Source organism: Oncorhynchus tshawytscha, linkage group LG32 (assembly GCF_018296145.1).
Source record: "Oncorhynchus tshawytscha isolate Ot180627B linkage group LG32, Otsh_v2.0, whole genome shotgun sequence".
In the NCBI taxonomy this organism is placed as follows: domain Eukaryota; kingdom Metazoa; phylum Chordata; class Actinopteri; order Salmoniformes; family Salmonidae; genus Oncorhynchus; species Oncorhynchus tshawytscha.
The window spans coordinates 3190440-3262528 of NC_056460.1; the positions used below are offsets into that span (position 1 = coordinate 3190440).

The 72089-nt window shown below is 46.2% G+C and overlaps 1 protein-coding gene and 1 long non-coding RNA gene across 5 annotated transcripts; both read left to right on the forward strand.

The window, feature by feature from the left end:
• The first annotated feature begins 34284 nt into the window (after positions 1 to 34284).
• Positions 34285 to 37332, forward strand: LOC121841610. 4 transcript variants are annotated; one of them, XR_006080629.1, is made up of 4 exons: positions 34285 to 34419; positions 36167 to 36302; positions 36535 to 36606; positions 36906 to 37332. It is a non-coding gene; the product is annotated as an uncharacterized LOC121841610 (long non-coding RNA). The 4 variants fall into 4 exon arrangements; XR_006080630.1 differs by having other exon boundaries at positions 36167 to 36276; XR_006080627.1 differs by lacking the exon at positions 34285 to 34419 and having other exon boundaries at positions 35246 to 36302.
• Positions 37333 to 38551: 1219 nt separating this feature from the next.
• LOC112230428 (zinc finger protein OZF-like) lies at positions 38552 to 49544 on the forward strand. The gene is made up of 2 exons (XM_024396734.2): positions 38552 to 39175; positions 46925 to 49544. The coding sequence occupies exons 1-2, from the start codon at positions 38821 to 38823 to the stop codon at positions 48169 to 48171; spliced, it is 1602 nt and encodes a 533-aa protein (XP_024252502.2). The 5' UTR covers positions 38552 to 38820; the 3' UTR covers positions 48172 to 49544.
• Positions 49545 to 72089: the final 22545 nt, after the last annotated feature.

Sequence of the window (72089 nt, forward strand, 5' to 3'; positions counted from 1 at the left end):
GACAAGTGACTGAAATGCAGCCATAGGGAAAGTGCAGCAGCCCTAGGACAAGTGAACTGGAATGCAACCGTAGGACAAGTCTACTGGAATGCAGCCCTAGGACAAGTGAAATGGAATGCAGCCCTAGGACAAGTGAACTGGAATGCAGCCCTAGAACAACTGAACTGGAATGCAGCCCTAGGAGAAGTGAACTGGAATGGAGCCCTAGGACAAGTGTGCTGGAATGCAGCCCTAGGACAAGTAATATGGAATGCAGCCCTAGGACAAGTGAACTGGAATGCAGCCGTAGGACAAATGTACTTGAATGCAGCCGTAGGACAAGTGACCTGGAATGTATCCATAGGACAAGTATACTGGAATGCAGGCATAGGACAAGTGAACTGGATAGAAGCCTTATGACAAGTGATCTGGAATGCAGCCCTAGGACAAGTGAACTGGAATGCAGACCTAGGACAAGTAAAATGGAATGCAGCCCTAGGACAAGTGAGCTGGAATGCAGCCCTAGGACAAGTGTACTGGAATGCAGCCCTTGGACAAGTATACTGGAATCCATCCCTAGGACAAGTACACTGGAATGCAGCCCTAGGCCAGGTGAACTGGAATGCAGCCCTAGGACAAGTGACCTGGAATGCAGCCCTAGGACAAGAGAATTGGAATGCAGCCCTAGGACAAGTGAACTGGAATGCAGCCCTAGGACAAGTGAACTGGAATGCAGAACTAGGACAAGTGAACTGGAATACAGCCGTAGGACAAGTGACCTGGAATGCAGCCCTGGGACATGTACACTGGAATGCAGCCCTAGGACAAGTGAACTGGAATGCAGCCCTATTAGAAATGTAGTGGAATGCAGTCCTAAGACAAGTAACCTGAAATGCAGCCCAAGGACAAGTAACCTGGAATGCAGCCCAAGGACAAGTGTACTGGAATGCAGCCCTAGGACAAGTGAACTGGAATGCAGCCCTAGGACAAGTTTACTGGAATGCAGCCCTAGGACATGTGAACTGGAATGCAGCCCTAGGACAAGATGATTTGGAATGCAGCCCTAGGACAAGTGAACTGCAGCCCTAGGACAAGTGTGGTGGAATGCAGCCGTAGGACAAGAAAAATAGAATGCAGCCATAGGACAAGTGAACTGGAATGCAACCGTAGGACAAGTCTACTGGAATGCAGCCCTAGGACAAGTGAAATGGAATGCAGCCCTAGAACAACTGAACTGGAATGCAGCCCTAGGACAAGTGAACTGGAATGGAGCCCTAGGACAAGTGAACTGGAATGCAGCCCTAGGACAAGTGATATGGAATGCAGCCCTAGGACAAGTGAACTGGAATGCAGCCCTAGGACAAGTGACTGGAATGCAGCCCTAGGACAAGTGACCTGGAATGCAGCCCTAGGACAAGTAACTGGAATGCAGCCATAGGACAAGTGAACTGGACCTGAATGGAATGCAGCCCTAGGACAAGTGAACTGGAATGCAGACCTAGGACAAGTGAACTGGAATGCAGCCCTAGGACAAGTGAACTGGAATGCAGCCCTAGGACAAGTGACCTGGAATGCAGCCCTAGGACAAGTAAACTGGAATGCAGCCCTAGGACAAGTGAACTGGAATGCAGCCTAGGACAAGTGAACTGGAATACAGCCCTAGGACAAGTGACAATGCAGCCTAGGACAAGTCTACTGGAATGCAGCCCTAGGACAAGTAAACTGGAATGCAGCCCTAGGACAAGTGAACTGGAATGCAGCCCTAGGACAAGTGACTGGAATGCAGCCCTAGGACAAGTGAACTGGAATGCAGCCCTAGGACAAGTGACACTGGAATGCAGCCCTAGGACAAGTGAACTGGAATGCAGAACTAGGACAAGTGAACTGGAATGCAGCCGTAGGACAAGTGACCTGGAATGCAGCCCTGGGAAAGTACACTGGAATGCAGCCCTAGGACAAGTGAACTGGAATGCAGCCCTATTAGAAATGTAGTGGAATGCAGCCCTAAGACAAGTAACCTGGAATGCAGCCCAAGGACAAGTAACCTGGAATGCAGCCCAAGGACAAGTGTACTGGAATGCAGACGTAGGACAAGTGAACTGGAATGCAGCCCTAGGACAAGTTTACTGGAATGCAGCCCTAGGACATGTGAACTGGAATGCAGCCCTAGGACAAGATATTTGGAATGCAGCCCTAGGACAAGTGAACTGGAATGCAGCCCTAGGACAAGTGTAGTGGAATGCAGCCGTAGGACAAGTGAAATAGAATGCAGCCATAGGACAAGTATACTGAAATGCAGCCATAGGGACAAGTTGACTGGATAGCAGCCCTAGGACAAGTGAACTGGAATGCAGCCCTAGGACAAGTGAACTGGAATGCAGAACTAGGACAAGTGGACTGGAATGCAGCCCTAGGACAAGTGTACTGGCAGCCATAGGGACAAGCTAACTGGAATGCAGCCCTAGGACAAGTGACTGGAATGCAGCCCTAGGACAAGTGAACTGGAATGCAGCCCTAGGACAAGTCTACTGGAATGCAGCCCTAGGACAAGTGAAATGGAATGCAGCCCTAGGACAAGTGAACTGGAATGCAGCCCTAGAACAACTGAACTGGAATGCAGCCCTAGGACTGGAATGTAGGACAAGTGTGCTGGAATGCAGCCCTAGGACAAGTATACTGGAATGCAGCCCTAGGACAAGTGAACTGGAATGCAGCCCTAGGACAAGAAAAATGAATGCAGCCATAGGACAAGTATACTGAAATGCAGCCATAGGGACAAGTGACTGGATAGCAGCCCTAGGACAAGTGAACTGGAATGCAACCCTAGGACAAGTCTACTGGAATGCAGCCCTAGGACAAGTGAACTGGAATGGAGCCCTAGGACAAGTGAACTGGAATGCAGCCCTAGGACAAGTAATGACTGGAATGCAGCCCTAGGACAAGTGAACTGGAATGCAGCCCTAGGACAAGTACTGAATGCAGCCCTAGGACAAGTGACCTGGAATGCAGCCCATAGGACAAGTGAACTGGATAGCAGCCCTAGGACAAGTGATCTGGAATGCAGCCCTAGGACAAGTGAACTGGAATGCAGCCCTAGGACAAGTGAACTGGAATGCAGCCCTAGGACAAGTGACCTGGAATGCAGCCCTAGGACAAGTCTACTGGAATGCAGCCCTAGGACAAGTGAACTGGAATGCAGCCCTAGGACAAGTGCACTGGAATGCAGCCCTAGGACAAGTGAACTGGAATGCAGCCCTATTAGAAATGTAGTGGAATGCAGCCCTAAGACAAGTGTGGAATGCAGCCCTAGGACAAGTGTGGTGGAATGCAGCCGTAGGACAAGAAAAATGGAATGCAGCCATAGGACAAGTATACTGAAATGCAGCCATAGGGACAAGTTGACTGGAATGCAGCCCTAGGACAAGTGAACTGGAATGCAGCCCTAGGACAAGTCTACTGGAATGCAGCCCTAGGACAAGTGAAATGGAATGCAGCCCTAGGACAAGTGAACTGGAATGCAGCCCTAGAACAACTGAACTGGAATGCAGCCCTAGGACAAGTGAACTGGAATGCAGCCCTAGGACAAGTGACCTGGAATGCAGCCCTAGGACAAGTGGAATGCAGCCCTAGGACAAGTGAACTGGAATGCAGCCGTAGGACAAGTGTACTTGAATGCAGCCGTAGGACAAGTGACCTGGAATGCAGCCATAGGACAAGTATACTGGAATGCAGCCATAGGACAAGTGAACTGGATAGAAGCCTTAGGACAAGTGATCTGGAATGCAGCCCTAGGACAAGTGAACTGGAATGCAGCCCTAGGACAAGTGAACTGGAATGCAGCCCTAGGACAAGTGACCTGGAATGCAGCCCTAGGACAAGTCTACTGGAATGCAGCCCTAGGACAAGTAAAATGGAATGCAGCCCTAGGACAAGTGAGCTGGAATGCAGCCCTAGGACAAGTGTACTGGAATGCAGCCCTTGGACAAGTAAACTGGAATGCATCCCTAGGACAAGTACACTGGAATGCAGCCCTAGGCCAGGTGAACTGGAATGCAGCCCTAGGACAAGTGAACTGGAATGCAGCCCTAGGACAAGAGAATTGGAATGCAGCCCTAGGACAAGTGAACTGGAATGCAGCCCTAGGACAAGTGAACTGGAATGCAGAACTAGGACAAGTGAACTGGAATACAGCCGTAGGACAAGTGACCTGGAATGCAGCCCTGGGACATGTACACTGGAATGCAGCCCTAGGACAAGTGAACTGGAATGCAGCCCTATTAGAAATGTAGTGGAATGCAGTCCTAAGACAAGTAACCTGAAATGCAGCCCAAGGACAAGTAACCTGGAATGCAGCCCAAGGACAAGTGTACTGGAATGCAGACGTAGGACAAGTGAACTGGAATGCAGCCCTAGGACAAGTTTACTGGAATGCAGCCCTAGGACATGTGAACTGGAATGCAGCCCTAGGACAAGATATTTGGAATGCAGCCCTAGGACAAGTGAACTGGAATGCAGCCCTAGGACAAGTGTAGGTGGAATGCAGCCGTAGGACAAGAAAATAGAATGCAGCCATAGGACAAGTATACTGAAATGCAGCCATAGGGACAAGTTGACTGGATAGCAGCCCTAGGACAAGTGAACTGGAATGCAGCCCTAGGACAAGTGAACTGGAATGCAGAACTAGGACAAGTAAACTGGAATGCAGCCCTAGGACAAGTATACTGAAATGCAGCCATAGGGACAAGCGAACTGGATAGCAGCCCTAGGACAAGTGACTGGAATGCAGCCATAGGACAAGTGAACTGGAATGCAGAACTAGGACAAGTAAACTGGAATGCAGCCCTAGGACAAGTGTACTGGAATGCAGCCATAGGACAAGTACCTGCAATGCAGCCCTAGGAAAGGAATACTGGAATGCAGCCCTAGGACAATTAAACTGTAATGCAGCCCTAGGACAAGTAAACTGGAATGCAGCCCTAGGACAAGTCTACTGGAACGCAGCCCTAGAACATAGTTAACTGGAATGCAGCCCTAGGACAAGTGACCTGGAATGCAGCCCTAGAACAACTGAACTGGAATGCAGCCCTAGGAGAAGTCTACTGGAACGCAGCCCTAGAACATAGTTAACTGGAATGGAGCCCTCTGAAAAGTGAACTGGAATTCAGCCATAGGACAAGTATACTTGAATGCAGCCATAGGGACAAGTGAACTGGAATGCAGCCCTAGGACAAGTAAACTGGAATGCAGCCCTAGGACAAGTGAACTGGAATGCAGCCCTAGGACAAGTGAACTGGAATGCAGCCCTAGGACAAGTCACTGGATTGCAGCCCTAGGACAAGTGAACTGGAATGCAGCCCTAGGACATTTGAACTGGAATGCAACCGTGGACATTTACTGGAATGCAGCCCTAGGACAAGTAAATGGAATGCAGCCCTAGGACAAGTGACTGGAATGCAGCCCTAGGACAAGTGAACTGGAATGCAGCCCTAGGACAAGTCTACTGGAATGCAGCCCTAGGACAAGTGAACTGGAATGCAGCCCTAGGACAAGTAACTGGAATGCAGCCCTAGGACAAGTGAACTGGAATGCAGCCCTAGGACAAGTGAACTGGAATGCAGCCGTAGGACAAGTGACCTGGAATGCAGCCCTGGGACATGTAACTGGAATGCAGCCCTAGGACAAGTGAACTGGAATGCAGCCCTATTAGAAATGTAGGGAATGCAGCCCTAAGACAAGTAACCTGGAATGCAGCCCAAGGACAAGTAACCTGGAATGCAGCCCAACAAGTGCTGGAATGCAGACCTAGGACAAGTGAACTGGAATGCAGCCCTAGGACAAGTTTACTGGAATGCAGCCCTAGGACAAGTGAACTGGAATGCAGCCCTAGGACAAGTAAACTGGAATGCAGCCCTAGGACAAGTGAACTGGAATGCAGCCCTAGGACAAGTGTAGTGGAATGCAGCCCTAGGACAAGTGTAAGCCTGGACAAGAATGCAGCCCTAGGACAACTGAACTGGAATGCAGCCCTAGGACAAGTGAACTGGAATGCAGCCCTAGGACAAGTGTACTGGAATGCAGCCCTAGGACAAGTAAATGGAATGCAGCCCTAGGACAAGTGAACTGGAATGCAGCCCTAGGACAAATGTACTGGAATGCAGCCGTAGGACAAGTGACCTGGAATGCAGCCCTAGGACAAGTGACTGGAATGCAGCCATAGGACAAGTGAACTGGAATGCAGCCCTAGGACAAGTGAACTGGAATGCAGCCCTAGGACAAGTGAACTGGAATGCAGCCCTAGGACAAGTGAACTGGAATGCAGCCCTAGGACAAGTGACTGGAATGCAGCCCTAGGACAAGTCTACTGGAATGCAGCCCTAGGACAAGTAAAATGGAATGCAGCCCTAGGACAAGTGAACTGGAATGCAGCCCTAGGACAAGTGAACTGGAATGCAGCCCTAGGACAAGTGAACTGGAATGCAGCCCTAGGACAAGTGAACTGGAATGCAGCCCTAGGACAAGTATTTGGAATGCTGGAATGCAATGCAGCCCTAGGACAAGTGAACTGGAATGCAGCCATAGGGACAAGTTGACTGGATATGCAGCCCTAGGACAAGTGAACTGGAATGCAGCCCAAGTAGGACAAGTCTACTGGAATGCAGCCCTAGGACAAGTGAACTGGAATGCAGCCCTAGGACAAGTGAACTGGAATGCAGCCCTAGGACAAGTGAACTGGAATGCAGCCCTAGGACAAGTGAACTGGAATGCAGCCCTAGGACAAGTGAACTGGAATGCAGCCCTGACCCTGGAATGCAGCCCTAGGACAAGTGAACTGGAATGCAGCCCTAGGACAAGTGACCTGGAATGCAGCCCTGGGAAAAGTGAACTGGAATGCAGCCCTAGGACAAGTGAACTGGAATGCAGCCCTATTAGAAATGTAGTGGAATGCAGCCCTAAGACAAGTAACCTGGAATGCAGCCCAAGGACAAGTAACCTGGAATGCAGCCCAAGGACAAGTGTACTGGAATGCAGCCAAGTGGACTGGAATGCAGCCCTAGGACAAGATATTTGGAATGCAGCCCTAGGACAAGTGAACTGGAATGCAGCCCTAGGACAAGTGAAGTGGAATGCAGCCGAGGACAAGTGAAATGCAGCCATAGGACAAGTGAACTGGAATGCAGCCATAGGGACAAGTGGACTGGAAGCAGCCCTAGGACAAGTGAACAGGAATGCAGCCCTAGGACAAGTGAACTGGAATGCAGAACTAGGACAAGTGAACTGGAATGCAGCCCTAGGACAAGTGACCTGGAATGCAGCCGTAGGACAAGTCTACTGGAATGCAGCCCTAGGACAAGTAAAATGGAATGCAGCCCTAGGACAAGTGAACTGGAATGCAGCCCTAGGACAAGTGAACTGGAATGCAGCCCTAGGACAAGTGAACTGGAATGCAGCCCTAGGACAAGTGAACTGGAATGCAGCCCTAGGACAAGTGTGGTGGAATGCAGCCATAGGGACAAGTTGACTGGATAGCAGCCCTAGGACAAGTGAACTGGAATGCAACCGTAGGACAAGTCTACTGGAATGCAGCCCTAGGACAAGTGAACTGGAATGCAGCCCTAGAACAACTGAACTGGAATGCAGCCCTAGGAGAAGTGAACTGGAATGGAGCCCTAGGACAAGTGTGCTGGAATGTAAACCTAGGACAAGTGAACTGGGATGCAGCCCGAGGACAAGTGACCCGGAATGCAGCCCTAGGACAAGTAAAATGGAATGCAGCCGTAGGACAAGTGACCTGGAATGCAGCCCTGGGAAAAGTGAACTGGAATGCAGCCCTAGGACAAGTGAACTAGAATGCAGCCCTATTAGAAATGTAGTGGAATGCAGCCCTAAGACAAGTAACCTGGAATGCAGCCCAAGGACAAGTAACCTGGAATGCAGCCCAAGGACAAGTGTACTGGAATGCAGCCCTAGGACAAGTGGACTGGAATGCAGCCCTAGGACAAGATATTTGGAATGCAGCCCTAGGACAAGTGAACTGGAATGCAGCCCTAGGACAAGTGAGTGGTATGCAGCCGTAGGACAAGTGAAATAGAATGCAGCCATAGGACAAGTATACTGAAATGCAGCCATAGGGACAAGTGGACTGGATAGCAGCCCTAGGACAAGTGAACAGGAATGCAGCCCTAGGACAAGTGAACTGGAATGCAGAACTAGGACAAAAGTGAACTGGAATGCAGCCCTAGGTCAAGTGACCTGGAATGCAACCGTAGGACAAGTCACCTGGAATGCAGCCCTAGGACAAGAGAATTGGAATGCAGCCCTAGGACAAGTGAACTGGAATGCAGCCCTAGGACAAGTAAACTGGAATGCAGAACTAGGACAAGTGAACTGGAATACAGCCGTAGGACAAGTGACCTGGAATGCAGCCCTGGGACATGTACACTGGAATGCAGCCGTAGGACATATGTCCTGGAATGCTGCCGTAGGACAAGTGGCCTGGAATGCAGACCTAGGACAAGTGACCTGGAATGCAGCCCAGGACAATTGAACTTGAATGGAGCCTTTGGACAAGTGAGCCTGAATGCAGCCCTAGGACAAGCTTACTGGAATGCAGCCCTTGGACAAGAGAATTGGAATGCAGTCCTAGGACAAGTGCACTGGAATGCAGCCCTAGGACAAGTGAACTGGAATCCAGCCCTAGGACAAGTGCCCTGGAATGCAGCCCAGGACAATTGAACTTGAATGGAGACCTAGGACAAGTGAGCCTGAATGCAGCCCTAGGACAAGTGTACTGGAATGCAGCCCTTGGACAAGAGATTTGGAATGCAGTCCTAGGACAAGTGAACTGGAATGCAGCCCTAGGACAAGTGTAGTAGAATGCAGCCCTAGGACAAGTGACCTGGAATGCAGCCATAGGACAAGTGCACTATAATGCAGCCCTATGACAAATGAACTGGAATGCAGCCGTAGGACAAGTGACCTGGAATGCAGCCCTGGGACAAGTGAACTGGAATGCAGCCCTAGGACAAGTGAGTGGAATGCAGCCCTAGGACAAGTAACGTGGAATGCAGCCCTAGGACAAGTGTGGTGGAATGCAGCCCTAGTAGGACAAGAAAAAAATGAATGCAGCCATAGGACAAGTATACTGAAATGCAGCCATAGGGACAAGTGAATGCAGCCCTAGGACAAGTGAACTGGAATGCAGCCCTAGGACAAGTGAACTGGAATGCAGCCCTAGGACAAGTGAACTGGAATGCAGCCCTAGGACAAGTGAACTGGAATGCAGCCCTAGGACAAGTGAACTGGAATGCAGCCCTGGAAAGTGAACTGGAATGCAGCCCTAGGACAAGTGAACTGGAATGCAGCCCTAGGACAAGTAATATGGAATGCAGCCCTAGGACAAGTGAACTGGAATGCAGCCCTAGGACAAATGACTGGAATGCAGCCCTAGGACAAGTGAACTGGAATGTAGCCATAGGACAAGTATACTGGAATGCAGGCATAGGACAAGTGAACTGGATAGAAGCCTTATGACAAGTGATCTGGAATGCAGACCTAGGACAAGTGAACTGGAATACAGCCCTAGGACAAGTGACCTGGAATGCAGCCATAGGACAAGTCTACTGGAATGCAGCCCTAGGACAAGTAAAATGGAATGCAGCCCTAGGACAAGTGAGCTGGAATGCAGCCCTAGGACAAGTGAACTGGAATGCAGCCCTAGGACAAGTGAACTGGAATGCAGCCCTAGGACAAGTGAACTGGAATGCAGCCGTAGGACAAGTGACCTGGAATGCAGCCCTGGGAAAGTACACTGGAATGCAGCCCTAGGACAAGTGAACTGGAATGCAGCCCTATTAGAAATGTAGTGGAATGCAGCCCTAAGACAAGTAACCTGGAATGCAGCCCAAGGACAAGTAACCTGGAATGCAGCCCAAGGACAAGTGTACTGGAATGCAGACGTAGGACAAGTGAACTGGAATGCAGCCCTAGGACAAGTGGAATGCAGCCCAAGGACATGTGAACTGGAATGCAGCCCTAGGACAAGATATTTGGAATGCAGCCCTAGGACAAGTGAACTGGAATGCAGCCCTAGGACAAGTGTGGTGGAATGCAGCCGTAGGACAAGAAAAATAGAATGCAGCCATAGGACAAGTATACTGAAATGCAGCCATAGGGACAAGTTGAACTGGATAGCAGCCCTAGGACAAGTGAACTGGAATGCAGCCCTAGGACAAGTCTACTGGAATGCAGCCCTAGGACAAGTGAAATGGAATGCAGCCCTGGACAAGTGAACTGGAATGCAGCCCTAGAACAACTGAACTGGAATGCAGCCCTAGGAGAAGTGAGCCCTAGGACAAGTGTACTGGAATGCAGCCCTAGGACAAGTGAACTGGAATGCAGCCCTAGGACAAGTGAACTGGAATGCAGCCGTAGGACAAATGTACTTGAATGCAGCCGTAGGACAAATGACCTGGAATGTAGCCATAGGACAAGTATACTGGAATGCAGGCATAGGACAAGTGAACTGGATAGAAGCCTTATGACAAGTGATCTGGAATGCAGCCCTAGGACAAGTGAAATGGAATGCAGCCCTAGGACAAATGTACTTGAATGCAGCCATAGGACAAGTGACCTGGAATGCATCCCTAGGACAAGTACACTGGAATGCAGCCCTAGGCCAGGTGAACTGGAATGCAGCCCTAGGACAAGTGAACTGGAATGCAGCCCTAGGACAAGTGAACTGGAATGCAGCCCTAGGACAAGAGAATTGGAATGCAGCCCTAGGACAAGTGAACTGGAATGCAGCCCTAGGACAAGTGAACTGGAATGCAGCCCTAGGACAAGTGAACTGGAATGCAGCCGTAGGACAAGTGACCTGGAATGCAGCCCTGGACATGACACTGGAATGCAGCCCTAGGACAAGTGAACTGGAATGCAGCCCTATTAGAAATGTAGTGGAATGCAGCCCTAGACAAGTAACCTGAAATGCAGCCCAAGGACAAGTAACCTGGAATGCAGCCCAAGGACAAGTGTACTGGAATGCAGACGTAGGACAAGTGAACTGGAATGCAGCCCTAGGACAAGTTTACTGGAATGCAGCCCTAGGACATGTGAACTGGAATGCAGCCCTAGGACAAGATGGAATGCAGCCCTAGGACAAGTGAACTGGAATGCAGCCCTAGGACAAGTGTAACTGGAATGCAGCCGTAGGACAAGTAAAATAGAATGCAGCCATAGGACAAGTATACTGAAATGCAGCCATAGGGACAAGCGAACTGGATAGCAGCCCTAGGACAAGTGCACTGGAATGCAGAACTAGGACAAGTGAACTGGAATGCAGCCCTAGGACAAGTATACTGAAATGCAGCCATGGGGACAAGCGAACTGGATAGCAGCCCTAGGACAAGAGAACTGGAATGCAGCCCTAGGACAAGTGAACTGGAATGCAGCCCTAGGACAAGTGAACTGGAATGCAGCCCTAGGACAAGTGTACTGGAATGCAGCCATAGGACAAGTACCTGCAATGCAGCCCTAGGACAAGTATACTGGAATGCAGCCCTAGGACAATTAAACTGTAATGCAGCCCTAGGACAAGTAAACTGGAATGCAGCCCTAGGACAAGTCTACTGGAACGCAGCCCTAGAACATAGTTAACTGGAATGCAGCCCTAGGACAAGTGACCTGGAATGCAGCCCTAGAACAACTGAACTGGAATGCAGCCCTAGGAGAAGTCTACTGGAATGCAGCCCTAGAACATAGTTAACTGGAATGGAGCCCTCGGAAAAGTGGACTGGAATGCAGCCCTAGAACAAGTGACCTTGAATGCAGCCCTAGGACAAGTGAACTGGAATGCAGCCCTAGGACAAGTAAACTGGAATGCAGCCCTAGGACAAGTGAACTGGAATGCAGAACTAGGACAAGTAAACTGGAATGCAGCCCTAGGACAAGTCACTGGAATGCAGCCCTAGGACAAGTGACCTGGAATGAGCCAGGACAAGTGAACTGGAATGCAGCCCTAGGACATTTGAACTGGAATGCAGCCCTAGGACAAGTTTACTGGAATGCAGCCCTAGGACAAGTGAACTGGAATGCAGCCCTAGGACAAGTGATACTGGAATGCAGCCATAGGACAAGTGAACTGGAATGCAGCCCTAGGACAAGTGAGCCCTAGGACAAGTGAACTGGAATGCAGCCCTAGGACAAGTGTACTGGAATGCAGCCGTAGGACAAGTAAACTGGAATGCAGCCCTAGGACAAGTATACTGGAATGCAGCCATAGGACAAGTGAATGGAATGCAGCCCTAGGACAAGTGAACTGGAATGCAGCCCTAGGACAAGTCTACTGGAATGCAGCCCTAGGACAAGTGAACCTGGAATGCAGCCCTAGGACAAGTGAACTGGAATGCAGCCCTAGGACAACTGAACTGGAATGCAGCCCTAGGAGAAGTGAACTGGAATGCAGCCCTAGGACAAGTGTGCTGGAATGCAGCCCTAGGACAAGTAATATGGAATGCAGCCCTAGGACAAGTGAACTGGAATGCAGCCCTAGGACAAGTGAACTGGAATGCAGCCCTAGGACAAGTGACCTGGAATGCAGCCCTAGGACAAGTATACTGGAATGCAGCCCTAGGACAAGTGAACTGGAATGCAGCCTAGGACAAGTGATCTGGAATGCAGCCCTAGGACAAGTGAACTGGAATGCAGCCGTAGGACAAATGTACTTGAATGCAGCCGTAGGACAAGTGACCTGGAATGCATCCCTAGGACAAGTACACTGGAATGCAGCCCTAGGCCAGGTGAACTGGAATGCAGCCCTAGGACAAGTGAACTGGAATGCAGCCCTAGGACAAGAGAACTGGAATGCAGCCCTAGGACAAGTGAACTGGAATGCAGCCCTAGGACAAGTGAACTGGAATGCAGAACTAGGACAAGTGAACTGGAATACAGCCTAGGACAAGTGACCTGGAATGCAGCCCTGGGACATGTACACTGGAATGCAGCCCTAGGACAAGTGAACTGGAATGCAGCCCTATTAGAAATGTAGTGGAATGCAGTCCTAAGACAAGTAACCTGAAATGCAGCCCAAGGACAAGTAACCTGGAATGCAGCCCAAGGACAAGTGTACTGGAATGCAGACAAGGACAAGTGAACTGGAATGCAGCCCTAGGACAAGTTTACTGGAATGCAGCCCTAGGACATGTGAACTGGAATGCAGCCCTAGGACAAGATATTTGGAATGCAGCCCTAGGACAAGTGAACTGGAATGCAGCCCTAGGACAAGTGTGGAATGCAGCCGTAGGACAAGTGAAATAGAATGCAGCCATAGGACAAGTATACTGAAATGCAGCCATAGGGACAAGTTGACTGGATAGCAGCCCTAGGACAAGTGAACTGGAATGCAGGCCTAGGACAAGTGAACTGGAATGCAGAACTAGGACAAGTAAACTGGAATGCAGCCCTAGGACAAGTATACTGAAATGCAGCCATAGGGACAAGCGAACTGGATAGCAGCCCTAGGACAAGTGAACTGGAATGCAGAACTAGGACAAGTAAACTGGAATGCAGCCCTAGGACAAGTGTACTGGAATGCAGCCATAGGACAAGTACCTGCAATGCAGCCCTAGGACAAGAATACTGGAATGCAGCCCTAGGACAATTAAACTGTAATGCAGCCCTAGGACAAGTAAACTGGAATGCAGCCCTAGGACAAGTCTACTGGAACGCAGCCCTAGAACATAGTTAACTGGAATGCAGCCCTAGGACAAGTGACCTGGAATGCAGCCCTAGAACAACTGAACTGGAATGCAGCCCTAGGAGAAGTCTACTGGAACGCAGCCCTAGAACATAGTTAACTGGAATGGAGCCCTCGGAAAAGTGAACTGGAATTCAGCCATAGGACAAGTATACTTGAATGCAGCCATAGGGACAAGTGGACTGGATAGCAGCCCTAGGACAAGTAAACTGGAATGCAGCCCTAGGACAAGTGAACTGGAATGCAGCCCTAGGAGAAGTGAACTGGAATGGAGCCCTAGGACAAGTCACTGGATTGCAGCCCTAGGACAAGTGACCTGGAATGCAGAACCAGGACAAGTGAACTGGAATGCATCCCTAGGACATTTGAACTGGAATGCAACCGTAGGACAAGTTTACTGGAATGCAGCCCTAGGACAAGTGAAATGGAATTCAGCCATAGGACAAGTATACTGGAATGCAGCCATAGGACAAGTGAACTGGATAGCAGCCCTAGGACAAGTGAAATGGAATGCAGCCCTAGGACAAGTGAACTGGAATGTAGACCTAGGACAAGTGAACTGGAATGCAGCCCGAGGACAAGTGACCCGGAATGCAGCCGTAGGACAAGTCTACTGGAATGCAGCCCTAGGACAAGTAAAATGGAATGCAGCCGTAGGACAAGTGACCTGGAATGCAGCCCTGGGAAAAGTGAACTGGAATGCAGCCCTAGGACAAGTGAACTGGAATGCAGCCCTATTAGAAATGTAGTGGAATGCAGCCCTAAGACAAGTAACCTGGAATGCAGCCCAAGGACAAGTAACCTGGAATGCAGCCCAAGGACAAGTGTACTGGAATGCAGACGTAGGACAAGTGGACTGGAATGCAGCCCTAGGACAAGATATTTGGAATGCAGCCCTAGGACAAGTGAACTGGAATGCAGCCCTAGCACAAGTGAAGTGGAATGCAGCCGTAGGACAAGTGAAATAGAATGCAGCCATAGGACAAGTATACTGAAATGCAGCCATAGGGACAAGTGGACTGGATAGCAGCCCTAGGACAAGTGAACAGGAATGCAGCCCTAGGACAAGTGAACTGGAATGCAGAACTAGGACAAAAGTGAACTGGAATGCAGCCCTAGGTCAAGTGACCTGGAATGCAACCGTAGGACAAGTCAACTGGAATGCAGCCCTAGGACAAGTGAAATGGAATGCAGCCCTAGGACAAGTGAACTGGAATGCAGCCGTAGGACAAGTATACTGGAATGCAGCCGTAGGACAAGTGAACTGGAATGCAGCCCTAGGACAAGTGAACTGGAATGCAGAACTAGGACAAGTAAACTGGAATGCAGCCCTAGGACAAGTGTACTGGAATGCAGCCATGGACAAGTACCTGCAATGCAGCCCTAGGACAAGTATACTGGAATGCAGCCCTAGGACAATTAAACTGTAATGCAGCCCTAGGACAAGTAAACTGGAATGCAGCCCTAGGACAAGTCTACTGGAACGCAGCCCTAGGACATAGTTAACTGGAATGCAGCCCTAGGACAAGTGAACTGGAATGCAGCCCTAGAACAACTGAACTGGAATGCAGCCCTAGGAGAAGTCTACTGGAATGCAGCAGCCCTAGAACATAGTTAACTGGAATGCAGCCCTAGGAAAAGTGGACTGGATGGAGCAGCCCTAGGACAAGTGAACAGGAATGCAGCCCTAGGAAGTGACCTGGAATGCAACCGTAGGACAAGTCAACTGGAATGCAGCCCTAGGACAAGTAAAATGGAATGCAGCCCTAGCACAAGTGAACTGGAATGCAGCCGTAGGACAAATATACTGGAATGCTGGCGTAGGACAAGTGGCCTGGAATGCAGACCTAGGACAAGTAAACTGGAATGCAGCCCTAGAACAAGTGACCTTGAATGCAGCCCTAGGACAAGTGTAGTGGAATGCAGCTGTAGGACAAGTAACCTGCAATGCAGCCCTATGACAAGTATACTGGAATGCAGCCCTAGGACAAGTGACCTGGAATGCAGCCCTAGAACAACTGAACTGGAATGCAGCCCTAGGAGAAGTCTACTGGAACGCAGCCCTAGAACATAGTTAACTGGAATGGAGCCCTCGGAAAAGTGGACTGGATAGCAGCCCTAGGACAAGTGAACAGGAATGCAGCCCTAGGTCAAGTGACCTGGAATGCAACCGTAGGACAAGTCAACTGGAATGCAGCCCTAGGACAAGTAAAATGGAATGCAGCCCTAGCACAAGTGAACTGGAATGCAGCCGTAGGACAAATATACTGGAATGCTGCCGTAGGACAAGTGGCCTGGAATGCAGACCTAGGACAAGTAAACTGGAATGCAGCCCTAGAACAAGTGACCTTGAATGCAGCCCTAGGACAAGTGTAGTGGAATGCAGCTGTAGGACAAGTAACCTGCAATGCAGCCCTATGACAAGTATACTGGAATGCAGCCCTAGGACAATTAAACTGTAATGCAGCCCTAGGAGAAGTAAACTGGAATGCAGCCCTAGGACAAGTCTACTGGAACGCAGCCCTAGAACATAGTTAACTGGAATGGAGCCCTCGGAAAAGTGGACTGGATAGCAGCCCTAGGACAAGTGAACAGGAATGCAGCCCTAGGTCAAGTGACCTGGAATGCAACCGTAGGACAAGTCAACTGGAATGCAGCCCTAGGACAAGTAAAATGGAATGCAGCCCTAGCACAAGTGAACTGGAATGCAGCCGTAGGACAAATATACTGGAATGCAGCTGTAGGAAAAGTAACCTGCAATGCAGCCCTATGACAAGTATACTGGAATGCAGCCCTAGGACAATTAAACTGTAATGCAGCCCTAGGACAAGTGTACTGGAATGCAACCGTAGGACAAGTACCTGCAATGCAGCCCTAGGACAAGTATACTGGAATGCAGCCCTAGGACAATTAAACTGTAATGCAGCCCTAGGACAAGTTAACTGGAATGCAGCCTTAGGACAAGTGACCTGGAATGCAGCCCTAGAACAACTGAACTGGAATGCAGCCCTAGGACAAGTAAAATGGAATGCAGCCCTAGCACAAGTGAACTGGAATGCAGCCGTAGGAGAAGTGAACTGGAATGGAGCCCTAGGACAAGTCACTGGAATGCAGCCCTAGGACAAGTGACCTGGAATGCGGACCTAGGACAAGTGACCTGGAATGCAGCCCTAGGACAACTGACCTGGAATGCAGCCCTAGGACAAGTGAAATGGAATGCAGCCCTAGGACAAGTGAACTGGAATGCAGCCCTAGGACAAGTGTACTGGAATGCAGCCCTAGGACAAGTGAACTGGAATGCAGCCCTAGGACAAGTGAACTGGAATGCAGCCCTAGGACAAGTGAACTGGAATGCAGCCCTAGGACAAGTGAACTGGAATGCAGCCCTAGGACAAGTGACCTGGAATGCAGCCCTAGGACAAGTGACCTGGAATGCGGACCTAGGACAAGTGAACTGGAATGCAGCCCTAGAACAAGTGAACTGGAATGGAGCCCTAGGACAAGTGAACTGGAATGCAGCCCTAGGACAAGTGACCTTGAATGCAGCCCTATGACAAGTGTAGTGGAATGTAGCCCAAGATCAAGTATACTGGAATGCAGCCCTAGGACAAGTGTACTGGAATGCAGCCCTAGGACAAGTGAACTGGAATGCAGCCCTAGGACAAGTGACCTGGAATACTGGAATGCAGCCCTAGGACAATTAAACTGTAATGCAGCCCTAGGACAATTAAACTGTAATGCAGCCCTAGGAGAAGTAAACTGGAATGCAGCCCTAGGACAAGTCTACTGGAACGCAGCCCTAGAACATAGTTAACTGGAATGCAGCCCTAGGACAAGTGAACTGGAATGCAGCCCTAGGACAAGTGAACTGGAATGCAGCCCAAGGACAATTGAACTGGAATGCAACCGTAGGACAAGTCTACTGGAATGCAGCCCTGGAACTGGAATGCAGCCCTAGGACAAGTGAACTGGAATGCAGCCCTAGGACAAGTGGATGCAGCCCTAGGACAAGTGAAATGGAATGCAGCCGTAGGACATGTGTACTGGAATGCAGCCGTAGGACAAGTGTAGTGGAATGCAGCCGTAGGACAAGTCTACTGGAATGCAGCCCTAGGACAAGTAAAATGGAATGCAGCCCTAGGACAAGTGAGCTGGAATGCAGCCCTAGGACAAGTGTACTGGAATGCAGCCCTTGGACAAGTGAACTGGAATGCAGCCCTAGGACAAGTACACTGGAATGCAGCCCTAGGACAAGTGGACTGGAATGCAGCCCTAGGACAAGTGACACTGGAATGCAGCCCTAGGACAAGTGAGCTGGAATGCAGCCCTAGGACAAGTGTACTGGAATGCAGCCCTAGGACAAGTGAACTGGAATGCAGCCCTAGGACAAGTCTACTGGAATGCAGCCCTAGAACATAGTTAACTGGAATGCAGCCCTAGGACAAGTGAACTGGAATGCAGCCCTAGAACAACTGAACTGGAATGCAGCCCTAGGAGAAGTGAACTGGAATGGAGCCCTAGGACAAGTCACTGGATTGCAGCCCTAGGACAAGTGACCTGGAATGCGGACCTAGGACAAGTGACCTGGAATGCAGCCCTAGGACAAGTGACCTGACCTGGAATGCAGCCCTAGGACAAGTGAACTGGAATGCAGCCCTAGGACAAGTGAACTGGAATGCAGCCCTAGGACAAGTGTACTGGAATGCAGCCCTAGGACAAGTGAACTGGAATGCAGCCCTAGGACAAGTGACTGGAATGCAGCCCTAGGACAAGTGACCTGGAATGCAGCCCTAGGACAAGTGAACTGGAATGCAGCCCTAGAACAAGTAAACTGGAATGCAGCCCTAGGACAACTAAACTGTAATGCAGCCCTAGGAGAAGTAAACTGGAATGCAGCCCTAGGACAAGTCTACTGGAATGCAGCCCTAGAACAACTGAACTGGAATGCAGCCCTAGGAGAAGTGAACTGGAATGGAGCCCTAGGACAAGTCACTGGATTGCAGCCCTAGGACAAGTGACCTGGAATGCGGACCTAGGACAAGTGACCTGGAATGCAGCCCTAGGACAACTGACCTGGAATGCAGCCCTAGGACAAGTGAAATGGAATGCAGCCCTAGCACAAGTGAACTGGAATGCAGCCCTAGGACAAGTGTACTGGAATGCATCCCTTGGACAAGTGAACTGGAATGCAGCCCTAGGACAAGTGAACTGGAATGCAGCCCTAGGACAAGAGAATTGGAATGCAGCCCTAGGACAAGTGAACTGGAATGCAGCCCTAGGACAAGTGACTGGAATGCAGCCCTAGGACAAGTGACCTGGAATGCAGCCTAGGACAAGTGAACTGGAATGCAGCCCTAGACAAGTGAACTGGAATGCAGCCCTAGGACAAGTGAACTGGAATGCAGCCCTAGGACAAGTGACCTTGAATGCAGCCCTAGGACAAGTGTAGTGGAATGCAGCCCAGGACAAGTATACTGGAATGCAGCCCTAGGACAAGTGTACTGGAATGCAGCCCTAGGACAAGTGAACTGGAATGCAGCCCTAGGACAAGTGACCTGGAATGCAGCCCTAGGACAAGTGACCTGGAATGCAGCCTAGGACAAGTGAACTGGAATGCAGCCCTAGGACAAGTAACTGGAATGCAGCCCTAGGACAAGTGACCTGGAATGCAGCCCTAGGACAAGTGAACTGGAATGCAGCCCTAGGACAAGTGAACTGGAATGCAGCCCTAGGACAAGTGAACTGGAATGCAGCCCTAGGACAAGTGAACTGGAATGCAGAACTAGGACAAGTGAACTGGAATGGCCCTAGGACAAGTGACCTGGAATGCAGCCCTGGGACAAGTGACACTGGAATGCAGCCCTAGGACAAGTGAACTGGAATGCAGCCCTATTAGAAATGTAGTGGAATGCAGCCCTAGACAAGTAACCTGGAATGCAGCCCAAGGACAAGTAACCTGGAATGCAGCCCAGGACAAGTGTACTGGAATGCAGACGTAGGACAAGTGAACTGGAATGCAGCCCTAGGACAAGTTTACTGGAATGCAGCCCTAGGACATGTGAACTGGAATGCAGCCCTAGGACAAGATATTTGGAATGCAGCCCTAGGACAAGTGAACTGGAATGCAGCCCTAGGACAAGTGTGGTGGAATGCAGCCCTAGGACAAGTGAAATGAATGCAGCCATAGGACAAGTATACTGAATGCAGCCATAGGACAAGTGACTGGAATGCAGCCCTAGGACAAGTGAACTGGAATGCAGCCCTAGGACAAGTGACTGGAATGCAGCCCTAGAACAACTGAACTGGAATGCAGCCCTAGGAACTGGAATGAACATAGTTAGGAATGGAGCCCTAGGACAAGTGGACTGGAATGCAGCCCTAGGACAAGTGAACAGGAATGCAGCCCTAGGTCAAGTGACCTGGAATGCAACCGTAGGACAAGTCAACTGGAATGCAGCCCTAGGACAAGTAAAATGGAATGCAGCCCTAGCACAAGTGAACTGGAATGCAGCCGTAGGACAAATAACTGGAATGCTGCCGTAGGACAAGTGGCCTGGAATGCAGACCTAGGACAAGTAAACTGGAATGCAGCCCTAGAACAAGTGACCTTGAATGCAGCCCTAGGACAAGTGTAGTGGAATGCAGCTGTAGGACAAGTAACCTGCAATGCAGCCCTATGACAAGTATACTGGAATGCAGCCCTAGGACAATTAAACTGTAATGCAGCCCTAGGAGAAGTAAACTGGAATGCAGCCCTAGGACAAGTCTACTGGAACGCAGCCCTAGAACATAGTTAACTGGAATGCAGCCCTAGGACAAGTGAACTGGAATGCAGCCCTAGAACAACTGAACTGGAATGCAGCCCTAGGAGAAGTGAACTGGAATGGAGCCCTAGGACAAGTGACCTGGAATGCAGCCGTAGGACAAGTCTACTGGAATGCAGCCCTAGGACAAGTAAAATGGAATGCAGCCGTAGGACAAGTGTACTGGAATGCAGCCGTAGGACAAGTCTACTGGAATGCAGCCCTAGGACAAGTAAAATGGAATGCAGCCCTAGGACAAGTGAGCTGGAATGCAGCCCTAGGACAAGTGTACTGGAATGCAGCCCTTGGACAAGTGAACTGGAATTCAGCCCTACGACAAGTACACTGGAATGCAGCCCTAGGCCAGGTGAACTGGAATGCAGCCCTAGGACAAGTACACTGGAATGCAGCCCTAGCACAAGAGAATTGGAATGCAGCCCTAGGACAAGTGACCTGGAATGCAGCCCTAGGACAAGTGACCTGGAATGCAGCCCTAGGACAAGTCTACTGGAACGCAGCCCTAGAACATAGTTAACTGGAATGCAGCCCTAGGACAAGTGAACTGGAATGCAGCCCTAGCACAACTGAACTGGAATGCAGCCCTAGGAGAAGTGAACTGGAATGGAGCCCTAGGACAAGTCACTGGATTGCAGCCCTAGGACAAGTGACCTGGAATGCGGACCTAGGACAAGTGACCTGGAATGCAGCCCTAGGACAACTGACCTGGAATGCAGCCCTAGGACAAGTGAAATGGAATGCAGCCCTAGCACAAGTGACCTGGAATGCAGCCATAGGACAAGTCTACTGGAATGCAGCCCTAGGACAAGTAAAATGGAATGCAGACCTAGGACAAGTGAACTGGAATACAGCCCTAGGACAAGTGACCTGGAATGCAGCCATAGGACAAGTCTACTGGAATGCAGCCCTAGGACAAGTAAAATGGAATGCAGCCCTAGGACAAGTGAGCTGGAATGCAGCCCTAGGACAAGTGTACTGGAATGCAGCCCTTGGACAAGTAAACTGGAATGCAGCCCTAGGACAAGTACACTGGAATGCAGCCCTAGGCCAGGTGACAATGCAGCCCTAGGACAAGTGAACTGGAATGCAGCCCTAGGACAAGAGAACTGGAATGCAGCCCTAGGACAAGTGAACTGGAATGCAGCCCTAGGACAAGTGAACTGGAATGCAGCCCTAGGACAAGTGAACTGGAATGCAGCCGTAGGACAAGTGACCTGGAATGCAGCCCTGGGACATGTACACTGGAATGCAGCCCTAGGACAAGTGAACTGGAATGCAGCCCTAGAAAAGTAGTGGAATGCAGCCCTAAGACAAGTAACCTGGAATGCAGCCCAAGGACAAGTAACCTGGAATGCAGCCCAGGACAAGTGTACTGGAATGCAGACCTAGGACAAGTGAACTGGAATGCAGCCCTAGGACAAGTTTACTGGAATGCAGCCCTAGGACAAGTGAACTGGAATGCAGCCCTAGGACAAGATATTTGGAATGCAGCCCTAGGACAAGTGCAGCCCTAGGACAAGTGTACTGGAATGCAGCCCAAGAAAAATAGAATGCAGCCAGGACAAGTATACTGAAATGCAGCCATAGGGACAAGTTGACTGGAATGCAGCCCTAGGACAAGTGAACTGGAATGCAGCCCTAGGACAAGTGAACTGGAATGCAGCCCTAGAACAAGTGAACTGGAATGCAGCCCTAGGACAAGTGAACTGGAATGCAGCCCTAGGACAAGTTAACTGGAATGCAGCCCTCGGAAAGTGGACTGGATAGCAGCCCTAGGACAAGTTAACTGGAATGCAGCCTTAGGACAAGTGACCTGGAATGCAGCCCTAGAACAACTGAACTGGAATGCAGCCCTAGGACAAGTAAAATGGAATGCAGCCCTAGCACAAGTGAACTGGAATGCAGCCGTAGGACAAATATACTGGAATGCTGGCGTAGGACAAGTGGCCTGGAATGCAGACCTAGGACAAGTAAACTGGAATGCAGCCCTAGAACAAGTGACCTTGAATGCAGCCCTAGGACAAGTGTAGTGGAATGCAGCTGTAGGACAAGTAACCTGCAATGCAGCCCTATGACAAGTATACTGGAATGCAGCCCTAGGACAATTAAACTGTAATGCAGCCCTAGGAGAAGTAAACTGGAATGCAGCCCTAGGACAAGTCTACTGGAACGCAGCCCTAGAACATAGTTAACTGGAATGCAGCCCTAGGACAAGTGAACTGGAATGCAGCCCTAGAACAACTGAACTGGAATGCAGCCCTAGGAGAAGTGAACTGGAATGGAGCCCTAGGACAAGTCACTGGATTGCAGCCCTAGGACAAGTGACTGGAATGCAGACCTAGGACAAGTGACCTGGAATGCAGCCCTAGGACAACTGACCTGGAATGCAGCCCTAGGACAAGTGAAATGGAATGCAGCCCTAGCACAAGTGAACTGGAATGCAGCCCTAGGACAAGTGTACTGGAATGCATCCCTTGGACAAGTGAACTGGAATGCAGCCCTAGGACAAGTGAACTGGAATGCAGCCCTAGGACAAGAGAATTGGAATGCAGCCCTAGGACAAGTGAACTGGAATGCAGCCCTAGGACAAGTGACCTGGAATGCAGCCCTAGGACAAGTGACCTGGAATGCGGACCTAGGACAAGTGAACTGGAATGCAGCCCTAGAACAAGTGAACTGGAATGGAGCCCTAGGACAAGTATACTGGAATGCAGCCCTAGGACAAGTGACCTTGAATGCAGCCCTATGACAAGTGTAGTGGAATGTAGCCCAAGATCAAGTATACTGGAATGCAGCCCTAGGACAAGTGTACTGGAATGCAGCCCTAGGACAAGTGAACTGGAATGCAGCCCTAGGACAAGTGAACTGGAATGCAGCCCTAGAACAACTGAACTGGAATGCAGCCCTAGGAGAAGTGAACTGGAATGGAGCCCTAGGACAAGTCACTGGATTGCAGCCCTAGGACAAGTGACCTGGAATGCACCCTAGGACAAGTGACCTGGAATGCAGCCCTAGGACAACTGACCTGGAATGCAGCCCTAGGACAAGTGAAATGGAATGCAGCCCTAGGACAAGTGAACTGGAATGCAGCCATAGGACAAGTGACTGGAATGCAGCCCTAGGACAAGTAAAATGGAATGCAGCCCTAGGACAAGTGAACTGGAATGCAGCCCTAGGACAAGTGACCTGGAATGCAGCCCTAGGACAAGTCTACTGGAATGCAGCCCTAGGACAAGTGAACTGGAATGCAGCCCTAGGACAAGTGAACTGGAATGCAGAACTAGGACAAGTAAACTGGAATGCAGCCCTAGGACAAGTCTACTGGAATGCAGCCCTAGGACAAGTGAACTGGAATGCAGCCCTTGGACAAGAGAATTGGAATGCAGTCCTAGGACAAGAGAACTGGAATGCAGCCCAAGGGCAAGTGGAGTAGAATGCAGCCCTAGGACAAGTGACCTGGAATGCAGCCCTAGGACAAGTGCACTATAATGCAGCCCTAGGACAAATGAACTGGAATGCAGCCGTAGGACAAGTGACCTGGAATGCAGCCCTGGGAAAGTACACTGGAATGCAGCCCTAGGACAAGTGAACTGGAATGCAGCCCTATTAGAAATGTAGTGGAATGCAGCCCTAAGACAAGTAACCTGGAATGCAGCCCAAGGACAAGTAACCTGGAATGCAGCCCAAGGACAAGTGTACTGGAATGCAGACCTAGGACAAGTGAACTGGAATGCAGCCCTAGGACAAGTTTACTGGAATGCAGCCCTAGGACATGTGAACTGGAATGCAGCCCTAGGACAAGATATTTGGAATGCAGCCCTAGGACAAGTAACGTGGAATGCAGCCCTAGGACAAGTGTGGTGGAATGCAGCCGTAGGACAAGAAAAATAGAATGCAGCCATAGGACAAGTATACTGAAATGCAGCCATAGGGACAAGTTGACTGGATAGCAGCCCTAGGACAAGTGAACTGGAATGCAACCGTAGGACAAGTCTACTGGAATGCAGCCCTAGGACAAGTGAACTGGAATGCAGCCCTAGGACAAGTGAACTGGAATGCAGCCCTAGAACAAGTGAACTGGAATGCAGCCCTAGGACAAGTCTACTGGAATGCAGCCCTAGGACAAGTGAAATGGAATGCAGCCCTAGGACAAGTGAACTGGAATGCAGCCCTAGAACAACTGAACTGGAATGCAGCCCTAGGAGAAGTGAACTGGAATGGAGCCCTAGGACAAGTGTACTGGAATGCATCCCTTGGACAAGTGAACTGGAATGCAGCCCTAGGACAAGTGACCTTGAATGCAGCCCTATGACAAGTGTAGTGGAATGTAGCCCAAGATCAAGTATACTGGAATGCAGCCCTAGGACAAGTGTACTGGAATGCAGCCCTAGGACAAGTGAACTGGAATGCAGCCCTAGGACAAGTGACTTGGAATGCAGCCCTAGGACAAGTGACCTGGAATGCAGCCATAGGACAAGTCTACTGGAATGCAGCCCTAGGACAAGTAAAATGGAATGCAGACCTAGGACAAGTGAACTGGAATACAGCCCTAGGACAAGTGACCTGGAATGCAGCCATAGGACAAGTCTACTGGAATGCAGCCCTAGGACAAGTAAAATGGAATGCAGCCCTAGGACAAGTGAGCTGGAATGCAGCCCTAGGACAAGTGTACTGGAATGCAGCCCTTGGACAAGTAAACTGGAATGCATCCCTAGGACAAGTACACTGGAATGCAGCCCTAGGACAGATGAACTGGAATGCAGCCCTAGGACAAGTGAACTGGAATGCAGCCCTAGGACAAGAGAATTGGAATGCAGCCCTAGGACAAGTGAACTGGAATGCAGCCCTAGGACAAGTGAACTGGAATGCAGAACTAGGACAAGTGAACTGGAATACAGCCCTGGGACATGTACACTGGAATATAGCCCTAGGACAAGTGAACTGGAATGCAGCCCTATTAGAAATGTAGTGGAATGCAGTCCTAAGACAAGTAACCTGAAATGCAGCCCAAGGACAAGTAACCTGGAATGCAGCCCAAGGACAAGTGTACTGGAATGCAGACGTAGGACAAGTGAACTGGAATGCAGCCCTAGGACAAGTGACTGGAATGCAGCCCTAGGACAAGTGAACTGGAATGCAGCCCTAGGACAAGATATTTGGAATGCAGCCCTAGGACAAGTGGGAATGCAGCCCTAGGACAAGTGTGGTGGAATGCAGCCGTAGGACAAGAAAAAAGTAGAATGCAGCCATAGGACAAGTATACTGAAATGCAGCCATAGGGACAAGTTGACTGGATAGCAGCCCTAGGACAAGTGAACTGGAATGCAACCGTAGGACAAGTCTACTGGAATGCAGCCCTAGGACAAGTGAAATGGAATGCAGCCCTAGGACAAGTGAACTGGAATGCAGCCCTAGAACAACTGAACTGGAATGCAACCGTAGGACAAGTCTACTGGAATGCAGCCCTAGGACAAGTGAAATGGAATGCAGCCCTAGGACAAGTGAACTGGAATGCAGCCCTAGAACAACTGAACTGGAATGCAGCCCTAGGAGAAGTGAACTGGAATGGAGCCCTAGGACAAGTGTACTGGAATGCATCCCTTGGACAAGTGAACTGGAATGCAGCCCTAGGACAAGTGACCTGAATGCAGCCCTATGACAAGTGTAGTGGAATGGACAAGTGATACTGGAATGCAGCCCTAGGACAAGTGTACTGGAATGCAGCCCTAGGACAAGTGAACTGGAATGCAGCCCTAGGACAAGTGACTGGAATGCAGCCCTAGGACAAGTGACCTGGAATGCAGCCCTAGGACAAGTGAACTGGAATGCAGCCCTAGAACAATTAAACTGTAATGCAGCCCTGGACAATTAAACTGTAATGCAGCCCTAGGAGAAGTAAACTGGAATGCAGCCCTAGGACAAGTCTACTGGAACGCAGCCCTAGAACATAGTTAACTGGAATGCAGCCCTAGGACAAGTGAACTGGAATGCAGCCCTAGAACAACTGAACTGGAATGCAGCCCTAGGACAAGTGAACTGGAATGGAGCCCTAGGACAAGTCACTGGATTGCAGCCCTAGGACAAGTGAACTGGAATGCAGACCTAGGACATGTGTACTTGAATGCAGCCGTAGGACAAGTATAGTGGAATGCAGCCCTAGGACAAGTGAACTGGAATGCAGCCCTAGGACAAGTAAAATGGAATGCAGCCCTAGGACAAGTGAGCTGGAATGCAGCCCTAGGACAAGTGTACTGGAATGCAGCCCTAGGACAAGTGAACTGGAATGCAGCCCTAGGACAAGTGACACTGGAATGCAGCCCTAGGACAAGTGAACTGGAATGCAGCCCTAGGACAAGTACACTGGAATGCAGCCCTAGGACAAGTGAACTGGAATGCAGCCTAGGACAAGTGACACTGGAATGCAGCCCTAGGACAAGTGAACTGAAATGCAGCCATAGGGACAAGTGAACTGGAATGCAGCCCTAGGACAAGTGAACTGGAATGCAGCCCTAGGACAAGTGTACTGGAATGCAGCCATAGGACAAGTGACCTGGAATGCAGCCCTAGGACAAGTATACTGGAATGCAGCCCTAGGACAATTAAACTGGAATGCAGCCCTAGGACAAGTAAACTGGAATGCAGCCCTAGGACAAGTCTACTGGAAAGCAGCCCTAGGACAAGTTAACTGGAATGCAGCCCTAGGACAAGTGACCTGGAATGCAGCCCTAGAACAACTGAACTGGAATGCAGCCCTAGGAGAAGTCTACTGGAACGCAGCCCTAGAACATAGTTAACTGGAATGGAGCCCTCGGAAAAGTGGACTGGATAGCAGCCCTAGGACAAGTGAACAGGAATGCAGCCCTAGGTCAAGTGACCTGGAATGCAACCGTAGGACAAGTCAACTGGAATGCAGCCCTAGGACAAGTAAAATGGAATGCAGCCCTAGCACAAGTGAACTGGAATGCAGCCGTAGGACAAATATACTGGAATGCTGCCGTAGGACAAGTGGCCTGGAATGCAGACCTAGGACAAGTCAACTGGAATGCAGCCCTAGGACAAGTAACCTTGAATGCAGCCCTAGGACAAGTGTAGTGGAATGCAGCCCAAGATCAAGTGTACTGCAATGCAGCCCTAGGACAAGTATACTGGAATGCAGCCCTAGGACAATTAAACTGTAATGCAGCCCTAGGACAAGTAAACTGGAATGCAGCCCTAGGACAAGTCTACTGGAACGCAGCCCTAGAACATAGTTAACTGGAATGCAGCCCTAGGACAAGTGAACTGGAATGCAGCCCTAGAACAACTGAACTGGAATGCAGCCCTAGGAGAAGTGAACTGGAATGGAGCCCTAGGACAAGTCACTGGATTGCAGCCCTAGGACAAGTGACCTGGAATGCGGACCTAGGACAAGTGACCTGGAATGCAGCCCTAGGACAACTGACCTGGAATGCAGCCCTAGGACAAGTGAAATGGAATGCAGCCCTAGCACAAGTGAACTGGAATGCAGCCCTAGGACAAGTGTACTGGAATGCATCCCTTGGACAAGTGAACTGGAATGCAGCCCTAGGACAAGTGAACTGGAATGCAGCCCTAGGACAAGAGAATGGAATGCAGCCCTAGGACAAGTGAACTGGAATGCAGCCCTAGGACAAGTGACCTGGAATGCAGCCCTAGGACAAGTGACCTGGAATGCGGACCTAGGACAAGTGAACTGGAATGCAGCCCTAGGACAAGTGAACTGGAATGCAGCCCTAGGACAAGTGAACTGGAATGCAGCCCTAGGACAAGTGACCTGAATGCAGCCCTATGACAAGTGTAGTGGAATGTAGCCCAAGATCAAGTATACTGGAATGCAGCCCTAGGACAAGTGTACTGGAATGCAGCCCTAGGACAAGTGAACTGGAATGCAGCCCTAGGACAAGTGACCTGGAATGCAGCCCTAGGACAAGTGACCTGGAATGCGGACCTAGGACAAGTGAACTGGAATGCAGCCCTAGAACAATTAAACTGTAATGCAGCCCTAGGACAATTAAACTGTAATGCAGCCCTAGGAGAAGTAAACTGGAATGCAGCCCTAGGACAAGTCTACTGGAACGCAGCCCTAGAACATAGTTAACTGGAATGCAGCCCTAGGACAAGTGAACTGGAATGCAGCCCTAGAACAACTGAACTGGAATGCAGCCCTAGGAGAAGTGAACTGGAATGGAGCCCTAGGACAAGTCACTGGATTGCAGCCCTAGGACAAGTGAACTGGAATGCAGACCTAGGACATGTGTACTTGAATGCAGCCGTAGGACAAGTGTAGTGGAATGCAGCCGTAGGACAAGTCTACTGGAATGCAGCCCTAGGACAAGTAAAATGGAATGCAGCCCTAGGACAAGTGAGCTGGAATGCAGCCCTAGGACAAGTGTACTGGAATGCAGCCCTTGGACAAGTGAACTGGAATTCAGCCCTACGACAAGTACACTGGAATGCAGCCCTAGGCCAGGTGAACTGGAATGCAGCCCTAGGACAAGTACACTGGAATGCAGCCCTAGCACAAGAGAATTGGAATGCAGCCCTAGGACAAGTGACCTGGAATGCAGCCCTAGGACAAGTGAACTGGAATGCATCCCAAGGACAAGTCTACTGGAACGCAGCCCTAGAACATAGTTAACTGGAATGCAGCCCTAGGACAAGTGAACTGGAATGCAGCCCTAGAACAACTGAACTGGAATGCAGCCCTAGGAGAAGTGAACTGGAATGGAGCCCTAGGACAAGTCACTGGATTGCAGCCCTAGGACAAGTGACCTGGAATGCGGACCTAGGACAAGTGACCTGGAATGCAGCCCTAGGACAAGTGAAATGGAATGCAGCCCTAGCACAAGTGAACTGGAATGCAGCCGTAGGACAAGTGACCTGGATTGCAGCCATAGGACAAGTATACTGGAAAGCAGCCCTAGGCCAGGTGAACTGGAATGCAGCCCTAGGACAAGTGACCTGGAATGCAGCCCTAGGACAAGAGATTTGGAATGCAGCCCTAGGACAAGTGAACTGGAATGCAGCCCTAGGACAAGTGAACTGGAATGCAGAACTAGGACAAGTAAACTGGAATGCAGCCCTAGGACAAGTGTACTGGAATGCAGCCCTAGGACAAGTGAACTGGAATGCAGCCCTAGGACAAGTGACACTGGAATGCAGCCCTAGGACAAGTGAACTGGAATGCAGCCCTAGGACAAGTGAACTGGAATGCAGCCCTAGGACAAGAACTGGAATGCAGCCCTAGGACAAGTGAACTGGAATGCAGCCCTGGACAACAAGTGAACTGGAATGCAGCCAAGTGAACTGGAATGCAGCCCTAGGACAAGTAGGACAAGTGACCTGGAATGCAGCCCTGGACAAGTGAACTGGAATGCAGCCCTAGGACAAGTGAACTGGAATGCAGCCCTAGGACAAGTGAACTGGAATGCAGCCCTAGGACAAGTAACTGGAATGCAGCCCTAGGACAAGTGAACTGGAATGCAGCCCTATTAGAAATGTAGTGGAATGCAGCCCTAAGACAAGTGACCTGGAATGCAGCCCTAGGACAAGTAACCTGGAATGCAGCCCAAGGACAAGTGTACTGGAATGCAGCCCTAGGACAAGTGAACTGGAATGCAGCCCTAGGACAAGTTTACTGGAATGCAGCCCTAGGACATGTGAACTGGAATGCAGCCCTAGGACAAGATATTGGAATGCAGCCCTAGGACAAGTGAACTGGAATGCAGCCCTAGGACAAGTGTGGAATGCACTGGAATGCAGCCATAGGACAAGTGAAATAGAATGCAGCCATAGGACAAGTAACTGGAATGCAGCCCTAGGGACAAGTGAACTGGAATGCAGCCCTAGGACAAGTGAACTGGAATGCAGCCCTAGGACAAGTGGAATGCACTGGAATGCAGCAGCTAGGACAAGTGAACTGGAATGCAGCCCTAGGACAAGTGAACTGGAATGCAGCCCTAGGACAAGTGAACTGGAATGCAGCCCTAGGACAAGTGACTGGAATGCAGCCCTAGGACAAGTGAAATGGAATGCAGCCCTAGGACAAGTGAACTGGAATGCAGCCCTAGGACAAGTGAACTGGAATGCAGCCCTAGGACAAGTGAACTGGAATGCAGCCCTAGGACAAGTGAACTGGAATGCAGCCCTAGGACAAGTGAACTGGAATGCAGCCCTAGGACAAGTGAACTGGAATGCAGCCCTAGGACAAGTGAACTGGAATGCAGCCCAAGTAGGACAAGTGACTGGAATGCAGCCCTAGGACAAGTGAACTGGAATGCAGCCCTAGGACAAGTGACTGGAATGCAGCCCTAGGACAAGTGTAATGCAGCCCTAGGACAAGTGAACTGGAATGCAGCCCTAGGACAAGTGAACTGGAATGCAGCCCTAGGACAAGTGAACTGGAATGCAGCCCTAGGACAAGTGAACTGGAATGCAGCCCTAGGACAAGTGAACTGGAATGCAGCCCTAGGACAAGTGATACTGGAATGCAGCCCTAGGACAAGTGAACTGGAATGCAGCCCTAGGACAAGTGAACTGGAATGCAGCCCTAGGACAAGTGAACTGGAATGCAGCCCTAGGACAAGTGAACTGGAATGCAGCCCTAGGACAAGTGAACTGGAATGCAGCCCTAGGACAAGTGAACTGGAATGCAGCCCTAGGACAAGTGAACTGGAATGCAGCCCTAGGACAAGTGAACTGGAATGCAGCCCTAGGACAAGTGAACTGGAATGCAGCCCTAGGACAAGAGTAGTGGAATGCAGCCCTAGGACAAGTGAACTGGAATGCAGCCCTAGGACAAGTGAACTGGAATGCAGCCCTAGGACAAGTGAACTGGAATGCAGCCCTAGGACAAGTGAACTGGAATGCATCCTTAGGACAAGTGAACTGGAATGCAGCCCTAGGACAAGTCAACTAGAATGCAGACCTAGGACAAGTGAACTGGAATGCAGCCCTAGGACAAGTCTACTGGAATGCAGCCCTAGGACAAGTGAACTGGAATGCAGCCCTAGGACAAGTGAACTGGAATGCAGCCCTAGGACAAGTGAACTGGAATGCAGCCCTAGGACAAGTGAACTGGAATGCAGCCCTAGGACAAGTGACCTGGAATGCAGCCCTAGGACAAGTGAACTGGAATGCAGCCCTAGGACAAGTGAACTGGAATGCAGCCCTAGGACAAGTGAACTGGAATGCAGCCCTAGGACAAGTGAACTGGAATGCAGCCCTAGGACAAGTGAACTGGAATGCAGCCCTAGGACAAGTGAACTGGAATGCAGCCCTAGGACAAGTGAACTGGAATGCAGCCCTAGGACAAGTGAACTGGAATGCAGCCCTAGGACAAGTGAACTGGAATGCAGCCCTAGGACAAGTGAACTGGAATGCAGCCCTAGGACAAGTGAAATGGAATGCAGCCCTAGGACAAGTGAACTGGAATGCAGCCCTGGACAAGTGACTGGAATGCAGCCCTAGGACAAGTGAACTGGAATGCAGCCCTAGGACAAGTGAACTGGAATGCAGCCATAGGACAAGTGACCTGGAATGCAGCCCTAGGACAAGTGAAATGCAGCCATGGAATGCAGCCCTGGAGGACAAGTGACCTGGAATGCAGCCCTAGGACAAGTGAACTGGAATGCAGCCCTAGGACAAGTACACTGGAATGCAGCCCTAGGACAAGTGACCTGGAATGCAGCCCTAGGACAAGTGAACTGGAATGCAGCCCTAGGACAAGTGAATTGGAATGCAGCCCTAGGACAAGTGAACTGGAATGCAGCCCTAGGACAAGTGAACTGGAATGCAGCCCTAGGACAAGTAAACTGGAATGCAGCCCTAGGACAAGTCTACTGGAATGCAGCCCTAGGACAAGTGAACTGGAATGCAGCCCTTGGACAAGAGAATTGGAATGCAGTCCTAGGACAAGAGAACTGGAATGCAGCCCTGGACAAGTGAACTGGAATGCAGCCCTAGGACAAGTGAACTGGAATGCCCCTAGGACAAGTGAACTGGAATGCAGCCCTAGGACAAGTGAACTGGAATGCAGCCCTAGGACAAGTGAACTGGAATGCAGCCCTAGGACAAGTGAACTGGAATGCAGCCCTAGAACAACTGAACTGGAATGCAGCCCTAGGAGAAGTGAACTGGAATGGAGCCCTAGGACAAGTGAATGGAATGCAGCCCTAGGACAAGTGACCTGGAATGCAGCCCCTAGGACAAGTGAACTGGAATGCAGCCCTAGGACAAGTGATGGAATGCAGCCCTAGGACAACTGAACTGGAATGCAGCCCTAGGACAAGTGAACTGGAATGCAGCCCTAGGACAAGTCAACTGGAATGCAGCCCTAGGACAAGTCACCTGGAATGCACCCTAGGACAAGTGAATGCTGGAATGCAGCCCTAGGACAAGTAGGACAAGTGAATGCAGCCCTAGGACAAGTGGAATGCAGCCCTAGGACAAGTGACCTGGATGCAGCCCTGGACAAGTGAACTGGAATGCAGCCCTAGGACAAGTGACCTGGAATGCAGCCCTAGGACAAGTAACTGGAATGCAGCCCTAGGACAAGTGACCTGGATAGAAGCCTTAGGACAAGTGATCTGGAATGCAGCCCTAGGACAAGTGACCTGGAATGCAGACCTAGGACAAGTGAACTGGAATACAGCCCTAGGACAAGTGACCTGGAATGCAGCCGTAGGACAAGTCTACTGGAATGCAGCCCTAGGACAAGTAAAATGGAATGCAGCCATAGGACAAGTGAACTGGATAGAACCCTTAGGACAACTGATCTGGAATGCAGCCCTAGGACAAGTGAACTGGAATGCAGACCTAGGACAAGTGCACTGGAATACAGCCCTAGGACAAGTCTACTGGAATGCAGCCGTAGGACAAGTCTACTGGAATGCAGCCCTAGGACAAGTAAAATGGATTGCAGCCCTAGGACAAGTGAGCTGGAATGCAGCCCTAGGACAAGTGTACTGGAATGCAGCCCTAGGACAAGTGAACTGGAATGCATCCCAAGGACAAGTCTACTGGAACGCAGCCCTAGAACATAGTTAACTGGAATGCAGCCCTAGGACAAGTGAACTGGAATGCAGCCCTAGAACAACTGAACTGGAATGCAGCCCTAGGAGAAGTGAACTGGAATGGAGCCCTAGGACAAGTCACTGGATTGCAGCCCTAGAACAAGTGACCTGGAATGCGGACCTAGGACAAGTGACCTGGAATGCAGCCCTAGGACAAGTTAAATGGAATGCAACCCTAGCACAAGTGAACTGGAATGCAGCCGTAGGACAAGTGTACTTGCGTGCAGCCGTAGGACAAGTGATCTGGAATGCAGCCATAGGACAAGTCTACTGGAACGCAGCCCTAGAACATAGTTAACTGGAATGCAGCCCTAGGACAAGTGAACTGGAATGCAGCCCTAGAACAACTGAACTGGAATGCAGCCCTAGGAGAAGTGAACTGGAATGGAGCCCTAGGACAAGTCACTGGATTGCAGCCCTAGGACAAGTAACCTGGAATGCGGACCTAGGACAAGTGACCTGGAATGCAGCCCTAGGACAAGTTAAATGGAATGCAGCCCTAGCACAAGTGAACTGGAATGCAGCCGTAGGACAAGTGTACTTGAATGCAGCCGTAGGACAAGTGACCTGGAATGCAGCCATAGGACAAGTATACTGGAATGCAGACATAGGACAAGTGAACTGGAATGCAGCCCTAGGACAAGTGCTCTGGAATGCAGCCCTAGGACAAGTGAACTGGAATGCAGACCTAGGACAAGTGAACTGGAATACAGCCGTAGGACAAGTGAGCTGTAATGCAGACCTAGGACCAGTGTAACCACACTGTGTTCTTATACTGGTGAGAAAAACTCATGCCTCCTAAACTAAAATCTACATTTTCCTCAGCTGCGTCCAGTCAGCAGATGGACGAGGTGCCGCATAGGCCGCCCGTTGTGACTCCTTCAAGAATTCAGCAGAGCAAGTTTGTATGAAGGTCTGGTTATTAAATGGGTACATAGTTCAATAGTAATATCCTGTAAAACCCTCTGGTGATGAACTTTGCTGCCCTGTTTCCAGTTGTCCACATTCTGGGAGAACCTATTGTTAGAGTTGCGTAAATTCAAATCTGGTATCAGGATAAATATAACAATGAGTCACCGATTTTATACTATGTATTTTTTATTAGCTAAGTAATAAATGGCAAATGCAACTTTCGTATATACGGGCTCACTGTAATACCACGCAGGGCAGAACAGAGAACTGACAAGATGTATGTAAACAGTATTCTTTATACTGTGATAGACATAGTTCCAACCCGATTGGCCTATCACAGTAGAGGCTGGGCGTGGTTTAAACTTGCCCAGCCTATTGCAGGCGCTCAGGCGGGTCCCCGCCTCTTGGCGCTTGTTGGAGTTCTCCCTCCGTCGATGTATAGATCCTTACTGTTCTGGTATCGCAGCCTAGTTAGAACAGTTGCTCAGTTCCTGCTATTGTGTTGTTCAGTATTTTTCCATCTCAGTTAAACCTCGTGATGACCACCCCTCCTTATCACAACTTTGTAAGATACAGCAAGTCACACCATGTGCTCAATATTGTTACATACAAACACAAGGACAAAGCATCTGTTTTGCAACATGCAGGTCACACCATGTTACTCAGTTCTTGTCACACACAAACAGGCAAGTAGCAAGCAGTTGTTTAATCTCATAATGATGCTCCAGTGCACAAATGCAGACACCTCACACAACCAACATCAGATAATATTTAATCATATATATCTAATGGCTATAATGTAAAATACAGGATCCAACACTATTCAAGTAAGTAAGTAAATAGATTTTGAAAATGGAAAAAAAATGATTATATTATTAGCTAACTAGCTACAGTGCAGGCTAACTCAAATGAGCTGCTAAATGAGCTATCTAGACAACTTCAAATACTGTATAGATAGCTAGCTAAGTGAATTAAATATCACCAGCTACCTAACTTCATATTAGCTAGCTATCTTGATGTATTTATCACTGTAAAAAACAAACTCCAAATGCATTTGTAGGTAGCTAGCTAACAGCCATGGAGGAGGGTGAAAGGATAGCAGCCCCAACTGTCAGTGAGAGAGGAGGCTATTCTGGATAGGGCAGGTACTTTTGTGTAGTTCCTGGCCCTAGAAGTGAAGACGGAGATAATAGGACCAAAATATTCAGTGTGGTGTAATTTGACTAGAATGAAGTCTGTTTCTTGTGAGGTTTTCTGTCCTAAAGAGCGCTATGAAAGCCAGTCTACATATGAAGAGGTCCCAATGAAGAGCAGTGGTTCTCAGTCCTGGGGACTCAAAGAGGCACATTGTTGTTTTTGCCTCAGCACTGCACAGCTGATTCAAATGATCAACTCATCATCAAGCTTTGAGTAGTATTTATGTATTCATTTGTGATGCTATCCTTGATATGATCCTGTTATTGTCACATGCTACACATGTACATATGTGTGTCCATGCATCTATCAATCCAATGTTGTCATGATTTGTTATCAGGGATATTATACTTTAGTAATCCACAATGACCTGGTGATGTAACAGTCTAATAATTACATTGTCTTCCATATTCCTACAGATACCTTGTAACTGGAGATTCCTTCAAAACTATTGCCTACAGTTACCGTGTAGGGCACTGCAAGGTTGGGTGACCAGGGTCATCTGGGACTGCCTCCTGGAGGAATTCAGGTGTGTGAAGGCTACCGTGAAGAATAGTAAGACACTTCATTACTTCTATAACTAACTAGCTAAATTGTTTGTCCTTGTGGGTTGGTTCATGTTTTTCAGCATAAAGTGCTCTGCAGCCACTTAATGTGGTGTGGACACCAGGTGAGGCCACACACATAGATTCCTGTTGAACACTGTCGCTTTAACTACCTTATTTTCTCAATAACATTCTCTCTCCTTCACTTCATCCCTCTCTCCCCTTCTCCCTAAATCCTCTAGGTTATATCAGCTGTGTCGGTGAACCCCTCCTGCATCTGAACTGGTTACATAGAGGACACAGCATGATCAGATGTGAGAGGTCACTTGGTCAGGTCAACAGGAAGTATTATTAAAGAGATGCTTTACATTGAAATACAGATAGATGCAGTAGTCCCAGAGTTAATGATCCAAGGTCAGTTTATATTATACAGGAAGTATTATTAAAGAGATGCTTTACATTGAAATACAGATAGATGCAGTAGTCCCAGAGTTAATGATCCCAGGTCAGTTTTGCATTTCACCTCCTGATTGATGACTAACAATGTCAGAATAAAAAATAAAAACACAAGGCTTAAACATGCTCTCTCTCTCCATTTGTCTCTCGTCTGCAGATATGTTTTGTTGTGAGAGGATGCCAACCCCCAGTCCCATCATCGCCACCTCACCTGCTTTTAAGATAACCTTTGGGCCGACTAGAGACACTATTATGTAATTGTGATGAACTGAGAGAATATTTAGGTAGCACTGTGATTCATTAATCACGTGCTGCCTTCCCTGCTCCTATGTGTTTACCTCTTTCCCTTTCTGTCTTTTACACCTCTCCCACCACCTACTCTTTCTTCCTCTGTTTTTATAATTCACAACAGATGTGCACTGAAGTACAGATTGAACTTGTATTTATAACACTTGGATAATGAGCTTTTCAATAAAGCGTTTCACATTCTCTACTGGTTGAAATGAAGTGTAATGTGATGAAATACTCCACCTATCCTGTGTTTATCAGATCAATGCAGATGAAGGACATTAGATGTTGAGATGAACCAGTGTTAGAGTATTTACAAGATGCATAGGAAGTGTAGTGTAGTGTTTTTTAACATTATATTTCTGTATATATGAATTAACTAGTTAAATCCTGTTTCTAGTCTATTAGTTACAATGTGTAACCATTGATGTCCCAGCACTGTTGAAGTGTATAATTGTAATACATACATGCAGACACAGCATCATTCAAAGACTGGAATTTGATACTCCTGGTATTGGATATGACTGAAAAATAATCTCAAAGACATTCATACCTAAACTGCACCTTTATTTGCCAAGGTAGAGTACATGATCAGTGAATCTCATGCATGGTAATAACTACATGTATATACGACTTGCATCCTTGGTACAACATGATATTATATTCTACTCAATCCATAGGCTTCATTAATGTCATTCAGGCTGTTTTGAAAATAAATATTTGTATTTAAAAAAATATTTCCACGACAATAGCTAGCTACGTGATGTCATCTATCTGCAATGGCAAATATCAGCAAGGAAAGCTTACAAAATTGTACATTCAATTTGCAGTAAATTCTTCAGCTAGATTCTATACATCCACTGTTTCACAAAACGACAACCTGGTTTGCTGGTTGTTTCAGGAGTCACTAAAACAACCAGGATTACAATTTCATACTCATGTCACAACACCCATAAAGCTAGCCAGTTTAACGTAAAGCTAACTGCTAAATCGCGATTTTCGTAAATTAACTATGATTTTTAAAAATGCATCAAAGTTTGTCTCTACATTAACGAACATTCCTGTCAACTGTATATGTTTTTTTACTGACGTTATAATCCTTTACATTTCTGTCCAGTTCTGTGTAGGGGTACCCCTCTCTCCTAGTATTTCTGTCCGCCATCTTTGCCGATGAAAGTCTAACAGTCACGAGTGCAGCAGCCTCCCCCGGTCCATGAAAGTCAAACAGTCACTAGTCTCTGGTGCAGCAGCGTTCTACCGGGCCTACAGTCACGAGTGCAGCAGCCTCCAAGTGCCGGACCGGTAGAACGTTTAGATGCGATGGAACGGTTGACGAAAAAAATTAATTCACAGAAAAAATATATTGACTGATATTGATTTATTTAGGGGGGGCTAATGAATATTTTAGTTCTAGTGACGTCCCTGACTCCTACCCTTTAACTTTTTGTCTGGAAATAACAAATTTTACTCAACTGCGTTACCCACTCCAATCAGCAGATGGCTGTGTGGGAATTTATGGTTATGCTGCTAGTGTGACGTCTAATCTAGTGGACGGAAATCATATTTCAACAGCAGCAACAATAGTTAGTCAGACACCTCAGTAGCTTGCTAGACAAAATAGCCGAACCAATATATCGCTTTAGTGTATATTAGCCACTGTGTTTTAAACCCACTTCTGTCGTCTTGGTTAGTTATCCGATTTAATTTCATATTTACGGTTTTGTTGTTATTATTCAGCTAGCGGTCTGGTTAAGTTAGCATTAGCCTAGCTAACATCCCCGAACATGCGGTCACTAAACTACTCTCCTTCTAATGAAGAGGAGGATATCACAGTAAAACAAGAAGTAGAGGGTGAGGCCGTTACTGTGAAAGAAGAGGAAGACATGTTCAGAGTGAAAGAGGAGGATGTTACAGTAAAAGGAGAGGATGAAGCAGTTTATAGAGTGAAAGAGGAGGAGGAGATGACTGTTTCATCGGAAAAGGAGGAGGAGATGACTGTTACATCGAAAAAGGAGGAAGAAGAGGAGGAAACTGGATATCTGGGCCTGGTTTCCCAAACGCATCTTAAGGCATCCAATGGTTCTACCGATGAATTAAGCCATAAGATGGTTTTGAGAAACCGTTCCCTGATTAACACTAGTAAGTACTGAGGCACAAACTCTGCAGTTGAACTGATGTTAGATTTTAAAGCAGAAATCTGCAATTGCTACATCCATATTGTGACTTTTAAATTATTTATTTATAGCCATTGATTCTTGAAGAATATAACACGTATAACACATGCCTCATGAGCTTAGTTCAACTGTTGTACCCCATTTAAAAAAAAATTTAAACAAATTTAACCAGGCAAGTCAGTTAAGAACAAATTCTTATTTTCAATGACGGCCTGGGAACAGTGGGTTAACTGCCTGTTCAGGGGCAGAACAACAGATTTGTACCTTGTCAGCTCAGGGGTTTGAACTTGCAACCTTCCGGTTACTAGTCCAACGCTCTAACCACTAGGCTACCCTGCCGCCCATCAGAACCCCAAATAAGCTTTTTTTACTATAATGTATCGCATCAACATGGTTAATACTATAATGTTGATATCATGGATGGTCAGTCCTTGCATCCATAGGTCTGTCTATCTGTAGTTACATTTCTCCAACCCCATAATCCATTTTATTACCAGAACAGTGGTGGAATGACAGATTTGTTATTGTTTGAACTGCAGATTGCTGGATTGTGTGGGTTTTTTAAACAGCAACAAAATGGCAGTCCAGAGACTTGGTTTGGTAAACAGCTGAGGGATGGGAGAAGGAGAAGTGTAACCACTCTCACATTCATAGAGAGAGCTATTGTAGCAACTGTAACCTAACACCTAGCGACCTCGTCAAGAAGTTCAGACATCTTGCCGTAACAGTTATAAGGTGTTGGCTTGACAGTCGCTGGACCCAGGTTTGAGTTCAGCTCAGGGCTACCCCCAGAATTCACTACACTATCAATACAAGGACTGGCCATCCATGATGTCATAGTGATAGTTTAACCAGGTTTCTCGGCTATATAGTATGTTCTATCATTGCCCGTGTAGATTTCCTGTGGGGGTCAAATTATTAGCGCGGTTGATACGTCATTGAATGTCATTGTATAAGACATACCTAGATTCAATTACATTCATAAATTGTTTTGAAACCTTTGTTTTAAACCCTTCTCAAAGTTGGTGCCTTGGCGGATAAAAAAAATGGTTTGTCATGAAACACTATTTTTTTATTTTATTTAAATGTAACCTTTATTTAACTAGGCAAGTCAGTTAAGAACAAATTCTTATTTACAATGACTGCCTACCCCGGACAACGCTGGGCCAATTGTGCGCCCCCCTATGGGACTCCCAACCACGGCCGTTTGTGATACAGCCTGGATTTGGACCAGGGTGTCTGTAGTGACACCTCAAGCACTGAGATGCAGTATCTGCTGTGCCACTCGAGAGCCCCAGAATCATGTTCCAGTGCTGTCCCCAACTAAAATACATATTGGTCAACCAAGAGTCATTTTCTTTCTACCAATCGCCGCATGTGTTTTTATAAAATCTATATGTACTGAACTTGTCTGATGCTTTAAGCACGCTGTTTGATTAAATAAATTATACACACAAATGACTAGAGGGAGCCGGTCGTCACCGTGACCCGACCAGAGGGAGCCGGTCGTCACCGTGACCCGACCAGAGGGAGCCGGTCGTCACCGTGACCCGACCAGAGGGAGCCGGTCGTCACCGTGACCCGACCAGAGGGAGCCGGTCGTCACCGTGACCCGACCAGAGGGAGCCGGTCGTCACCGTGACCCGACCAGAGGGAGCCGGTCGTCACCGTGACCCGACCAGAGGGAGCCGGTCGTCACCGTGACCCGACCAGAGGGAGCCGGTCGTCAACGTGACCCGACCAGAGGGAGCCCCCCCTCTGCTGCTGGACTTCATAACTTCTGCTGTTCTGCTCCTGAAATTTTCAGTAATAGACTACACCAGCAGTCAGCAACCTTTTCCAGTTGGAGGGTCAATTTGTCTGACCATTTCTACCAATCTGTGTGCCAGTTATGATTTTCATATGTACATTTTCCTGAAACAGTTTAATTTGCTGTATATGGATTTGCTATAGTGGCTAATGCCCTTGTCCTGAAGCTAGCACCAGTTAGCTTCGAGCCAGGTGCATCTACCGGCTAGCAAACAAAATTACTCCAGCTACAATACCTGACTACCTAACAGCTTCCCTGGTTCATATATTGCTGTTCACTGGACCCTATGATCACTTGGCTACGTAGCTGATGCCTGCTGGACTGTTCATTAATCACGGTTCTCCATTTTGTTTAACTGTCGGCCCCAGCCTCGAACTCAGGCCCTGTGTGTAGATAACTGACCCTCTCTGCCCATTCATCGCCATTTAACCTGTTGTTGTTGTCATAGCTGATTAACTGTTGTCTTATCCGTTGTCTTAGCTAGCTCTCCCAATCAACACGTGATTGCTTTATGCCTCGCTTTATGTCCCTCTAATATCAATAATCCTTGTATACTGTTGTGTAGGGTAGGTATCATTGTTTTGTTTTACTGCATAGCCCCTAGTCCCACTCCACATGCCTCATTGTTTTACTGCATAGCCCCTAGTCCCACTCCACATGCCTAGTCCCACGTCCCACACATGCGGTGACCTCACCTAGCATAACTGGTGCCTCCAGTAGATGCAACCGCTTATCGTCACTCAATGCCTAGGTTTACCTCTACTGTACCCGCACCCTACCATACCCCTCTCTGTACATTATGCCTTGAATCTATCCTGCCACGCCCAGAAATCTGCTTCTTTTATTCTCTGTTCACAACGCACTAGACGACCAGTTCTGATAGCCTTTAGGCATACCCTCATCCTACTCCTCTGTTCCTCGGGTGATGTAGAGGTTAACCCAGACCCTGCGTGTCCCCAGGCTCTCTCATTTGTTGACTTCTGTAACCATAAAAGCCTTTGTTTCATGCATGTTAACATCAGATGCCTCCTCCCTAAGTTTGTTTTACTCACTGCTTTAGCACACTCCGCCAACCTTGATGTCCTTGCTGTGTCCTTGATGTCCTATCCTGGCTTTGGAAGGCCACCAAAAATTCAGAAATTTCCATCCCCATCTTCAACATTTTCCGTCAAGATAGAACTGCCAAAGGGGGGAGGAGTTGGAATCTACTGCAGAGGATGGCCTGCAAAGTTCTACCATACTTTCCAGGTCCATGCCCAAACAGTTCGAGCTTCTAATTTTAAAAATTAAGACTCTCCCTGTTGCAGTGTGTTACAGACCCCCCTCAGCTCCCAGCTGTGCCCTGGACACCATATGTGAATTTATTGCCCGCCATCTATCTTCAGAGTTTGTTCTATTAGGTGACTGAAACTGGGATATGCTTAACCTCTCTAGGGGGTGTGGGACGCTACCATCCCACATAGCCAACATCCAGTGAAATTGTAGAGTGCCAAATTCAAAAACAGAAATACTCATTATAAAAATTCATGAAACATACAAGTGTTATACATCGGTTTAAAGATTAACTTCTTGTTAATCCAACCACGGTGTCAGGTTTCAAAAAGGCTTAAGGCGAAAGCATACCATGCAATTATCTGAGATCAGCGCCCAGCAGACAAATCATTACAAACAGTTACCAGCCAAGTAGAGGAGTTACACAAGTCAGAAATAGCAATACAATTAATCACTTAGCTTTGATGATCTTCATATCGTTGCCCTCACAAGACTACCATTTACTTAATAAATGTTAGTTTTGTTCGATAAAGTCTCTTTATATCCAAAAACCTCTGTTTGGTTCACATGTTTTGTTCAGTAATCCACAGGCTCAAAAGCAATCACAACAGCCAGACGAAAAGTATCAGTAAAGTTCATAGAAACATGTCAAACGATGTTTATAATCAATCCTCAGGTTGTTTTTAGCCTAAATAATAGATAATATTTCAACCGGACAATAGCGTCGTCAATATAAAAGGTAAACAAGAAAGGCGCTCTCTCGGTCTCACACATGAAAAATCTCTGGGACACTGAATGGGCCACTCATTCAGAGTGGTCTTACTCTCATTTTTCAGAATACAAGCCTGAAACCATTTCTAAAGACTGACATCTAGTGGATGCCATAGGAAGTGCAATTTGAGTCCTAAGTCAATCGAATCTGTATAGGCATTCAATAGAAAACTGCAAAAATATAAAAATCCCACTTCCTGGATGGATTTTTCTCATGTTTTCGCCTGTCATATAAGTTCTGTTATACTCACAGACATTATTTTAACAGTTTTGTAAACTGTGTTTTCTATCCAAATCTACCAAGTTTGCTTTTCATACGGAGATGAAAATAGTGCCCCCTACCCTAGTGAGGTTAACACCCTGGCCGTCCTACAATTCAAGCTAGATGCCCTCAATCTCACACAAATTATCAAGGAACCCACCAGGTAAAGCCCTAAATCTGTAAACATGGGCATCCTCATAGATATTATCCTGACCAACTTGCCCTCCAAATACACCTCTGTTGTTTTCAATCAGGATCTCAGCGATCACTGCCTCATTGCCTGCATCCGTTAGGGGTCCGCGGTCAAACGACTACCCCTCATCATTGTCAAACGCTCCCTAAAACACTTCTGCAAGCAGGCCTTTTTAATCGACCTGGCCCGGGTATCCTGGAAGGATATTGACCTAATCCTGTCAGTAGGGGATGCCTGGTTGTTCTTTAATTGTAATTTCCTCACCACCTTAAATAAGCATGCCCTTTCAAAAATGTAGAACTAAGAACAGATATAGCCCTTGGTTCACTCCAGACCTGACTGCCCTCGACCAGCACAAAAACATTGAATACTCTCTGCGATGTGCAACTTTTCAGAGAAGTCGGGAACCGATATACACAGTCGGTTAGGAAAGCAAAGGCTTGCTTTTTCAAACAGAAATTTGCACCCTGTAGCTCTAACTGAGGCTAGGAAACAGCTCCCCACGCCCTGCAGCTACTTCCCCAAGCCTCCCCAGCTTCTCCTTCACCCAAATCCAGATAGCTGATGTTCTGAAAGAGTTGCAAAACCTGGACCTGTACAAATCAGCTGGGCTAGACAATCTGGACCCTCTCTTTCTAAAATTATCCTCCGCCATTGTGGCAACCCCTATTACTAGTCTGTTCAACCTCTCTTTCGTATCGTCCGAGATTCCTAAAGATTGGAACGCTTCCGCGGTCCTCGCCCTCTTTAAAGTGGGTGGCACTGTAGACCCAAACTATTACAGACCTATATCCATCCTGCCCTGCCATTCGAAAGTCAAGTTAACAAATAGATCACTGACCATTTTGAATCCCACCATGTTTTCTCCGCTGTGCAATCCAGTTTCCGAGCTGGTCACGGGTGCACCTCAGCCACGCTCAAGGTACTAAACGATGTAACAGCTATTGATAAAAGACAGTACTGTGCAGCCGTCTTCATCAACCTAGCCAAGGCTTTCGACTTTGTCAATCACCGTATTCTTATCGGCAGACTCAACAGCCTTCGTTTTTCAAATGACTGACTCGCCTGGTTCACCAACTACTTCTCAGACAGAGTTCAGTGTGTCAAATCGGAGGGCCTTTTGTCCGGACCTCTAGCAGTCTATGGAGGTACCACAGGGTTCAATTCTCAGACCGACTCTTTTCTTTGTATATACCAACGATGTTGCTCTTGCTGCGGGTGATTCCTTGATCCACCTCTACGCAGATAACACCATTCTGTATACATCTGGCCCTTCTTTGGACACTGTGTTAACAAACCTCCAAATGCGCTTCAGTGCCATTCAACACTCCATCCATGGCCTCCAACTGCTCTTAAACTCTAGCAAAACTAAATGTATGCTCTTCAACCGATCGCTGCCCCCCCAGCACCACTGCTCTGGGTGGTTCTAACTTAGATGTGGACAACTATAAATACCTAGGTGTTTGGCTAGACTGTAAACTCTCCTTCCAGACTAATATTAAGCATTTCCAATCCAAAATGAAGTCTTCCTATTTCGCATCAAAGCTACCTTCACTCACGCTGCCAAACATACCCTCGTAAAACTTATCCTACTGATCCTTGACTGTGGCGATGTCATTTTCAAAATAGCCTCCAACACTCTACTCAGCAAACTGGATGAAATCTATCACAGTGCCATCCATTTTGTTACCAAAGCCCCATATACCACCCACCACTAGGACCTGTATGCTTTCGTCGGCTGGCCCTCGCTACGTGTTCGTCGCCAAACCAACTGGCTCCAGGTCATCTATAAGTCTTTGCTAGGCCGCCTTCACTCAGCTCACTGGTCACCATAGCAACACCCACCCATAGCACATGCTCCAGGAGGTATATCTCACTGGTCATCCCCAAAGCCAACACCTACTTTGGCCGCATTTCCTTCCAGTTCTCTGCTGCCAATGACTGGAACGAATTGCAAAAATCGCTGAAGTTGGAAACATATCTCCCTCACTAACTTTAAGAATCAGCTATCTGAGCAGCTTACCGACCGATTGCTGATAGCCCATCCAACTGCCTACCTCATCCCCATGTTTTTATTGTTTTTTTTTTTTGCTCTTTTGCACACCAGTATTTCTACTTGCACATCTATCACTCGTTAATTTGTTAAATTGTTTAATACTTCGCTACTATGGCCTATTTATTGCCTTACCTTTGTACTCCTTTTGCACACTGTATATAGATTTTTCTATTGTGATATTGACTGTACTTTTGTTTCTCACTTGTAACTCTGTGTTGTTTTTGTCGCACTGCTTTGCTTTATCTTGGCCAGGTTGCAGTTGAGAACTTGTTCTCATCTAGCCTACCTGGTTAAATAAAGGTGAAATATATATTTTTAAATAGTAACTTTATTGACAACACTCAAATCGATACTGTCATTAACGCAGTTCTTCAATAATTACACATAATTCTTAAAACTGTAGTTGAACATGTGACTGTAACTAAACAGCTATCATCAGAATATCCAGGAAATCATTTTCTGAATGCCAGTCAAATGACAAACATCACGACATGCAACAACAATCAAAGTGCTTCTTCATTCATTACTCTGGTCAAGACAGTTATGCCATGTTCCACGTTGGATCCAACATCCCTAACAAATTGTTGTTTATAATGTTATTGTCTGCTTGATATACTGTAGGGTCTCATTGGTATGTTTGCACACAGAGATACTTTGCTCATAATGTGTAGAGAACTGTTCCTTGATGGATAGGCTATTGTACAACACAGCTGTTTTCCTATATTTGTTGTTAGGTGAAGTTATGGGTCCTACAGTAGATCTATGCAAACTGCCAATTTGTCAAACAGTGTACAAACTCTCATTGTCAGGCTGATGAAAAAGTCAAAGAGCATTTTACTGGTTGAAGTGTTTTTTAAGTACAAAGCGGTTGATTTGCGATGATGTACACAAACATTATATTAAGCAGGACATTCAAAAGAGCCTGACAATTATAATCCAAAGCGTGAAATGCATTCATTAGCAACCTGGAAATTGAGGTTACTCCCCTGAGTTTCCCCCATTCAGAATACATTGTGAAAGACGAAAAACTTTGCTCACCATTTTTGCTCCAGGCAGATATACTACATACAATTTTTGCAGACCAAAAGTCGTCTGGCACACTGCTTAGAGTTTCAACAACATGAATAACTTATTTCTAGTCTACAAACTTAGATGTTACTACTAATTTGAAATCAAGACACAATATGACTATTGTTGCTCATTTTAAGACAAATGTCAAATAATCATTACATTCATTACAGACGTCAATTGTTGCCAAAAGCGTAGCCATGATGTTGTACATCACCTTTTACAGTGGATTTCTGCTGTTGTTGGCCTTTAACCATCTGTATGACTTTGTCATTCACACAGGAGAGAGAACCGTCTACCATGGGTCCTCTTGGGAGCCTCAACAACCTCATGATACTGACAAGGCAGAGAAGAGTCTCTCTAGATCAGAACTCCTCAAGAAACACCAGCAGACACCCACGGGAAAGAAATCTCATTGCTGCTCTGACTGTGGGAAAAGATTCACCTCATCAGCAGGCATTAAAATTCATCAGAGAATCCACACTTTAGAGAAACATTATTGCTGTACTCAATGTGGGAAGAGTTTTGATACATCAAGCCATCTTTTTGTACACCAAAGAACACACACAGGAGAGAAACCATATTGCTGTGATCAATGTGGGAAGAGGTTTACTCAGCTATGCAACCTAATATCACACCAGAGAATACACACAGGAGAGAAACCTTATAGCTGTGATCAATGTGGGAAGAGTTTTACTCAGCTATGCACCCTAATATCACACCAGAGAATACACACAGGAGAGAAACCGTACAGCTGTGATGAATGTGGGAAGAGTTTTGCAAGGTCGAGCAATCTGACTCTTCACCAGAGAACACACACAGGAGAGAAACCTTATGTCTGTGATCAATGTGGGAAGAGTTTTACTCAGCTAAGCAGCCTGATATCACACCAGAGAGTACACACAGGAGAGAAACCGTACAGCTGTGATGAATGTGGGAAGAGTTTTGCAAGGTCGAGCAATCTGACTCTTCACCAGAGAACACACACAGGAGAGAACCCCTATAGTTGTACTCAATGTGGGATTTTTTTTTTTACATCTAGCCATCTGAAGATACACCAGAGAAGACACACAGGAGAGAAACCTTATAGCTGTACTCAATGTGGGAAGTGTTTTGTTCAATCTAGCCATCTTAAGAAACACCAGAGAACACACACAGGAGAGAAACCTTATAGCTGTACTCAATGTGGGAAGAGTTTTGTTCAATCTGGGGAACTGAAGATACACCAGAGAACACACACAGGAGAGAAACCCTATTGCTGTACTCAATGTGGGAAGAGTTTTGTTCAATCTAGCCATCTGAAGAAACACCAGAGAACACACACAGGAGAAAAACCCTATAGCTGTGATCAATGTGGGAAGCATTTTACTCAGTCAAGCCACTTGATAGCACACCAGAGAACACACACAGGAGAGAAACCTCATAGCTGTACTCAATGTGGGAAAAGTTTTACTCAGTCAAGCCACCTGATATCACACCAGAGAACACATACAGGAGATAAATCTTATAGCTGTGATACTCTGATATAAGATATCTGATTAAACATCAGAAAATACATGCATGAAGGAGTTTTTTCATGATATCAAACATTGTAGAAGGAGTATTTTAATGATGTCACAATGTAGAAGGTCCTTTGTAGAAGGAGTATTTGGTTGCTGATTGTCTCAAGGTTGGGCAGTCAAAAAGTTTTGTGTTTTACTTTTAGCCAGTGCATCAAAATTTATTTTGACTAAGTTTTTGCCGTATTGGAGATGAGTTTTGTTTGGGCTCTTTCCAAGGGGACGAGAGTTCTAGAAGCAAGTGAGTTTAAGGATTCTATAGAAAGAAAAAGAAAAGATACGATTGTATATTATTATTTAGAAATAAATGTTTTTTTATTGTTTTTAATTGTTGACAGCCAGTAGACACCATGTTTATATTGTAGAAGGTGAAGTATTGTAGTAGAATATGTGAAATGGAAGATATTTTCTGTTGGTGGTGCGCAAACTTTTCCAACAACAAGATAGGATATATTTGTTGTTTTTAGGGGGAAAGTGTTACAGGCGTTCGTTTTTCAATTTATGTTTTGAGGTTGGACTTTAGCACGTAGGAAAGGGGGATACCTAGTCTGTACAACTGAATGCGTTCAACGGAAATGTGTCTTCAGTGCACTGATTGGTGTCACTTCGTTAGCACGTAGGACGCACTGATTGGTGTCACCTCGTTTGGACGTCCAGCTTGTTAGCACGTATAGCTAGTTAGCATGTAGCATGCACTGATTGGTGTCACCTCGTTAGTCAGTATGTGTTACATCTGTGCTGGCTTGTCCATCTCGTTAGTGGGAAGGTGTTTCACCTGACCTGGTCCAGGTTCTATTTAAGAGTGTCTGGACCAGTGCTCCAGTTGTCTTGATAGATGTGGAGAGTCAACACCTTTAGTTGCATCCCGTTTTTAAGTTTGTTGTGGGTTTTTCTTTTGTTTGCCTCTTCTTGGTCAGAATTAGTGGGTCTCATGGTGGGTGTCTTTTAGGTCTCAGTTGTTGTTACCAGTCAACTTTCAGTGGACACCCCCATAGTGTCATTCAGAATCCCTCCTAAAACCCCACCTGTTAAGTTTTTGTTTTCAGTGACTTTGTTGTCAGACCTCTGGTATACCATACCATCCCTTTTCTATTTAAGTGATGTTTCTGGTTTTCTTGCTGGGAAATGTAACAACAAACAATGTAGTAAAACCAGCTTATATTTTGGGTTGTAGCATCCAGTTCTTGTTAATCAAAGGCATTTCCTTGAAATGTTCATTAGTCTTTCAGTTGTTATTCTTCTGTTTGCTGTGTATGTTTTTATTTGTTTTTTTTTCTGTGAAATGTGCTGTTTAATTAAAGCTTGGTTTGGACATATTGCAAAATAAATGGAACCAATCAACAGACTCTTGCTCCATCTTAGTATGAAAAACAGTATACATTCAGTGCATTTGTTGAAGATGGAAAATGTTGAAATCAACAATACGTCAAAGGATTCAATTACTGAACTGCATTTTTAAAAAAAAATTAAAAAACAGATCAATCCCACTTTTCCAGCCTGCTGAAGGTGTGGAGTGGTAAACACCACCCCCAGCTCTACCAGGGGCTTGAAGTGGTCTCCCACAGCTCTGCTTATGTCATGTCCTGTGGCCTTGCAGTTCCATTTCTTGACTGCCCCTGCAACACAAACACATTCAGACATATTATATAAAACATTCAGGGCTGGTTTCCCAGCTAATCTTAAACTTAGTCCCAGACTAAAATGGTTGTTTGAGCTGTCTTATCTCAAAGCGACATGCACAGACTTCTCTTTAAATAGTGGTAGATGTTGCCTGTTCTGGACTCCACAAAGCCGATTGCAAGAGGGCAGATTAGAGCTACTTTAGGACTAAATGGAAGCTTAAATGAATCTTTCAAAGAGGCGGGTTTAACTTCTGCTTCGTGCTGTTTGTGAGGGAGCCTGGAATATTTGGAATGTCTAAATGAAGACCAACATGCACTACAGAGGTCAGACCAGTACTGGTGGATAGGAGTCATCCATTACATTACTTTGAGACCGCTTTCCTATGTACAAAGAAAATGAATTGGAGATAATATCTCTGCTTGAGCCTAGACTTTCCTCTCTGTCTCAAAGAGGAAGGCCTTCACCCAATTCTCTCCAACTTCTGATCACTTTGAGGTTTTAGGCATCTGGAATCTTTCATTGTGAAATGGTGATTTGTGTGGTTCCAGTGAAGCAACTGTGTGTTTAATTGATCAATGTCTGCAGGGCCATTTGTGAACCGAGGAGTCTTTACATCAAGTCTTCTGATGCTGTTGGCCAAGCCAACTATAAAGTCTGCAGGGCCATTTGTGAACCGAGGAGTCTTTACATCAAGTTTCCTGATGCTGCTGGTCAAGCCAACTATAAAGTGCAATTCTCTGAATATGGGCAGTTCCCAGAAGTGATTGGCTGGTTAGATGGATGTCATGTTCCCAGCAAGTGTCCATCAACTCCTAATGCTGATGAGTACTGTAACCATAACAACTGGTTTCCCATCAACTCCTGATGCTGAGGAGTACTGTAACCATAACAACTGGTTTCCCATCAACTCTTGATGCTGAGGAGTACCGTAACCATAACACCTGGTTTTCCATCAATGTTCAGGGTGGATGCACTCCTCATTGAGAGTTCTCAAACATTGTTGCCCGTTGGAAAGGTGCAACTCACGATTGAAGGATTTCCCTCAACTCTTCATTGGTCTCAGTTTCAGAGAGGACAACATAGTGGACAACTACTTGGTGACAGTGGATATTAGGGTGAGAAACATGGTCTACTAATAGTTACTACAGAGTAACATGGTCTACTAATAGTTACTACATAGTAATATGGTCTACTAATAGTTACTACACAGTAACATGGTCTACTAAGAGTTACTACATAGTAATATGGTCTACTAAGAGTTATTACATAGTAACATGGTCTACTAATAGTTACTACATAGTAACATGGTCTACTAATAGTTACTACATAGTAACATGGTCTACTAATAGTTACTACATAGTAACATGGTCTAGGAATAGTTACTCCATAATAGCATTCCTTTCCTCTGGAAAAAGAACACGGTTAGAAGCACAAATAAACTCATATGCTTCTTAGAATGAAGAAGAATAAAGATTGACACAGACAGAGGAATATATTTACCAAAGGAAGTAACCAATTTACTGTCTTTGGTTATAAGAGCCAGTACACAGTGAGTTTGTCTTATCTCAAAGCGACATGCACAGACTTCTCTTTAAATAGCACCATTTGTGCTCAGTTCTTCATCTGATCTGCCCAAATGGTCATCGTCTGGTATATACCATCCAGAGGTTGGTCATCGTCTGGTATATACCATCCAGAGGTTGGTCATCGTCTGGTATATACCATCCAGAGGTTGGTCATCGTCTGGTATACCATCCAGAGGTTGGTCATCATCCGGTATACCATCCAGAGGTTGGTCATCGTCCGGTATACCATCCAGAGGTTGGTCATCGTCCGGTATACCATCCAGAGGTTGGTCATCGTCCGGTATACCATCCAGAGGTTGGTCATCATCCGGTATACCATCCAGAGGTTGCTGCTGCTCTATGATTCCAGACAGGAAGTCACTCAGTTCATCAGTGTTGTGTTGTTTTGGTGGTCCACCACCAGTAGTAAATCTCTCTCTGCTTTCTTTCTTTTTAGAGACAGTTTAAGGTTTTTCCACAGAGTCTATAAAAAGGCAGAGATAATTTAATTATAGAAGTGATGTCACAAAAATATCAATTTGAGAAATGTGAAATAATTATAATGCAGATATCTCACCTCTAGTTGTTGTTTCTTCTTGTAATCCTGATAATAATGCAGATATCTCACCTCTAGTTGTTGTTTCTTCTTGTAATCCTGATAATAAGCAGATATCTCACCTCTAGTTGTTGTTTATTCTTGTAATAATGCAGATTTCTCACCTCTAGTTGTTGTTTCTTCTTGTAATCCTGATAATAAATTAAATATATCACCTCTAGTTGTTGTTTCTTCTTGTAATCCTGATAATAATGCATATATATATATATATATATATATATATACTGTATTCATTGACCTGGCTACTGAATAATACTGAATACGACTCTGTCAATCACCACATCCTCATCGGCAGACTCGACAGCCTTGGTTTCTCAAATGATTGCCTCGCCTGGTTCACCAACTACTTCTCTGATAGAGTTCATGGTGTCAAATCGGAGGATCTGTTGTCCGGGCCTCTGGCAGTCTCTATGGGGGTGCCACACGGTTCAAGTCTTGGACCGACTCTCTTCTCTGTATACATCAAATCAAATTTTATTTGTCACATACACATGGTTAGCAGATGTTAATGCGAGTGTAGCGAAATGCTTGTGGCATCAATGATGTTGCTCTTGCCGCTGGTGAGTCTCTGATCCACCTCTACGCAGACGACACCATTCTGTATACTTCTGGCCCTTCGTTGGACACTCAACCCTCCAGGCGTGCATCAGTGCCATACAACTCTCCTTCTGTGGCCTCCAATTGCTCTTAAATACAAGTAAAACTAAATGCATGGTCTTCAACTGATCGCTGCCTGCACCTGCCCGCCTATCCAACATCACTACTCTGGACGGGTCTGACTTAGAATACGTGGACAACTACAAATACCTAGGTGTCTGGTTAGACGGTAAACTCTCCTTCCAGACTCACATTAAACATCTCCAATCCAAAGTTAAATCTAGAATTGGCTTCCTATTTCGCAACAAAGCATCCTTTACTCATGCTGCCAAACATACCCTTGTAAAACTGACCATCCTACCAATTCTCGACTTTGGCGATGTCATTTACAAAATAGCCTCCAATACCCTACTCAATATATTGGATGTAGTCTATCACAGTGCCATCCGTTTTGTCACCAAAGCCCCATATACTACCCACCACTGCGACCTGTACGCTCTCGTTGGCTGGCCCTCGCTTCATACTCGTCGCCAAACCCACTGGCTCCAGGTCATCTACAAGACCCTGCTAGGTAAAGTCCCCCCTTATCTCAGCTCGCTGGTCACCATAGCAGCACCCACCTGTAGCACGTGCTCCAGCAGGTTTTTCTCTCTGGTCACCCCCAAAACCAATTCCTCCTTTGGCCGCCTCTCCTTCCAGTTCTCTGCCTCCAATGACTGGAACGAAGTACAAAAATCTCTGAAACTGGAAACACTTATCTCCCTCACTAGCTTTAAGCATCAGCTGTCAGAGCAGCTCACAGATTACTGCACCTGAACATAGCCCATCTATAATTTAGCCCAAACAACTACCTCTTTCCCTACTGTATTTATTTATTTATTTTGCTCCTTTGCACTCCATTATTTATAGCTCCCCTTTGCACATTCTTCCACTGCAAATCTACCATTCCAGTGTTTTACTTGCTATATTGTATTTACTTTGTCACCATGGCCTTTTTTTTGCCTTTACCTCCCTTATCTCACCTCCTTTGCTCACATTGTATATAGACTTATTTTTCTACTGTATTATTGACTGTATGTTTGTTTTACTCCATGTGTAACTCTGTGTTGTTGTATGTGTCGAACTGCTTTGATTTATCTTGGCCAGGTCGCAATTGTAAATGAGAACTTGCCAACCTGGTTAAATAAAGGTGAAATAAAAATAAATGAATTAAATATATCACCTCTAGTTGTTGTTTCTTCTTGTAATCCTGATAAAAATGCAGGTCTCACCTCTAGTTGTTGTTTCTTCTTGTAATCCTGATAATAATGCCGATATCTCACCTCTAGTTGTTGTTTCTTCTTGTAATCCTGATAAAAATGCAGATCTCACCTCTAGTTGTTGTTTCTTCTTGTAATCCTGATAATAATGCAGATATCTCACCTGAAGTTGTTGTACTCTTCTTGTGGTAACATTTCCATTGAATTCACAGCAAATTGCAGCCCAACCTGCTTGTTCTACTGCTCAGTAGCAGCAGTGTGGTTTTTACCTTCAATAACTGGATGGTTTGACAACATTTGTTTTGGAGCGTTTTTTCATAGACTAAAGTTTTTTTGAACAAATTATTTTTGCCTCTGCCATTGTTTCGTCTCAAGATTACTGAACCTAATCGGGATTAACCCAGGTGTTCATACTGAACCTAATCAGATTTAACCCAGGTGTCCTCATTTAGGCTTACTTACCTGACTCCAGGACTCCAGTCTCCGACTAACTAAGCCACGTTCAGGAAAGCTTCTTAAATGTCCTAGTTTATCTAGTCCTGGCTTAATCTAAGCCCTGCAGGGTCTGAATGAAACCTAATGTCCAGTGGGATTGATCTGTTTGATCCAATTGTTTGTTTCAGTTTACAGTTGTTGAATCCTTTAACGGATTGTTGTTTTTCAAAACTTTTCAGTTTCAACAAATGCACTGGGTTGGTTGAAAAGTGAAACTGTTTTGACATAGTGGAAGATACACTGAATTGATACTGTTTTTCATACTAAGATGGACTAAAATATGTGCTCATTAGTTATGCAAGAGGGCGGCAGGCAGCCTAGTGGTTAGAGCTGACAAGGTAAAAATATGTTGTTCTGCCCCTGAACAAGGCAGCACTGTTCCCTGGTAGGCAATCATTGTAAATAAGAATTTGTTCTTAACGGACTTGCCTAGTTAAATGAAGGTTAAATGAAATAATTAAGTCTGTTGATTGTCAGTCATGAGGTTAATTTGTTTTGCAATATGTTCAAATCAAATCCAGCTTTATTTATACAGCACATTTCAGACATAGATGCAACCCAATGGCTTCACAGGAAGAAAAAAAATGAATACAAACAAAAATATTTAGTACAAAACAAACAGAAGATTAACAACTGAAAGAATAATGAACATTAAGGAAATTCCATTGATTAAAATATTAATTGGATCGAATATCCAACCCAAAATATGTGCTTGTTTTTTAGGAGGGGCTCTGAAAGACACTATGGGGGTGTCCACTGGAAGTTGACTAGTGACAACAACTGGGACATAAAAGACACCCACCATGAGATCCACTAAATCTGCCCAAGAAGAGGCAAACAAAAGAAAAACCCACAACAAACTTAAAGACAGGAAGTAAACCAAAAAGGTGGTTAAAATAATTTATTACAATCAATACCATTCATACTATTACAAAATCATAATTCTCATTCATTCTTAATTCATTCTATTTACAAAAACATCAAACAAAAACAAACCTCAGGGGAGCATCGTCCCTCCCCATCATACCTAACCAAAACCTAACCCTTTCCCTATCTCCCCTTCCCTAATCTATCCCCTTACCAAACTCACTCTAACACTCCCAGCCCTAAACCCCCTTTCCACCTCTCCCGTGCCGCATGCTTCCCCCACTTCCTCTCCTCCCTCTTCATCTTCCCCCTCAAATCACCTTCCACCCTTCTCACTATCCCTTCCACCCCCAATCTCTCCCTGTCTTGACTAAATTCTGCCTGGCTTCCCACAGTCCCTTTTAAAGAGACTCATGAGAAGCCAGAGCAGAAACCTGTCCCTATCCGTTCTCTTTGCTCTCCCTACGCCTCTCTCTAGCCTAGCCCATGTCAAAACAAAATCACTCCTAACCACACCTAGCATCACCCGTGCCCTAGCCCAGACTAGTCCGGCAAAGGCACAGTCCCAGAAGGCATGGCGCACAGTCTCCTCCCTGCCACAAGAGATCTTGGACAGGTGGGGGATTGCACCAAACTATACCGGTACAAGATGGCACTTACCGGCAAGCGCTTGTGGAGGCCCAACCAATTCAGGTCCTTGAGCCTGTTGTCCAGGCCCCGCGCCTGCACTCCCTCCCAGACCACCGACGAGACGCCCGCTACAGGCGGAGGACTCCCTGCCTGCCTGACCTCCTCGTACAGGTGCCTGTGGTCTAAACCTACTCGGGCAACTTCAACCTCGGGGTGCGCACGCAGCCACTTGGCCGCATGGCCAAAGTGCCACGGCAGCTGTTCCGCCCGAGGACCCGTGTTAGACCACACCATTACGCTTCTCGCTTGGTACGAGAAGAACACCCGCAGGAGGTAACCGGACGGGTGTATCACTGGATGAGCAAGCTCCGTCAACAAGAAAGAAACAAAAATGGCGTCCAGCTTGAGGGGGAAATGTTGTACCCCCCTACCTCCCTCCCCGATGGGACAGATCATGCGTGCCCTGGCGACCCACTCGCACCTGCCACTCCACATAAACTGAAACACAAGCCTCACTAGAGGCCTCCTCAGACAAGCCGGCAATGGGTAGATGTATGCCAAATACAAAAGAGACGGCAACACATCCACCTTTAGGACCAGGACTTTGCCCATAAAAGACAAATACCCAGCCTTCCACATTGCTAGCTTCCTCTGTACCACTGCGATACGCATGTTCCAGTTTAGCGTCGCTGAGCCGGAGGTCTCAAAATGAACCCTGAGAATCCTCAGGGCCCCTTCACAGAGAGATAACCCCCCAGGCACATACGTTCTACCGCGCCATCTTCCGAAAAACTTGACGGAAGACTTTGCATGGTTCAGAACTGCTCCCGACGCTCGGGTGAAATCCCCAAAGATGGCAAGGGACCTTGTCAGGCATGAGTCAATGCACAACAGCAAGGAAGTGTCGTCGGCGTACTGCGTCATCTTAACACGCAGCCCACCGCTTCCAGGGATCAACAAGCCTTCCACCCCTGTGTCTGCCCTAATGGCAGCCCCCAGAGGCTCCATGTACAGAACGAAGAGGAGAGCCGAGAGTGGGCATCCCTGCCTGACCCCAGACGAGAGGTCAAAAATGTCACCTAAGTGACTATTTACACTAAATCGACACCCCGCTCCGACATATAAAGTACGGATCCATCCTATAAACTTCTCCCCAAATCCTAATCTACCTAACACCCTGAATAGAAAAGATCTATTCACGCGATCAAAAGCTTTCGCCTGATCTAGCGCTGCTACCATTAAAGGCAGCCCTCTATCTTCAACCCAAGTGATGGAATCCCTGATCAACTGTAGGTTCCATCTTATAGAGCGGCCCTCTACCCCGCACGTCTGATCCTCGTGGACGACGTAGGGAAGGGCTGTGCGCAACCGGTCTGCTAAAACCTTTGCAAGAATCTTGTAATCTACGCACAGCATGGTCAATGGCCGCCAGTTGCCAAGGTCAGTTGCTTCCCCCTTCTTATAAAGAAGTGACAGCACACCAACAGCCATTGATCCCCCCGGGACCCCCGTCTCAAGGATGGCCTTCAAGACTTCGAGAACCACTGGTCCAAGTATACCCCAAAACTTGAGGTAAAACTCAGCCGGCAGCCCATCCATCCCAGGCACCTTCCCTTTTCCCATCCTCCTAAGAGCGCTCTCAACCTCTTCTAGTGAGATCTGGGCCTCCATCACGTCTCTAATGTCCTCTGGCAACCGCCGGGACAAGTGTTCTAAAAACACGTTTCCCTGCTCTACATCTATTTCCCTTTCCTTAAATAAACCTTGGAAATGATCAGTTGTCACCCTGACCATTTCCTCTGGTTTACTTACTATACTACCATTTCTTCCCTAACTCCATGCATTACCTTCCTACTCTGCCTGGCCCTAACCGACTTAAAGAACATAGCGGAACAAGTCTCATTATGTTCTAGAAAGCCACTATGCGCACGCTCCAGGAAAGCTCGAGCCTTCTGCTCCTGCAGCTCCCTGAGCTGCGAATCTCTCCCAGTCAATCGACCCGCCGAGGTTGCCTGCCTCGTAATCGAGTTCAATTAACCTTTGGATACGATCCACCTCCCTCCTTTCCTCCCTTTTTTTCCTTCTACAATATCCTATTATAAAAACCCTAATCCTCACCTTAACTAAATCCCACCACTCTAACACCCCCTCGCACATGGACCGGAGGCCGTCAAGCCTCCTGAAAGAAACAAAAAAACAAAAAACGTCAACGAAAGCTGCTCCTCCAGTATATCCCGATCTAACTTCCAGTACCCCCTACCGAAGAGGCAGACTGGCGACCCCACCTGCAGGAACACCCCGTCGTGATCCGTGAAGAAAACAGGCAACAGCCGCCCAGACAACTGACCCAAAGACCTGGATACAAAAATGTAGTCGAGCCTCCGCGCAACCCCCTGGAGTTGCGCCATGTAGGACCGACCATTGCCGGAGTAGTGTGCAGGCCACCATCAACCAGACCATGGCAAGCCATTAGCCCAGAGATGGCACCTGCACTGCTATCACCGCCTACCCCTAAATCTATATTAAAGTCTCCTCCTATCACCAAGTGCCTGTTTGTAACACACAGGGGCGCCAGACAGTCCACCATCTCCTCCAGTCTGGGATCCCTGTGGCCCAACACCCACCCTATATCTAGCTTCTCTAAACTTAACATCTATCCCCAAAACTCTACCCTGCATTATTACAAAAGTGTTCTCTATTTTAACCCTCTCTATGCCCACACAAAATCCCTACTCCTGTTGAGTGCACCCCTCCTATGCCCCAAAAAGATTCCCCCTTATCCCACTCCCTCTTAAATCTACACACATCCCCACCATCCCTCAGGTGAACCTCCTGTAAAAAACAGAAATCAAACCCCACACCCTCTAAATAACAAAAAACCGCCCTCCTTTTAACATTATTCCTTAACCCCCTAACATTTAGACAAAAAAAAGAAACAGAACTATTCATTTAATTATTAACAACAAATAAAACCCCCAAAAACCAAAAAAAAAACAGGAGACTCACCCGATGCTCCCCTGGTCCATCTCCACCCGGGGACGTCCTCCCTCTCCTGACGCCCCCGTCCTCCATCCCAACCCATGACCCAGGCAGTGTGTTGGGTCCTCCCTCCCCACCCACCATCCCCCCCCCTTTCCCTTCTTGCCTCCTCCTGCACGTTCCCATCTCCTCAAACAGGAGTTGGGATCCCTCCAGCAAACAGCCCACCGACCCCTCACTGGAGTCATCCACTAAAATGCAAGGGGCTGAGGCAAACCGGGAGGACAAATGCCACTCTCTTAGCCCCCTCCCCCTCCACACCCCTCCCTCTCACTTCCTGGCTCCCCCTCTTCAAAGGTAGCCAACGTCCCATCCCCGCTAACTCCTCCACCAAATCCCTCATTTCGACCTCGAGGACCCGGCAAATTTCCTCCTCTTCCTTCTCCGCCTCTTCTGTCTCCTCTTCCCTTCTTTTTAATCTCTTTCCTCCTTCCTTCCCTTCTCCTTCCTTTCCCCTGTGCCATCCGTACAATCCGCATGCGTCCTCTCTTTCCTCCCCCATCCCCCGCTCCCCCAGCTGCAGACGCGTATGACCTGTGACGAGCCGGGCAATCACGCCACAGGTGTACTTTCGAGCCACACCCGTGGCAAGCCTTGGGCTCGTCACACTCCTTGGCCTCGTGCTCTTCCGACCCACAAAAACGACATTTCTTGGCGCTGCACGAGGCCAGGATATGGCCGTAGGCCATACAACGCCTGCAGAACGGGGGCTGACGTGCATAGTAGAGTGTTCCCCTGTCAGCCCCCAGGGAGAACATCGCTGGAGGATGGAGGTAGCCATCCACACTCTTCGGGGACTCCCTGAGTAACGCCTGGAACATTGTCCATGTACCTCCCCAGAAAGGCCCTCACCTCTTCATCTTTCACATGCGGATTGTACATGGTTACGGTGACCACCCTGAAGTTGTTCTTCGCCAGGCTGGTCACCGCATAATGGCACAGGGGTCCCGTTTTCTCCGCTTCCTTTGCCATCTTCAATACATCATCATGTTTCTCCTCTTTGTGAAACGTCACATCGAAAGCCTTCTCATTCAGGTTCCCTTGAAGGCAGAGCACCTCCTTCACCTCTATCCTGAGGCATCCCATCAAAATGGTCCTTCCAAATGTTTCTCTACCCACGGCTCCATCTCCTTTTCAGTCCAGGCAAATCGTACGGTATTTGCCATACCAATCCCGGAACCGATCTTGTTTGCTTGTATTGATTCATTTAAAAAAATAAGCTCTCTTCAGAAAGAAGCTTCAACCTGAAATGAAAACATCTTTAACCAGAAAGGTGGAACAACTAAAGGTGTTGACTCTCCACATCTATCAAGACAACTGGAGCACTGGGCCAGCTCAGGTGAAACACATTCCCACTAACGAGATGGACAAGCCAGCACAGGTGTAACACATACTGACTAACGAGGTGACACCAACCTCAAAACATAAATGGAAAAACCAAAGCCTGGAACACCTTCCCCCTTAAGACAACAAACATATCCTATATTTTTTGTTGGACAAGTTTGCTCACCACCAACATAAAACAACTTCCATTTCACATTATAATCAACTACAATGCTTCACCTTCACCAATATAAACATGGTGTCTACTGGCTGTCAACAATTAAAAACAAGAAAAAACACCTATTCCTAAATAATAATAAACAATCATATTATTTTTTCTCCTTTTTCTTTCTATAGAATCCTAAAACTCACTAGCTTCTAGAACTCTCGTCTTCCTAAAACTCACTAGCTTCTAGAACTCTCGTCCCCTTGGAACGAGCCCAAACAAAACTCAAATCAAATTGTATTAGTCACATGCACCGAATACAACAGTGAAATGCTTCCTTACGAGCCCCAAACAACAGTGCAGTTTCAATACGGAAAAGAATAAGAGATAAAACTCCAAATAAACACGCTGGCTCAACGCAAAACACAAATCCCTTTGACTGCCCACCCCAGAGATAATCAGCAACCAAGTTGTCCTTACCACGGACTGATTTCAAGAGGAAACTCCTGCGATATCCGTAATAACTTTCCACCTCACTGCGGAGCTTCTCTCTCTTTTCAGGGTTCACTAGATAGGCATGTTGTTGGATCTGGGCCCAGTCCCCAATATCATGCTCTAGAACATTTGGTTTGGCACATGTGAGAATTAACCCTGATATTCTAAAAACAGGGCAACAATGTCAATATAATTGTACCAAAAAATTGTCATGTTGGTTGCATGAATAAATATCACTACCAAATGTTACATGAAATGTAAATATGAAATATTTGATTGCATAGTCATATTTTCAACATCTTTTCAATGACATTTTGCTTGGTGGGATAGCCCAATGTCAAAACACAGTTTTAACGTGTCCAAATCAATAACCAATATGCAGAAACAGTTTGGGATAAATTGAAAACCTAACATGTGCTATATACACAAACATCTGCCACAATAATCACATTACTTGTATTTTTTAAAACAAGCTCCTTATAAACTGCACAAGCACCAAAAACGCTGTTGTTTTGACAAATAGCAATAAATCACTGATATCGATTAGGGGGGAAATTAGGTTGTACGTGCTGTTGAAACTGACAAAAAAAAAAAACACATGGAAATGGGAGATATATTTTACCTCCCTGGTTAGAGGACAACCTGCAGAAGAGTCAGCTACATTTGGGAGTGATGCATTAAATTTAGCGGTCGCTAAACAAGGGAATGCAACACTTATTTGTCATCACTCATCGATATGCTAAAAAACTTTGTGTGAGAGGAGAGAGATGAGGTTGCACGTCCTGTTAAAACTAACAGCTCAAAAAACCACACGGAATCTGGGAGTAATGTGCACATGCCTGGTTAGAGGACAATTTGTAGAAAACAGCACGCCACATTTTGAAGTGTTGCATTTTGATTCAAGTGGGTCACCAATGTGGTAAGTGTAACACAACTCCTAATTGTCCCTAGAATTTCTAAGCAAACAGCTGGAGGCAGGGCTTTCTCCTATAGATCTCCATTTTAATGGAATGGTCTGCCTATCCATGTGAGAGACGCAGACTCGGTCTCAACCTTTAAGTCTTTACTGAAGACTCTTCAGTAGGTCATATGATTGAGTGTCGTCTGGCCCAGGAGTGTGAAGTTGAATGGAAAGGCTCTGGAGCAACGAACCGCCCTTGCTGTCTCTGCCTGGCCGGTTCCCCTCTCTCCACTGGGATTCTCTGCCTCTAACTCTATTTCAGGGGCTGAGTCACTGGCTAAGGGGTGCTCTTTCATGCCGTCCCTAGGAGGGATGCGTCACTTGAGATTGTGCCGTGGCGGACATCTTTGTGGGCTTTACTCGGCCTTGTCTCAGGATGGTAAGTTGGTGGTTGAAGATATCCCTCTTGTGGTGTGGGGGCTGTGCTTTGGCAAAGTGGGTGGGGTTATATCCTTCCTGTTTGGCCCTGTCCGGGGGTATCATCAGATGGGGCCACAGTGTCTCCTGACCCCTCCTGCCTCCAGTATTTATGCTGCAGTAGTTTGTGTCGGGGGTCTAGGGTCAGTTAGATATATCTGGAGTACTTCTCCTGTCTTATCCGGTGTCCTGTGTGAATTTAAGTATGCTCTCTCTAATTCTCTCTTTCTTGCGCTCTCATGGAGGACCAGAGCGCTAGGACCAGGCCTCAGGACTACCTGGCATGATGACTCCTTGCTGTCCCCAGTCCACCTGGCCATGCTGCTGCTCCAGTTTCAACTTTTCTGCCTGCGGTTTTGGAACCCTGAACTGTTCACCGGATGTGCTACCTGTCCCAAACCTGCTGTTTTCAACTCTCTAGAGACAGCAGGAGTGGAAGAGATACTCTTAATGATCGGCTATGAAAAGCATTTACTCCTGAGGTGCTGATCTGCTGCACCCTCGACAACTACTGTGATTATTATTATTATTTGACCATGCTGGTCATTTATGAACATTTGAACATCTTGGCCATGTTCTGTTATAATCTCCACCCGGCACAGCCAGAAGAGGGCTGGCCACCCCTCATAGCCTGGTTCCTCTCTAGGTTTCTTCCTAGATTTTGGCCTTTCTAGGGAGTTTTTCCGAGCCACCGTGCTTCTACACCTGCATTGCTTGCTGTTTCGGGTTTTAGGCTGGGTTTCTGTACAGCACTTTGAGATATCAGATGATGTAAGAAAGGCTTTATAAATACATTTGATTGTTTGTCAATTTTTGTTAAATTACATAAATAGTACTGTTCCATTTCAGAGCCTGGATTTTTCCCCTGAGGCTAATATCCATAACATGTTAATATCAATTCACAAGTGGGCACACGTTTAGGCTTCTACATTGTGAAATCATTACAATACTCCTACTACAATGTTAAAAAAATTCTACATTGTGACATTAATTCATTGAAATCATGAAACAACTCCTTCATGTTTGTATTTTCTTTGAATATTTATCTCTGGTCACAGCTATGAGATTTCATTTTGTGTTCTCAGATTATCTCTGGTCACTGCTATGAGATTTTAATCCTGTGTGTTCTCTGGTGTTGAGTCAGATGGCAAGCTTGAACAAAACTCTTCCCACATTGACCACAGCTATAAGGTTTCTCTCCTGTGTGTATTCTCTTGTGCACTGTCAGATCTCCAGATATAGTAAAACTCTTCCCACATTGATCACAGCTGTAAGATTTCTCTCCTGTGTGTGTTCTCTTGTGTTGAGTCAGATTGCCAGATAAAGTAAAACTCTTCCCACATTCATGACAGCTATTAGATTTCTCTCCTGTGTGTGTTCTCTGGTGTTGAATCAGATGGCAAGCATAAACACAAATCTTCCCACATTGCCCACAGCTATAAGATTTATCTCCTGTGTGTTTTCTCTGGTTTACTTTCAGAGAGATTAATGTTAAAACTCCTCCCACATTAATCACAGCTATAAGGTTTCTCTCCTTTGTGTGTTATCTGAGGTATTTTAATGCCTGATGAGGTGCATCTCTTCCCACAGTACGAGCAGCAGTGAGTTCTCTTCCCTGTGGATCTCTGCAGGTGTTTTGATCTGGAGAGACTCTTCTCTGCTTCTTCAGCATCATGAGGTTGTTGAGGATCCCCAGAGGATCCACGATAGTCCCCACTCTCTCCTGTGTGAACAACAAAGTCAGATGATTAAAAGCCCACAACAGCGGAAAACCACTGTAACAGAAAGGTGAGGCCAACAGAGTAGCCATGATGTTGTACAACAATTGATGCCTGTAATGAATGTTAAAATTATTTGGCATTTGTCTTAAAATGAGCAAGAAGTGTCATATTTTGCCTTGTTTTCACATTAGTAGTAACTTTGATGATCGTAGACTAGAAATAAGTTATTCATGTTGTTGAAACGCTAAGCAGTGTGCCAGACAACTTTTGGTCTAGGCCCCTTTCTGTGTTTAATAAAATTGTGGCACAAGGGCGATGCACACACAATTTGATTGCAGAAACACCTCCCTGCTAAACTAATGAGGAAACCGCTAGTTATGGATGTAGTATATCTGGTAATGAGGAAGCCGATAGTTATGGATGTAGGATATCTGCCTGGAGCAAAAATGGTGAGCAAAGATTTTAGTTTTTCACAATGTATTCTGAATGTGAATGGGGGAAAACTCCCCCTGAGTTTTCCCCCAGAAATCTCAATTTCCAGGTTGCTTATGAGTACATTTCACACTACTTTGGATTATAATTGTAAGGCTCATTTGAATGTCCTGCTTAATATAATGTTTGCTGCAGTATTAAGAATTACGTGTAATTATTGAAGAACCGCGACAGTTAATGACAGTTTCCATTTGGATGATGCTAATAAAGTTAAGATTGTTTTGTATTTCACCTTTATTTAACCAGGTAGGCCAGTCGAGAACAAGTTCTCATTTCCAACTGTGACCTGGCCAAGATAAAAAAAAGTACAGTGCGACAAAAAAACAACAGTTACATAATCTTGGGATAAACAAACGTACGGGCAATAACACAATAGAAAGTCTGTATACAATGTGTGCAAATGGAGTAAGGAGGTAAGGCAATAAATAGGCCATAGTAGCAAAGTAATTACAAATTAACACTGGAGTGATGGATGTGCAGATGATGATGTGCAAGTAGAAATACTGGTGTGCAAAATAGCAAAAAAAAGTCAATAAAAACATGGGGATGAGGTAGGTAGTTGGATGGGCTATTTACAGATGGGCTGTGTACAGCTGCAGCGATTAGTAAACTGCTCAGATAGCTGATGCCTAAAGTTAGTGAGGGAGAGTCTCCAGCTTCAGTGATTTTTGCAATTCGTTCCAGTCATTGGCAGCAGAGAACTGGAAGGAAAGGCGGCCAAAGTAGGTGTTGGCTTTGGGGATGACCAGTGAGATATACTTCCTGTAGCACGTGCTATGGGTGGGTGTTGCTATGGTGACCAGTGAGCTGAGTTAAGGCGGCCTAGCAAAGACTTATAGATGACCTGGAGCCAGTGGGTTTGGAGACGAATATGTTGCCGAGGGCCAGCCGACGAGAGCATACAGGTCGCAGTGGTGGGTGGTATATGGGGCTTTGGTGACAAAACGGATGGCACTGTGATAGACTGCGTCCAGTTTGCTGTGTAGAGTGTTGGAGGCTATTTTGAAAATGACATCATCGAAGTCAAGGATCGGTATGATAGTCAGTTTTACGAGGGTATGTTTGGCAGTGTGAGTGAAAGAGGCTTTGTTGCGAAATAGGAAGCGGTTTTTTGATTTGATTTTGGATTGTAAATGCTTAATATTAGTCTGAAAGGAGAGTCTAACCAGACACCTAGGTATTTATAGTTGTCCACATATTCAGAACCGTCAGAACCGTCCAGAGTAGTGATGCTGGATGGGCGGGGTGCGGGCAGCGATCGGTTGAAGAGCATACATTTAGTTCGTTTGGAGGTTTGTTAATAACCTTTTTGGGATAGGGGGCAGAATTTTCACTTTTGGATGAATAGCGTGCCCAGAGTGAACTGCCTCCTACTCTGTCGCAGATGCTAATATATGCATAGTATTATTAGTATTGGATAGAAAACACTCTGAAGTTTCTAAAACTGTTTGAATGATGTTTGAGTATAACAGAACTCACATGGCAGGCAAAAACCTAAGAAAAATCCAACCAGGAAGTGGGACATCTGAGGTTTGTAGTTTTTTAAATCTTGGCTTACCGAATACACATTGAGATATGGATAAAGTTGCACTTCCTACGGCTTCCACTAGATGTCAATTGTCTTCAGAAACTTTAATGAGGCTTCTACTATAAAGGAGGGGCTCATGAGACCTCTTTGAGTCAGTGGTCTGGCAGAGTGCCTTGGTCTCATGACGCGTGCTCCCGACGGATTTACCTCTCGTTCCAGTGCTTTTCTTCAGACAAAGGAATTCTCTGGTTGGAACATTATTGATGTTTTATGTTAAAAACATCCTAAAGATTGATTCCATACAGTCCTTTAGAAACATGTCAAACGATGTAACGGAACTTCTCAAGTTTTTGTCTGGATGAAGTGCCTGCGCCTCATGAAGATGGATTACTGGGCTGAACACGCTAACAACAAGTGGCTGTTGAGACATAAATTATGGACTTTATGGAAATTTATGGAACAAATCAGTCATTTATTGTCGAACTGGAATTCCTGGGAGTGCATTCTGATGAAGATCATCAAAGGTAAGTGAATGTTGACTAGTCTGTTGACTCCAAAATGGCGGATATTCCTCTGGCTGTTTTGGGTTCTGAGCATCATTCTCAGATTATGCATTTTCCGTAAACTTTTTTTGAAATCTGACACAGCGGTTTCATTAAGGAGAAGTCAGTCTTTAATTCTGTGAATAACAGTTGTATCTTTTATATAAATATGCACATTATCGAAGAAAACATAGAATTATTGTGTAACATGATGTCCTATGAGTGTCATCTGATGAAGATCATCAAAGGTTAGTGACTAATTTTATCTATATTTCTGCTTTTTGTGACTCCAATCTTTGGCTGAAAAAATGGCTGTGTTTTTTTTGACTTGGCTATGACCTAATATGTTGTGCGTTCGCTGTAAAGCATTTTCTTTTTCTTTTTTAAATCGGACACAACGGGTACATTAACAAGATGTTTATCTTTCATTTGTTGTATTGGACTTGTTAAAACCTTTTAGGGATAGGGGGCAGCATTTTCACTTTGGATGAATTGCGTGCCCATAGTGAACTGCCTCCTACTCTGTCCCAGATGCTAATATATGCATATTATTAGTAGTATTGGATCGAAAACATTCTGAAGTTTCTAAAACTGTTTGAGTGATGTCTGTGAGAAAAACAGAATTTATAGGGCAGGCACATTTCCAAACAGGAAGTGGAAATTCTGGGGCTGGTTGATTTTCATTGCCTATTCACATCCCAGTAAGATATGGATCTGTTCGCACTTCCTACGCCTTCCACTAGATGTCAACCGTCATTAGAACGTGGAATGAAGCCTCTAGTGTGATGTGGGACCGGATGGGAGGGGAATTAGTCAGTGGTCTGGCAGAATGCCAGTTCCTGGTTACATGCATTACTCTTGATATCGCCATGCGTTCCATTACTCTGTAGACAAAAACGAATGCTCCGGTTGGAATGTTGTTGGATATATATGATAATAACATCCTGAAGATTGATTCTCTACTTAGTTTGACCAGTTTATTCGACCTGGAATATAACTTTTTGAAGTTTTTGTCCGAGTTCGTCTGGACCGGCGCCAGCTTTTGGACATGTGAGCTAAACGTGCTAGCAAAAGTAGCTAATTGGACACTAGTAATGGACATTATCGAACAAAACAATGATTTATTGCAGAACTGGGAATCCTGGCACTGCATTCTGATAAAAGATCATCAAAGGTAAAGGAATATTTATGATGTAATTTCGTATTTCTGTTGACTCCAAAATGGCGAAGAAATGTTGTGTATTTCTGACCGTGTCTCAGATGATTGCATGGTATGCTTTTTTCGTAAGTAAAAAAAAAATCTGAAACGCTCGGTTGCATTAAGAACAAGTGTATAATTTAATTATATGTAAAACATGTATCTTTCGTCAAAGTTTATGATGAGTATTTCTGTTATTTGACGTAGCTCTCTGTATATATCTGGATATTTTGGAGGCATTTCTGAACATGGCGCCAATGTAAACTGAGATTTGTGGATATAAATATGCATATTATCGAACAAAACATAAATGTATTGTGTAACATGATGTCCTATGAGTGTCATCTGATGGAGATTATCAAAGGTTAGTGATTAATTTTATAACTAGTCTCAGAGTAATGTAAGATCCCAGGATAACTAGTCTCAGAGTAATGTTAGATCCCAGGAGAGAGAATAAAGTAGACTGCACGCGTCAAACGTTTGATTTATGACCCTATGTCAGGAGGACGTGTGCATGCCCATATTTGGGCATCCGGGCAGGACATCCTAGCGGGAACTGATCACGTGCTTATGCCCATATATGGGCATCCTGTTCCTGTTCTCACTCGTTAGAGGGTGTGCTAATTTATGCATATATTGTATCTATTCCTTTGAAGTTGATGATTGATGTCTAGGGACCTCTTTGAACTGGGGGATGTGTTTGAACATTTCAAAGAGTATGGCCCTGTATCCCCCTGTTTTATTGACCTTAGGACTGTTGTCTATGAAACAGGAATGTCCGGGGTATTGGGTGTGGCAGACGCATTATAAATAAAACCCAGAACAAGACATGCAGCCCCAGAACAGTAAACAAGAATTTAAAAATAAAATCCAGAATATTAAACAGAAAAATATGTCTCCTAGGCCAATTCTCGGGGTGCTATGCGGCTCATGTCATGAACCCAATGACAAAAGCCTGGAGGATGTTTTGTGTGAGACCCCAGAATGTTTTAAAGGAGTTTTGGGTACGAGTGAGGGACATATGTCTTACATATTCCAACCTGAGGAATCTACGGTTAAGATATTCACAGACAGCGGCCCCAAACCCCTTTATCAGGCAAAAACCGGGAGTTTTTCTCCTGCGCTACAGATGAGAGAATGGCTTAAGATAGGACTCGCGCTCTGTCAAATTGAACAGGCCCTGAGCGGTACAACTCTGCCCGGATATGCCCTGGAAGAACTGGTCTGCGGACGCAGTGATCTGAAGGCCCTAAGAATCACTTCAATGGCGTATACCTCTGACTTCAAAGTGACAATTTTAGCATGTGAACAATTTGCAAATGCGATGAAATCTGTCAGTTCATATGCATTTTCCAAACATGCAAGGATGTAAACTTTTTTTATGCCTGTTTTCAGTTTTAAATGGCGTGATTATAATATCTTCATAACACTTATGAATAAGCTGGACAGTCTTTTCCAAAATCGTGAATAATTACGGCGATGGCCGTGGTTATCGTTGAGACAAACACAGGACTCACAGGCCAGAAGGCAGATCTTTCCCTGGAGTGAAAACTTACAGAGCTTCGATGGAGCGTGCAAGCGTCTTGGCGATGGTGAATTGGAAACGGATAATGGTCAGGGCTAACCAGGACCTATACCTGTAAGAAAGGAATAGTAAAAAGGTTATTATAATTATAATGTGTGTTAAAATGTATGTACTAAATATTTTGGAATTAAATCTATGGTTTTAAAATTGTATCTCACCCTTTAAGGAAAGGAGATATCTTTAAAAAAACAATGTATTATTTTATAGTCTTTCCTACAATGGTATGTTATAAACATTACAGGTTATTAAAGTTTGTAATGATGTACAACTGTAGGCCGCCAATGGTTTTATATAAATTACTGTACATGTTTAAATATTGCGTAGTAAAATTGGGTAATTAATTCTAACATGTCTTTAAAAAGTTTGTACTAAATATTTTGGAATTAAATAAAAGGAATTTAAAACAGTATCTCACCCTTTAACGATAGGAAAATGTATTTTACATCATCACCAAGCATGACCCAGGAGAAAAAGACTTACGGAAAAGCAGGGTGCTTGCGTGTGGGTGTGGGTGTGCGTGTGCCGAGCCAGGAGGTGTGTGTGTTTCAAAAACAAAAGGGGTGTGTGTTCAACAATGCCCAGGCATCTGCACTCAAGGCCGGTTCTCTCTGTAGGGGATCATTTGAAACCAAGGTTTGCACTATCATGCATACAGTATGTCCAGATATCTGCCTACCCCCCATCAAAAAGTGTGACGGCGTCTCTTAAAATGGGCACTTTCGATTCATTAACACACAGGTCTTTCAAATCCGAATTTAAATTCAAACACCCCAGAAAGAATACAGTATGTCTAGACCGACCCCGGGGTTAAACAATGTTATTTCTAATCAGCGCCCGGTGACCCCGCCCCGGTCTAAATCAAAAAGGCAATACATGCATACAAAATGTCTCGACATTACCTCATGTTGTTTGAATTCACTGCCTTTTGTTCTCTAAAACATTCTGGGGGGTACTCCAGACCCATTTTATGACATACAGGATATCGCCCGGAAAAATGCCACCAGGGCATGTAAACTCATTCCTTACTATCTCTAGTTAGGGACACGACCGTGGAGCGAGTCTAGACAACCGATCCACTCTGTTAGCACCGCTTTAGCCAACAGCCCCGAATATTTATCGGTCAGGACAGATAAAAAAGATAATCAGCGAATCCCTCCTAATGGAGCTTTCTGAAGGTGAGTTGTGAAAAAAAAAAAAAAAAGATTTGGATGCGGGGGATTGTTTGAATATTATGAATATTATTGTAATATTAAACTGGAGTTATATGTGTTTTAAACGGGGGTCAATGCCCGTATTCTTAACATTTTAAAAATGTATGTAGGACAAATAACTGTTAATATTATCTAACGTTTGTAGGGTCCCTATCATTTTTGCAGCTTTTAAGAGGTTTAAATTATCTGGAACAGAACGCATTAGACAGTGATTCTCAGACGCAAAACCCATGCAGCCAATCCCCATCACGTTATTTTCGACGTAAGTCCAAATAATCACATACCCAAGAATATTTATATATTAAAACAAATAGTGTGCACCCTATATTGAAAGCTATTTTTGTATTTACAGCCGACATACAGCCAAGAAGGATAACTGCCTCCTTATGGACCCTGAACGACTTCGTTGGAGCAGATGACACATCCGATGACACAGATGCAATTCTCCCGTTTTGCACGAACGTTTTTTCCAACACACCGAGAACAGAGAATTTAAACGTCCCGCCAACTCCCCCGGGAACCTCCACCCACTCGCTACATATTCCAGGCCCCAACAAGCAACCGATAACGAGGGCTCTTGTACATTGCTCTGAATCCATCCACCCCCCCGACTGTGCAGGGAACTTGCGGCTTCACGATCAGGCGCTCCATGGACACGGTATGAAGTCATTATATATATATTATTATTTATACATAGTTTTATTATATATTCATTTTTTTAGGCTTGAATATGTTAAAACAAGGACAAATAACGTTTTTTCAGACTCCCACGAGACCGGCCCAGCAGAATCGGGAACGCTTGATGAAAAAAGTCACACCCCCCGGTTTCTGCGATTCATCAGAACAGCCCGCACCAAAAAAGACGAGGTATTATAACTATGTATTGTTAATATATAGTATTATACCTGAAATGTATTTGATATTTTATGTATCTAAAATATTTTTATATTTAATAACCTATTTTGTATGTATTATTTTCTATTAGACTCCTCCCCGGTGTATAACGGCACAGAAGGCCACATACATCTAGAGCAGGGGGATTCCAGCTCACCGAACATTCCCAATGAAACAACCAAAGCGGAAGATATCCCTGTTTTAAATGACATTTCAGAGGCAGACGATCGGCTATTATGTGATGCAGCCAACCTTCTAGAGCCCGCCAATTCTATGGTGGCAACATCCGGATCTGAAATAGAACAAGCAAGGTTTTTCAATCTTTTCCAGGGCTTTGAAATCGAGGAAGGTTTTGCTACACAAACGACTGAGTGTTTTACTTTAGAGACAGTACCGAGACGATCTCTCATTCTGGCATAGAACAATTCCACGCATGTTAAACAGCAAACCGATTAAAAAACGCCAATACAGGCGCTAAAACCATATATGTAACACGGATCATTCCAGAATTACCCAAGAACGCACATCCTTAATTATCCAAATGGCAGAGCCATCAGACCAAGTTGAGACAGTTGAAAGCCTCTTATCACAGATACCGCCAGAACTCCTAGAAATTATTAATCGTATGAACGAGGCGGGGGTAACAGACATAATACCGATAGAT

What these genes read in the sequence shown, in the direction of transcription:
- LOC112230428 (XM_024396734.2), top strand. Translation starts at nt 38,821, where the DNA reads ATGCGGTCACTAAACTACTCTCCTTCTAATGAAGAGGAGGATATCACA. An exon ending in CCGTTCCCTGATTAACACTA is followed by an intron (nt 39,176 to 46,924) that starts GTAAGTACTGAG and finishes TCATTCACACAG; the next exon opens with GAGAGAGAACCGTCTACCAT.